At 36.4% G+C, this 72,089-nt stretch overlaps 1 protein-coding gene across 1 annotated transcript; it reads left to right on the plus strand.

Moving 5' to 3' along the window:
• Window positions 1–26,699: 26,699 nt before the first annotated feature.
• LOC134801739 (uncharacterized) lies at window positions 26,700–50,088 on the plus strand. Its single transcript, XM_063774335.1, has 9 exons — window positions 26,700–26,705; window positions 27,485–27,505; window positions 27,715–27,738; window positions 28,424–28,447; window positions 29,011–29,034; window positions 43,472–43,504; window positions 43,594–43,614; window positions 44,340–44,505; window positions 50,021–50,088. The coding sequence occupies exons 1-8, from the start codon at window positions 26,700–26,702 to the stop codon at window positions 44,496–44,498; spliced, it is 312 nt and encodes a 103-aa protein (XP_063630405.1). The 3' UTR covers window positions 44,499–44,505; window positions 50,021–50,088.
• Window positions 50,089–72,089: the final 22,001 nt, after the last annotated feature.

The raw sequence follows: 72,089 nt of genomic DNA on the forward strand, positions 1-72,089 counted from the left end.
GGGCTGAAAACGCGTTGCTCTTTCGTATCTTTACAAACCCTAAACATTCTGCTGTCAAATAGTTTATTTTTAGGGTTGCCAGCACTAAAATGCAAAAATGGAAGCAAATTCAAATCTTGCATTATTTTTGGGACACCCGTTTTATTTATTTACTCGTCGTCTTAAATTTTTTGACGTAATATAAACATAATAAAAATAGAGCATATATTAAATTTAATTTCAGAAATTCGACGTACCAAAAAACTGGGACTTTGTAAGTATTTATTCGTGTAGGTAAGTGTGAAGTTATTCACTCCATATAAAACAATAACAAATGTGAAAAAATAATCGTCAACGTCACGGCGATGATGGTAGGAACATCATTCGGTAGTTGATAACATTTATTTCTAAAAAAAAAATGCTTTTGAAAGTAATCGCTTTGATAGTCCACAATACTGTACCGTCTCTTACTTTTGAACTGGGAGTTACAAAAGTTATGAAAACATTTGAAAAAAAAAACTAAATGGATTCCACGAAACACAATACATTTTAAACATGATCAAATTTTTGCCATAATGAGTTTTGACTACAAAAACCTTACATGTCGGTCGGCCAGTGTCCTGGGGACTAGTGAAATTAGATGTCGTAGGAAATTGATTATGAAATAGTACATAGTGCAAGGTTAGTGAATTATTGCCTTATTTTGAAAGTACATATTTTTTTTATTTATCATCCTTCTTAGGCTAGGGTTTTTATAATATGAATATAAAAGTAAAATATAAAAACACTTACAAAACAATAAAAATACATATAAACACATTATAAAAAACCTAACCTAGGGTGCCGCCAGCAGCGGGGCAAGGCCCAAGCTACCGGTGGTCAGGGCTGCAGAGAGAGGAACCGACGTACTATCCGCACCGTGTCCAAGATCACCGCCTTCTGCATCTGACCCTTGATCCAACCACCTAGCGAGAGTCTCTCAAGATGTTGGTCGAGACTCTTCGCTATTCATATCTTTATTCATGTCAAACATTATTGGTAGGTACATTCCAAGTCACTCTTAAAATCTACTTATATCTTAACAATCTACATATATCCTAACTTAAAATCTAAACACATTACTAATATACCATTCTATTACTTACACTATCAGCCCCAGCAGCAGCTTCGCTATTCACCCTATTAGTACATATTTATTATTACGTATCTATAATTTTTGATTCCTTTTTAGGATTCCGTACCCAAAGGGTAGAAACGGGACCCTATTACTAAGACTCTATTTTCCGTCTGTCTATCACCAGGCTCTATCTTATAAACAGTGATAGCTAGATGGTTTATTCTTGTAACATATTTGTTTATCACCAAAATCCAAATTCAAAAGTTGTGTTCTTTTTAGGACAACCGTTATAATGTATTTACTAGTTGTTTCAAAATTTTTGACGTAATGGAAACATGAAGAACATATAATAAATTTAATTTCAGACATTCTACATACCAGGAACCTTGACCGATGTAAGTATTTATTCGTGTAAGAGTGAAGTTATTCACTCCATTTAATAATAGTCCAAGATCCCAGAGCCCCCAGTATTTATTTTCTCATGAATCAAAATAAATGTATACAAATTAGTATTAGTATCCAAAGTTAACCATATGTCTACGCAGGATAATGGAGTTTTGCGGTCACATAGCCAGGAAAGGTCATAATCTTGAACAACTCATAGTTACTGGCAAGGCTGATGGCAAACGCCCTAGAAGCCGTAGCCCAACAAGGTGGACAGATCAGCATGCTTGTTGTATAGGCGTCACAATTGAAATTTTCAGACATATTGTATTTCTATTGCCGCTATAACAACAAATACCTACTAAAAAGTACAGAATCATCGGTGAGCGATTCCGTCTCGCACTTGTCTGGTTTTTTTTAAGTTTTAATTCTATATAAAAAATAATCATTATCATCTGAATCTTTCGATTAATAGATTCTTAACCTATTTGATACTTCATCAGGCGAAGGTCCTGTCCATATACGTATGTACATAAATGTTCTATGTATTTTTATAACCCCCTTGAGTTACGAAAAAAACCGGTCAAGTGCGAGTCGGACTCGCGTTCCAAGGGTTCCGTACATTACCTAATTTTTAAAAATGTATTTTTAGGGTTCCGTACGTCAAAAGGAACCCTAGGATCACTCGTGTGTCTGGCTGTACGTCCGTAACAGCCTATTTTCTCCGAAACAACTGAACCAATTAAGTTGAAATTTGGTACACATATGTAAGTCTATGACCCGAAGACGGACATGTAACGTAAATAAATGAATTTTAAACATAGGAGGCACTTTTGGGGGGTAAGTGACACGATTAAAAAATTAAGTTTTGCAAACTATATCGTGTTGTATCAAATGAAAGAGCTCATTGTGAAAATCCGTATACATATTTTTAATACTATTAAGATAAATAGTTTAGAAGTAATTTAAGAATATAGGCAAAAAATTACCCTCCCCCCCTTATCTCCGAAACTACTGGGTCTAAAATTTTGAACAAAATATACAAAATAGGTCTTTATAGATTACCTATAGATTACAGGAAAACCTATTCGAAATGTGCAATCAAGCGTGAGTCGGACTTAATCACATAGTTTTTGATCCGACCCTTACGGGTTTTTTAAAAGATATTTCACTCACGTTTCACATCAAAAATGGACAGACGGACGGACAGACAGACAGACGAACGAGTGATCCCATAAGAGTTCCATTTTTTTCTGAGATACAAAGTGAAATATTATTGTTGACACGTACGAGTTGTTTATGTATTTATTCGTTGTTTCAAAATTTTTGACATAATATATTATTATACTTACATAATAAAAAAACAGATACTGTAGCGAAACGCTACTGGCCGTTTGTAAAAAAATAAAATGCATATTTGCGCTTATTTTGAATTTAAATTTTGATGGAATGTTCGAGAAAGAAAAGATTGAATTTGTTTTTAGGCAGATGGCTTGTGAATTTTGAAGGGAAAAGTCCTTTGAGTGCCCGGGTTGTTTTTTTAACCAGTTTGATATTTAATACAAAGCTTTTAAAGTGCGCGTAAATCCGCGGGCGGAAAGGCTCCTCGTAAACAGTTGGCCACTAAAGCCGTGCGTGAATCGGCGCCAGGGAGGAGACGCTCCTCGTAGACAGTTGGCCACCAAGGCCGTGCGTGAATCGGCGCCAGGGAGGAGACGCTCCTCGTAGACAGTTGGCCACCAAGGCCGTGCGTGAATCGGCGCCAGGGAGGAGACGCTCCTCGTAGACAGTTGGCCACCAAGGCCGTGCGTGAATCGGCGCCAGGGAGGAGACGCTCCTCGTAGACAGTTGGCCACCAAGGCCGTGCGTGGATCGGCGCCAGGGAGGAGACGCTCCTCGTAGACAGTTGGCCACCAAGGCCGTGCGTGAATCGGCGCCAGGGAGGAGACGCTCCTCGTAGACAGTTGGCCACCAAGGCCGTGCGTGGATCGGCGTCGGGCACTGATGAAGTGAGGTGGCCCCATCGTTACCGCCCCGTCTACTGCCTGCCATCAGCGCTCTCCAGGAGGCGAGTGAGGTTTGCCTCGTCAGGCCTGTTTGAGGACACCAACTTGTGCGCTATCCAAGCTATATGCAAGTGGATTTGAATCAGCCGGAACCCTTGCGTGTGCTTCCACGTTTCTCCCCTTTACCCATTATCCCCTTTAACTGACTGAAATTCAAGACCGCAATATCTTAAAATTATAGCGATAGTTTTCCAATCCCAATTTTTTTATAACCTGCTAATTATTTGTTGTGTATTTTGTGCCAATATTTTTGTTTTGCCATTTATCATTTGTTGAATATCTGTTATCCGCATAATACAAATGCTCAAAATTCAAATTGCCTCATTTGACGGGCGGTATAAATAATCGGTATAAAATTATCATTCACCCAACGTGTCAACCATATTCCTATTCCGTATTCTTTTTTTTACCTTCATGTTTATGCGGAAGGCAGACAACTAATACTGTGTTTTAAATAAGTTTAAACGATAAAAATTGTTTTTTGGTGAATTTTATAAATTTTAAAATGTATACAGGGTGTGACCGAAAACTTTTTTTTTGTAAAAAGTGGATAAAAAGTTTATAAATTATACGTGTTCAGCGAATTATATTGTTTTACTGCAATACATAATAATTTCAGATACTCGGCGACACACCAAGAGACTTGGACAAAGTGAGTATTTATTCGTGTAAGTGTGGTTATTCACTTTATACAAAGTACCTAATAACAAAAGTGAAAAAATAATCATCAACGTCACGCCGATGTTGGTAGGAACATCATCCTGTAGTTGATATTTTATAATAACTTTTAGATGTATCTCTAAAAATAAATGGTTTTGAATATAATCACTTCGATAGTTCACAATACTGTACCGTCTCTAATTTTTGAACTGGGAGTTACAAAAATTATGAAAAAAAAGGAAAAAAAACTTAATGAATACTTTCCACGAAACACATTTTAAACATGATCAATTTAGCCATAATGAGCTTTGATAACAAAAACCTTATACATATATATTATCGCAGCCAATGTCGGCCAGTGTCCTGGGGACAAGTGACATTAGGTTTCGTCCGAAATTCATTATGTAAATATAAAAAGTATGGCACCCTCGGTGGGCGATTTCGACTCGCACTTGACCAGTTTTTTTTAATTTGCATCAGCATCTGAGTCTTTCGATTATAAGTCATTAACCTACTTGATAAATGTGAAATATGATACTACACATCAATTCAGGCGAAGTTCCTATCCATATACGTACATAAATGTTCAATGTGTTCTCAAATCCCAATATGAACCAATTTTGCATGTGTAACTACTGGCCTTAAAATTTTAGTTTATGATGGTTCATTATTTTGTAAGTGGGTAGTTTTTGCACAGTGTAGTTTTTCTTCAGTCATCCGTAGACCACGAACACTGTTGTATGTAAAGGGTCTGAAACGTCGGCATGTAGTATGAATTCAATGTACGCGATATAATCCGTTTTCATAGTTTTATTTCATGAGAAATTATCAAAATTAATTTCAGACATTCTACTATATACCAGAAAACAGGGAAAATGTAAGTATTTGTGACGTTCCACGGCAAAAGTTACCTTATGGCGGTTGGCGCTTACGCTATTATTAACGCCGCTCCAATATTATTGCGGCGCTTTGCGACGTAAGCGCCGGCCGCCATTAGGTACCTTTTGCCGTGGAACGTCACATTTATTTGTGTAAGTGTGTGGTTATTCACTCTATTCCAAATAATAACAAATGCAAAAAAAAAACATCAGCGTCACGTCGATGTTGGCAGGAACAACATTTGGTAGTTGATATTTAAAATAAGATAATAATGGCTTTGATAGTCCACAAAACTGTACCCCCTCTCTAACCTCTAACTTTTGAACTGGGAGTTACAAAAGTTATGAAAACATTTGAGAAAAAATAAACTAATGAATAATTTCTACGAAGCACATTTTAACATGATCAATTTAGCCATAATGAGTTTTGATTACAAAAATCTGACATAAAATTTAATATCGCAGCCATTGTCGGCCAGTGTCCTGGGATCTAGTGATATTAGGCTTCGTCGGAAATTGATTATGTATAGGTGAACCAGGATCTATTGAGGGTGCGCCATGTTACAGAAATTTGTTGGTACTAATTTCTAGCAATGGCAACAATTTTAATAATAGACAACATCTACCCTCTATGATAGTTGTCAATATTGACAATGTAAACATTGCTTTGTCTAGTTTCTTGTGAATTATTATTAGACTGCAATAATCATGCCAAAAGTTTTAGATTTTACAGAGAAAAAAGTTGTAAATAGTGTATATAGTTATTTATTGGTAAAAAAACGTGCGGGAGAGAAATTTCTTCCATTAGAAAACATAACGAAATTAGCACCTGAATTGACGGGTAAGTTTCAAACTTATGGACAAATGTCACTATAGTCAGGTCGTCACGATTTGGTTGATGTCTTGTAATAATTTGATTTGTGTATTAGGTGTATCGCATGCATCGGCATCACGGATTGCTAGCGAAGGGCGTAAGGGCGGAATTAAACGACCAAACCTAAAAAAAAGAAAACAAAAAAAGAAAATAGATTTGGATGATTTTGATTTATGTGTCATACGTCGTAAAATTCACGAATTTTATAGCGTAAAAACCGAAGAAATATCCAAACATCAAACTTCGCACTTATTAAAGTTGTCGGAATAAAACAAAAATCATCTGCCAATTTCCATTGTCCCCACTATACAAATTGTTGCTATATAAAATTCAAAACGAGCGCCCTCTTGACAATACTCCCAAAGTTCTGGTTTACCTATATAAATATATATTGTGATCAATCGTTGAAGTAAAGAAAATACGTATTTTTTATTTACACAAACGGTACATGCTCACAAACAAAATTTATACCTAATATCGCCAAACTGTAGCCAATTTGTTGGCGAATGAAGTGCTCAATTAACTAATCGAATCATGCACCTAAATAAAACTTGTAGCAGCTTAAACAATAATCCTTATATATTATAAACACTTACATGCACTACTAAGTCTAATAAGCAATTATATTCTCCCATTGTTTAATTTACAAAAATAACGTTTTTAATCTCTTTTTAAAGACAGGCTTAGGTTAACCCAGGTTGACCTCTTAACCACCATATTTCGTTAAACAGCCTAGGCCCTAAATATTTATTTGACCTTTTCCCGTAATCGTTGACCGCCGGAGGCAGTATTAACTTCTCCCCGCGTACTCTCCTCGGGGTGTATTTATTAAGAGCCCATAAACGTGCACACAAGCGCCACTGCTAAATAATCGAGATTATTTCAATTTAACGAAAGATATTTAAAAAAGGGGGCCGCTACGTACTGTATTTTGTGTTTAAGTACCTTTTGAATAATGAAGCGCGCTGAATATCGGGCTTGCTTCGCCCGACCTTTTAGTGCGAAGGGCGCCGCAGGCGCCCTGTATGTAAAGTGCGCTGAATGTCGGGCTCTTCGGTCGACCTGTAAGTATTTGCGCGCTGAATGAACTTTAAGTGTGACTTATTAGTCTCATTTAAAACATTACTATGTTTATGTGCCAGCGCCCTGTATGTAAGATAGATGTCGGGCCTCGCCCGACCTTTAAAGAGTGAAGGGCGCCTGTATCTAAGTTACCAACCCCCACCAACATAGTACATACCTGTGCAGGTAGGGACATCTAGATGGCGCCACGTTGGGGGGCGCCGTCAAGCCTATTATATTTTATTAATCTAAAAACATTATGAGGCTCGCTGTCAGCTGCAGAATGATTTTTAAAACATATTAAAATGGGCACATGACAACGGTATCATAATGAATGCCTACATATAATATACTCTCCAGCATAGCGAAAAAACTAAAAAGTAGATTATACACGGATTGGCATAGTAGGACATACTTATGACTGTTTGCATAGGAATAAATTAGATTGTAAGTGTTCAGTTTTAGAATATGTTGACTGATGTAAATAAACACTTGGGACTGCTGGTGCATTATAACTTTAATTTTAAATTTTACATAGAATAACGGTTTAAGTGTATACGGCCGCACCTTCAGTACTTATATAAAGGATGTAGAAAATAGTGCCTAGGCTGTTTAACGAAATAAGGTGTTTTTTTTAAGCTGCTACAAGTTTTGTTTAGTTGCATGATTCGATTAGTTAATTGAGCGCTTCATTCGCCAACAAACTGGTTACAGTTTTGCGAAAAATATACAGTTCACAGGAAATTCTCGGGATTTCTTTGTTTTTAATCATGAACTGACTTAAGAAATATAATTCATACATCCTCCTAACTATAGGACTTGGTCAGTATAGGGTTCTAGATTCAATTACGGCACTGGGGATTATCGTACCGTGGGCATTGTAAACCCTAAATATTGATTAGAAAAAGCTTTCGGAACTGTAGGAATTGATGCAAGGAATATGTTTTCTTCCCCGCCTATATATATATTTTTTGTTTGATTCTGTATAAAAAAATAATCATTATTCATTATCATCTGAGTCTTTCGATTAATAGATTCTTAACCTACTTGATACTACACATCAGGCGAAGTTCCTGTCCATACACGTACATAAATGTTATGTGAGTTACAAAATGGAATATTATTGTTGACACATACGAGTTGTACATGTATTTACTCGTTGTTTCAAAAATTTTGACGTAATATAAACATAATATAAAAATAGCAATTATCAAATTTAATTTCAGATAATATACAATATACCATCAGGAAACACGGACGATGTAAGTATTTTTTCAAGTTAGTGTGTGGTTATTCATTCCAAACAAAATAATAACAAATGTGAAAATATAATTATCAATGTCACGCCAATGTTGGTAGGGACATCATTCGGTAGTCGATATTTTAAGATAACTTTTCGGTGTTTCTAAAAACATAAATGCTTTTGGAAATAATCGCATGGTGCAATTCGCCCTAAGAAGAGTATAGAAAACTTACAATGATTGATTACAATTGGATTTGCAAATTAAATTTAAGCTTCCGTATCGTAGAAGGGAAATTTAGTTGTGACTGAATGACATTGACTCGTTGACGTACATAGAAACGTAGACGGGTTGTGGGCAGCCAGTATTGTGGTGCGCCACAGGACCCCCCTGGGAGAATCAGAGTTCTGCCTGAAAATGAGAAGGAAAGGTTAACTTCCGGCCAGAGCGAGTGGTTCTCACCGGGACAACAGCTTGAGCAGGCCTAGCACTTGTGCCTGTAGGTGAAGCTGTGTCGCTCTGCATGTAAGCTGGTTTGACGCGGTCAATGGAGACTGTCACTGGTCCTCGTAGTAAGTCCAGTGTGACGGTCTTGTCCGTTCTATTAAGCACGCGATATGGGCCTGTGTATGGCGGTTCTAGTGATCCACGCAGTGCATCCTGTATGATCCTGTCTAAGGAAAACTTGACTGCATGAACTTAATTATGTGCCTTTGAACATAATCATGTCCCGGGTGTCCCAAACATAACGCAAGATTTGAAATAAAACACATTTTTTATCGTTAGGTTATACATAATATTATTTGTTTATAGGGTAATGTGTGTAGTAACACATCGGGCAAATGACCTCCATGGTTTTGCTGGCACATACGCACTCTTTTGTCAATATTTTCCGTAATTTTTCATAAATTCGGCTGAATTTTAACGATGCAGCGTCGATTTTCCTCCTTCAAAGCATGGGTGGTTGTGGGCTTGTTGGCCAATTCTGATCACCGACACGAGAGAGTACACGACCAGGACATATCTCATGCAGTAATTGCATTGTTTCTCGGGCTGAAAACGCGTTGTTCTTTCGTATAACCCTCCATTTTTACAAACCTTAAACATTCAGCTGTCAAATAGTTTATTTTTAGGGTTGCCAGCACTAAAATGCAAAAATGGCGGCAAATTCAAATCTTGCATACTTTTTGAGACACCCGTTATATGTATTTATTCGTCTCAATTTTTTTGACGTAATAGAAACATAATAAAGAAAGCAATTATAACAATTAATTTCAGACATTCGACGTAACAGAAGAGGAGGCCGATGTAAGTATTTATTCGTGTAAGAGTGTGGTTATTCACTCCATATAAAATAATAACAAATTCACTCCATATGAAATAAAAACAGTTGATATTTTAAGGGGATTCCATGTCCCAATGACCTTCGATCTGAATCCCTTCGTTTTCAAATGTTTTTTGTATCATATTAAGAAAAACGGCTTTAAGGAATATAGTCATCATCATCATCATCATCTCAGCCTATATACGTCCCACTGCTGGGCACAGGCCACCTCTCGTGCGCGAGAGGGCTTGGGCTATAGTCCCCACGCTAGCCCAATGCGGATTGGGAGGAATATATTCCATATTTACTTCCAAGTTACTGTCTTCGAGATATTTGGCATCAAGTTGGCAAAGTTGAACAATTCAAGCCAACAAAATGGTTTTCTGGCCATTACTTTCGTGTTAATTAGTTTAAAATTAAAACACTAGACAAAAATGGACAAAAGATTGAAGAACCGATAGCCGTTTGCCTTATAATTCTATCTGAAGTGCAAAAGTAGGAGATACGATTCAAAACTTGTAAAAAATCAATGAAAACCTTGGGTAGCCCCTTAAAATAAACTTTAAGTGTTTCTAAAAATAAATGCTTTTAAAAGTAATCGCTTTGATAGTCCACAATACGGTACTATTAGTTATTCTGTGGTACCATCATAACTTTTGAACTGGGAGTTACAAAAGTTATCAAAATATTTGAGAAAAAAAAACTAAATTAATACTTTCCACGAAACACATTCTAAACATGATCAAATTTTAGCCATAATGAGTTTTGACTAAAAAAACCTTACATAAAATATCGCAGCCAATGTCGGTCGGCCAGTGTCCTGGGGACAAGTGAAATTAGATGTCGTAGGAAATTGATTATGAAATAGTACTTTGTGCAACGTGGGGGGTTAGTGAAATATTGCCTAAGTTTGAAAGTACATATTTATTATAACGTATCTATAATTTTTGATTCCTTTTTAGGTTTCCGTACCGAAAGGGTAGAAACGGGATCCTGTACTAAGACTCCAATTTCCGTCTGTCTGTCTGTCACTAGGCTGTATCTCATGAGCTGTGATACCCAGACAGTTTATTTTTGTTTATTAAGATCACCAACAGAAGATACAATTTACATGCTATAATTTACAATATCTGGGAGACCGAGCTTTGCTCGAAAAATACAAAAATGCGCGTATTCCTAAGAGCTAGATCGATTTTTCGCCACCGAAAGCACGCAACGAATTCGCTCCCAAGTTCCATCCCAGTATGACAAGTACGCAGCGAAATTGCGCGCTCGCGGCGATATCGTTGCGCGCTCGCGGCAAACTCGTTGCGCACTCGCGACGAACTCGCTATGCGCTCGCCTCGCAATCAACTCGCTCGCAAATCGGTAGTGTTTCCGCGCTCTAAGGTAAGTTAGCCGAGCTAGCTGTTCTATGTACCTATCTATTTTCATAACCCCCTTGAGTTACAAAATAGAATATTATTGCTGACACATACGAGTTGTACATGTATTCACGCGTTGTTTCAAAAATCTTTACGTAATATAAACAAAAACATAATAGAAAAAGCAATTATCAATATTAATTTCAGGTTCTCTGGGCACCAAACAACCAGGGCAATGTAAGTATTTATTCGTGTAAGGGGTTATTCATAAATTACGTCATTTCAAATTAGGGGGGGGGGGGAGGTCTGGACATCGGATGATGGTAGCATAACGTAGGAGGAAACGGAGTCATTCGAAGCATGATTTTTGGATGATTTTAGGAGGGAGGGGGGGGGGGGGGGGGTCGAAAATCGTCAAAAATCGATGACGTAATTTATGGACAGCCCCTAAGTGCGTGGTTATTCACTCCATACAAAATAATAACAAATTTGAAAAAACGGTCTGACGCCCGGCATCGGAAACCGAACGGAACGGAAGCCGTTGCCGGGCGTCCGACCGTCAACATCTCCTGAAGATGCCTCGTAGAGAGGCGAAACACGTGTCGAGTATTGTTCTTTTGGTAGTGTTTTGTTATATTTGTTTGCGTATTTATTTTTGCGGTGGGAGGGTGAGAACATTAATTAAATGCAAAAAAAATACGCAAGTATAACGGAGTTAGCACTGATTGACTAGCACGTAACCGTTTCGCGGATTAGCAAAGTAATATTTTGATTTAAACTTTCACGATTATTAAACATTATCAAACTACACAACGGGACTTAATCGCGTATTTAAGTTTTAAGATTTACCTCCGACGTTTCGAGGACGGCGTTGTCGTTAGTGTTGTGTGTCGACAGAGTAACATCCCTAGTGCGCAAAACGTTCAAACTGATAAACAAGACCAAGTGCGTGTAGTTCGAAAAACTCGCGCGGCTAGAAGATGTTGATGTCAACTTGAGCCAGTCTTCTCCGAGACCACGGGGACAACGCCGTCCTCGAAACGTCGGAGGTAAATCTTAAAACTTAAATACGCGATTTAGTCCCGTTGTGTAGTTTGATAAAGTAATATTTTGCTTTAATTAATAAGGATGTCCGCAAAGTAACGCCTGATACTATTCATTAGCTAATTTGACGCCTAGCCCTTTTACTAAACGCCGGCATCAAATTAAATGGTTGAAGAACAACCAGCCAAGTCAGTGATCGACTGATAGCAAAGTTTAACCATATGGCTGAACGTCATGTAACTAGTCATCTAGTTAAATTGGATATTGATGAATTTATCATGTTCGGTTAGGTTAGTTCATTGTATTTATTTATTTATTTTATCGTAAATTTCTTCATTATTTATTTATTTTATTACTTATATGTTACCTACTTTATTTCTTTAATTTTTTAAGTTACATTGAATCTTTTGGCTGAGTGAATCAGACGATTTAAAATGGCTGCATTTCAATACGTCAAGTTGTTAAACGTTAAGTGATTCTAGCAATTAACTATCGGCCTAGGCATTAAATTGGATGCCGGTTTAGGCGACGAATAAGCCGGCTAATTCAACTAGATGGCACCGACATACACACGCTGGGAAAGAAAAAATTATGTGATGTAAGCGACATGTTTCGAGGTATTTAATTGAGTTATATACCTAAACGAAGTATATGGATGGACTACTAGGTTTCATTCATCACTCATCTGGCAACTTTAGTGTCGCTTTTCCCGTGTTCTTTTTAACAACTTTTTGATAAGTAAAAATTAGATGAAAAGTTAATCCATAGAGTTTTTTACTTATTTGTTAGTTCAGTTTATCTTGGATAATTTTAGTTAATGAACTTTATGCAGTAGATGAATATGAATAAGAATAGAAATTGTTTATTAGCACAAATAATACATAACACAAAACTAAAATTCATTCAGAACGTAAATATTTGTGCCAAAAGGTCCTCACTCAGCTTCTTGTCACGTAACTAGGGTTTGCACGACGGATCCGAAATGTATGGGAAGATCCGCGGATCCGGATCCAGATCCGGATACTTTCATACATTTCGGATCCGGATTGCAAACCCTACACGTATCCTAGGACACACAACGTGACGCTGATTTCCAGTGAGGCCAGGGGGCCGATTTTTAAATTTGGACTACTCGATTTCGTGTATTTCGTTAAATAATATCTCCACTACTAGGCATTTAAACTCTACTAATAAAATTGAAATCGAGTGGTCAATACCAATAGATTCCAAATTTCGATCCCTCGTATTTAAAAAAATAGTATTTCGCCGTTTTCCACCGATTTTCGAGTGACGAAATCGAGCGATTGAAATTCATAAATCGGCCCCCTGGTAAAAGACTAAAGCCAAAATGATTCGGTCAAATTTTGAGATAAATTCGATACTAGTGTGTGTAAAGCACCATACCCAAAGCACCATACATACTACATTCATTGAATGCTGGCTATAATTTGTTTGTCTTCCCCATACATTAGAACACAACTTGACCGAATAAAACTAAAAAGGTGGCAGAACCAAAACATAAGAATTCATCAGTGAACAAAAGGGGACTCCCTCTGGTCGCATAACAACTTTTGTCATATTTTTAATTGTCATAACACTTTATGTATAAAATTGTAAGTCATAAAAATCTTTAGTCAGAATTATTCCTGAGCATAACTGGGTTTTTGTCATAAATTAGTTATGTCATAATTTTTGTATTCATTAATTGAATTCGCATAAAATTTTAAGTCATCTGCTTGATATCCATAATTGTTTTTCGTTCGAAGTATTGCAGTGCATAGTATTAATATAGTAATAAAAAATTAAGTCATATATTTAGTGGTCATAAAAGAAACTAATCATAATAGGTAGGTTAGGTTCGTTAGGTTGCTTCAGATGCCCGAAGGGCAAACTACGCAGAAACAGGAGCCCCGCGTGAGCGGGACTCCGTCGAATTAAGTGTTTGGACGTAGATTAGGGAAAAGGTTTTTTTCGAGGAGTTGTTGAGAGGCTAAAATTAGTTTCTTAAATTATTTATGTAAACCATTATGGTTGAAAATTATTATGCTACAAAACGTTATACGTAAAAACCGTATAAATATCGATAAATATGCTTTTAACTGGTATGACATTTGATTCATTATAATCAAAACCTATATGCACAAAAAAATTATGACAACTGCTGAGTATGTCATCAAATATTATGTCTAAAAATGTATGACACAATATAATATGACTTTTCATTTGTATGCGCAATGATGATTATGACACAAGTTGTTATGCGCATCAAAGATATGACCTAAACTTGTATATATGCAACCCAATATGGACCCATAATATATATAAAATCAAATAGCCTTATACTTTATAATTTACTTATACAGTTTTTTTAGGTTTCTTTGTTCTTACTTTTATTCGGGTCCATAAAACCCGGGGGGGGGGGGTTCGGTTCGGGGGTGAGAACAAAGAAACCGCGTATATGTATGTGTGTGTGTATTTAATGTAGCTAGCTAACCTAAGTATTTTTCGTACAGTAATATTTTTTTTGTAGATTTTCATTAATTACAGGCTTAGTTCGATCACAAATAAACTTAATGTAAGTATTTTTCGTTTATTTTATTTTAGGGTGGACAGATACAATTGAAGGGATGTTTACAAAAATAACATAACTGACTACACTGGTTGACACCTGTACGGTTACCATCAGTTTGTCACTGACATAAACGCCGTCGAGAACGTAATTTACTTTCTATACGTCCCGTTTGCACTAATATGCGAGTGCGAGCGAGATGTATAGAAAGTAAATTACGTTCTCGACGGCGTTTATGTCAGTGACAAACTGATGGTAACCGTACTGAAACGATTAACAATGTTCTTAAAAAAGTGTCAACCGCTCTAAGCAGTTATGTTGTTTTTGTAAACATCCCCTCAATTTCAAATTACAAGGCTAAGTTCAATAAAAACTTTTGCCAAAAAACGAAAATCGACTTCAAAAAGGACGAAATAAAATATTATCCTTTTTTAAGTATATGCGTTACCAACTGATATGTTTGAAGTCGGTGCCAAGCCAAATTTTGAAGCATACCATGATTTTGGTGCGATTCGATAAGGATGCGGCTATAAAAGTATGTACGTTGGATTGCCTTACACGACGACAATGAACGTACTTTCTGTAGGGACCTAATAAGTAAGAACACACCTCAGAACATACGATCGAACCAGGGATCGTAACCGGTTTCCAAAAACCATTTGATATCGCTCTTAAACCGTTATCTTTATTTTTCCATTCTATTTTTTTTCCAATAGGTACTTGTATGCAACAAACAATAAAAAGCCTTAAAATAGAAAATACAAACTAATATTAAAAACTAAACCGTTATAGTCTGGCTAGCCAAAAATTGTTGACAGATATTTCGTTGTTGTATCACTAATTGTCTATGATTTAAAAAAAAGCTAAAAGTCAGTTGTCAATTTATGTCATTCATTCAAATTGTTTGCGGTTTATAAGGGGTTTATTTTAAATAATATTAATAATGTCTATACTGAGTGAGATTCGCAAACTAGTATTAAGCTCGTAAATAATTACGACAATGTGCGAAGTCGACGTGTAGCTTTGTATAACGAAAAACTGCAATGTTTACAACTCTTAAGCAAATGTAAACAAAGTAGGAGGTTGGTGCTCTATAAATATTTTGATACTTAGCATTAAGCATATTTGGCATAGTACTTATGTATTTATTTGGCGATGTATTAACATTACGGTATTATCGAGCTAGGTCTTATTTACACTACATTTCACTTCTTGCCTTGTTACAATGGTATATGGTGAGAAAGTGTTAACATATGTGTTTATCGTTGACTGTACTTTACATAGTGGTAGAATTTATGTGAGCTGACTTTGAGTGCACGTCAACGTATATTTAACTTATATCCTTAGGTACCTTACGTGTGCACAGAAAATCAAAAATATTTTCTAGTATCAAAGCTATAATTCCTACTACACAAAGTGTGACCAGCCCAAGATTTTTTGAACTTCCCGCCAAAAATTGGTGTAATATTTCAGTAGCCAGACTCTATTATATTTAATTACACAAACGGGTCTACCGCGATATAATTTCATTGTTTTTACCTTTAATTCCGACGTTTCAGCTGAGTTGCACCAGCTGTGGTCCCGTTCGTCCGTTTTATTATACTGTGTCAATTCAATAAATGACCCCTATCTTATTACAGACACAGGCCGATCAAATTAAAATTGCTCCATCCCAGGAGGTGTGCACAAATTTTTGCTGGTTTTCAGTTTTTTGCTTGTAGATCGAAAACGGTACGTCGGACGGACAATTTGTTCTAATCATGATGAAAATTTATATCTAAGGATCCGAAAGGTACCATAATATGAATTCGTGGTCAAAAATGGCCGCCACTTTGATTTTTTTTAAATAATCATGTTAAAAATCCGAATACACCGTTTTACCAGTGTCTGATCCACCAAACCTAGCTAGTAAATAAAATAAATAAAATAAAAAAGCCTTTTATTTCTTGCAAAGTAGTTACAAAGTCAACTTAGTTTAAAGAGGAATAAACATTATAATTATGATAGTAAAATAGTAATAAATAATAATTCGTAATGTCATTATTTTTCACAAAAAATTAAATTAAAATACCAATAAGCATATTCCTAATTTCCTACGTAGCAAGAACCCCTTCTCGGGTAAAGGCCTCCTCCAGAGAGTGCCAGTTGGATCTGTCTTGTGCTGTTAGAGTCCACTTTTGTCCAGCGATTTTTGCAATGTCCTCCGACCATCGCATGTAAGGTCTTCCAACTCTACGTTTGCCTATTGGTCCGGGCCACGTAGTTATCTGGTTTGTCCATCTTTTGTCCACCATCCGTGCGACGTGGCCTGCCCACTTCCATTTCAACTTTTTTGCGTAATCTAGTGCGTCTATCACATTTGTTTTTTTCCTAATCAGTGTATGTCTAATTTTTTGTATCTTCTTTATGTTTGTAATACTGCGTTCCATGCTTCTCTGACATGTCCTTATTTTGTTTTTTATATTATTCGAGAATTTCCAAGTTTGTGCGCCATATGTAAGTGATGGAAGCAGACACGAATCCATAATCTTCCTTTTAAAATGAATCGGTAAGTGTTTATTCTTGAGTACTTCTTTATGACTCCAAACCTTGCTAGTAGTGCCATTGTAATTGATGGTGGGTTCCTTCTACATCGAGTGGTTTGGCAATCCAAAGAATAAAATATATCCTAAGGGTCCAAAATTTATGCACACCTCTAAGTGGAACAGACTCGAATTACACGTATTTAGGACCAAATGAAAGCATTATAAAGCTTGCTGAGAATTAACATGAAATTATATCGCGGTAGACCCGTTTGTGTAATTAAATATGTGTACAAAACGCGAGAGTTTAAAGTGATAAGCCGTTATTAATTTCATTTTATTACGGAATAGTACTTTGTGTTACAAGGGATCAAACTGATATATTTCCGTCAAGGGCGTACATTGAATCCTGAATGAAGCGATGGATTCTACAATAGAATCCCGAACGTAGGTGAGGGATTCTAAAATAGAATCCTGAGCGTAATGAGGGATTCAAGTGTTAACGCCCAAGACGAAATAATTTTGATACTGTGTGACACATACTGATTTTCACATCAACTATGAGGAAAATAAAAAAAATCTTAGTGTTGACAATATTTTGAAACATAATAATTTGTATTATGTTTCAAAATATTGTTCAAGCTAAAAAAAGAATGCAAAAAATAACAAAAACAGTGTCCTGGAACAGAAAAGTGACACTTTGACCCCCCCTAGCAGGGAGGAAAAGTGCCACTTTGATCCCTCCTAGCGGGGAAGAAAAAGCCCTTTTCCGAATAGGTGATGTGAAAACGTTTTTGTAAAAGAACAAAATAATTTCGTTCTTTGACATAACGTTACAGGAAAGAACAAAATTATTTCAGTAACCGATATTTCAGAAGAACAGAATTAAGATAACGTTCTCCAAACCATTATTGACCGAAGCGTAGCGAAGGTCTACGTTTTGACTCGAGCAATTTGCTTTTGTATGTCCGGATGCTCTCCTCTACAGGTCGCAATTCTTAACCGATTCTCATGAAATTTTGTGACCAGATTCTTTGATTAAATATTTTTTTTTATCAATCCGGTTTTTGGATTTTTTTTAAATGGTGATACCTGGCGCCTATACTAAACAAATAGTCGTATCGATATCATAAGAGTTTTTTTCTTTTTGAGACATGTTTACAGAGTAAATAGCAAAACATGCAGAAAAAAAATATCGCTGGTTTAGGCGGTATTTGGATATATAGTTTGTAGTCGAGAATAAGTAGCCGAGTTTCGTCAGCTAAGCTAAGAACTATCATGGCGCATTTTGCAAACGTTTGCTTTTTTGTTTGCACACGGAAGGTCAGCATTCGATCCCCAGTAATTATATGCTGGTATAACTTTTTGTATTTTTTTACACTTAAATTTCGTATTGTTTTTTATTTTAATTTTTTTATTGAATAAATAAAAAATATATATCGAATAAAATATATTTATATTTGATATACATATACCTACTTCATATAATAAATTAAAAATTTCGTATTGTTGATATATCACGCGCGCGCGGGCTAAGCGATCCATTTATAAATTTCTTTATTTCGGACAAACAAAAGTATCCATAGAGTGTTAGTAATACAGGCAAATATCTTAGAAACTAGTGTTAGTATTTTTACATTATAATTAGTTAGATCTATGTTTGGCTAATTTATAATATAGATACCTGCCTACACTACTACTACAGCATAGCAGGCACCTACACTACAAATTACTGCGCTACACCTTTTATCAACTCGGTCCAATGCTTTAGCATCGGACAATCATACCTATCAGCAATTTCTTTTAGAATGCTGTTGGGACTACACCTCACACGACTTAGTAATGAGACTATATTTTTACGTAATACAGTCTGAAAACCATCCGTGTGAGCAGCCACAAACATACCCGATGCAGAGCACCTGCTAGGCAGTCCCATCAGCATTCTAAAAGCATTGTTATACTGTACGCGCAAGGCGTTGTAGGCTCGTTTCGTGTACCGGACCCACAGGCTTCTCGTGTACAAGGATTTTTACAAGCTTTTATTTAACTAGCCCTAAAAAATGAATTTTGTTTAGTCATTTTAATTTTCTATATTTTTCTAAACGGTCGAGTCATACATTTATTAGCCGACTACGGCAACGCAAAAGGATGATTATGATTTTGACCCGTATGTACGTGGGTATGTATGTATGTATGTTCATTTGTTAACTTCTAAAGTACTCAATATAATTTGACAAACGATGTATCATTCGAATCGTCTTAATCGTCCGCTGGTTAAAGGCTATTGACGTCACAACAATTTGAACACGGCGCCCTCTAGAAGTCATAAAGTCACGAACCAAAAAAAAAAAATATGTAATGATGATATATTGTATATCATTTGAAAGGGCTTAATTAGTACATTTCAAATATATACATATTGTTAGGTTTTGCACCCGGCTTTGCTTGCTTGCACCCGATAACACATTAATTTATCGGGTAGGTAATTCGAATTACGAATCTACAAGCGCTCTGGATTCTATTCGCGTGTTACCCGACTACGGCGACACAAGAAGGTTTTTGCTAAAGAAATTTGTTTGGCCGCTATACAGGGTGTTTTTTAATAGCCTGCAATATTTTACAACGTGAATAGTTATAGAAGCCGGGCGCGCTGGAATACAAGATGGCGGCCGTGCAGTATGTCATAAAAGTCGTCATGGGTGTCGTTTTATAGGATTTAGAGAGTGCAGATTTCGAAAATGGTTACCAGTTTGGAATCCACGATGGCGGCCGTGAAGTATGTCATAAAAGTCGTCATGGGTGTTGTTTTACAGGTTTTAGGGAGTGCGGATTTCGAAAATGATGACCATTTTGGAATCCAAGATGGCGGCCACACACTTCGTATTAGCTAAAGACGTCATAGATATCGTTTTATAGGTTTTAGGGAGTGGAGATTTCGAACATGATGACCATGTTGAAATCCAAGATGGCGGCCATGCAGTATGTCGTAGTATGTACGTAGGCACATTAGTGTAAATCCAATGCGTTTATTTGCCGTCGTATTTTTTAAAGAACATTTCTAACTAATTATCGAATAGTCTATAATAGCACACAAGTGTGGGATTGGGACGGGACTTATATCCCGTTTCTGTCCCTTATATAAAATAATTCAAATAATTCACCTTCATGCCAAATTTCACCTAAAACGCTTCAGTTGTTTAGCCATGAAAATATGATAAAGAGGCAGACATTAGTACAGTTGTATTGGGAGTTATACACAGAAACCCCAATACAACTTTACACAAATACCTACAAATTTATTGGGACATGAAGCTCATTATTTTTGACTGGACTGGTATTGTTACTACTTGGCTTGGCACCGACTACAAAAATATCAGTCGGTAACGCATATAATTATAGCCATATAACTATGTACTTAAGAAAGGATAATATTTTATTTCGTCTGTTTTGAAGTTGGTTTTCTTTTTTTCGTAAAAAGTTTTTATTATTCCATTTTTGTTTTAAGACATTATTAAGAGCGTGACACATGAATAAAAAAAATAATCATGTTTAACACTAAATTCGTATACTTTAATAAATAGTCAGGATTTTCCTCGAGTCCGTCTGGGAAATTATTCCTGTCTCTACACTAAATACATTCTCCACCCCGCCACTGACCCAATCCCTCAACCCTCCGATTACTTAACCTCACAACACATAAAACCCTGATCACTGAACCCGTCGACCCTGCACCAACCCTTCCCCGACCCCATATTCCCAGAACACTTCACTTAACTCCTAACCCAAACCCCTCGATTCTCAACTCCCAACCCCTCTGTCCCCTCAAAAGTATCCAAAGCAGGGACGACTACTGACAGGCAGTCGTTGACGATGTAGCACTTATGGTTGATGGAGACACCGCAATGGAAATCGAGGTCAAGGCCAACTCAGCTCTCGAACATGCTCAGGCAGGAATGAGGCGTGAGAAACAAATTGAAATTCGCGCCGCACAAGACCAATGCAATGACCATTACGCGGAAATTGAAGTACGACACCCCAAGCCTGAGTAAGGTGTCAAGGAAATAAAAATGTTAGGTGTTACCATCGACGACAAGCTCACTTTCAACGTCTGCAAAAAGGCAGTGGGTATCAACAAGCAAGCTCTCCAGAGCGGCAAAGGCAAGCTGGGGACTTCACTCCGAGGTTAATTAGGACCATATATACGTAGCGACCTTGGAACCAATACGCCGCAAGCGAATGGGCCCCGGCCGCAAGAAAAATAAGCGTCCAGAAGCAGCTGGCAGCGGTGCAACGAGGGATAGCGCAAAAACTGCGCCAATCGGAAAAGCGCGAGAAGAGATAAGGAAGAGCGAGACGAGAAGAGAGCAGCATGTACACACTCGTTCTCGGCCTGTCTCGGGGTCTCTCGACGAAAGTATAGCCCGCAAAAGGTTAAAATAAGATCAAAACCATAAATGGTGAAATCTGAATCGGTCTCTAACTCGTTGTCAGTCATTAACTATATTTCATTTGTCGGTTTCCATTAGGTATTTATAATTTAAGTTACATGGGTATGCGTAAGTCAGACATGTACGATTTGATTACAGACAGACACCAGAATAAAACTATGTATAACATCAAATCTTGTAAAATAACTAATCTTATTGCTTAATCTCCAGACGGCCAAGTTAAACAAAGGGGAAAAAAAGGTATTTATTTAGAGTTATCAATTTACTAGTTGTGTAGCAACTGTTATTCGTATTATCGCTAGCAGGCGTATCTGCTTGATAACATTTACTTTAGTATTAGTAAGCACCTTATTATTGGTGAAATCTCAATATAACTTGGGAAATCCAATCTCGTTGATATAGAAAATTCTTACAGTAGATGTCGCTATGAGTCTAATATAAGCTTCTGTAGCTCAGTTGATTAAGAGCGATCGGACCGAAGTGTCGAAATGTATTAAGTTTTTTTTCTCCATTTTAACTCTCCACGGGTTTTCCACTTTAAGCTAGCTTGCTTTTCGAACTTACATTTTTGCTTATTAGCATTATATTAAAAGTATGATAATCAGCATCAGGCTACGCAAACTCTGCAGCTTATTTGATAGCACAGATTGTGGAAGTGTTATCATAGACGTCAAACTACTATAAAATTATGTCGTTTAAAATACCTAACACTTGTACACCCGGTGCTATCAAATATGTTGCAGAGTTAGTGTAGCCTGACTCTAATTACTTAATTTTCTTATTTTGATATAGTTAAACTTTGGTAAATAATTTTTCGAAAGTAAAACGTCTAAATATACTTATTTTATTTCAGCTGGTACATATTTCACTTTTATTTATTAACAACTTGATAAATTACGTCATTCAAATTAGGGGGGGGGGTCTGAACATCGGATGACGGTAGCATGAAATAGGAGGAAATGGGGTCATTTGAAGCATGATTTTTGGATGATTATATGACAAAAATCGTCAAAAATCGATGACGTAATTTATGGATAGCCCCCTTGTCAGGAATATAAATTTATTACTTACACTTCCACACTGTCACCGTGTAATAATTATGTATACCTACCTACCTACTTATGCAAAGTAAGCTTGATCCTGGCTTGATCCCACTCTTATGGTGCAAATTACACTAGAAAAAAAAACATTTTTGTTTTTAACAAAATTTCAAAATATTATTTATTTTCAAAGTTAAACGAACGCTTATATCTAATAATACAGTAATTTTATACGTTTGGCATTTGCTTCAAATCCGGTAGTTCTGATTTTTTGCAGACTTGTTTATGATGTTGAGCCAATGAATAATCCAAGTTTGAGACCTCGAGCGCCGAACGCAACTTTGTCAAAATACGATTTGGGCGATTATAAGGTTAAATTAAGGTTAAATTAATTGCTCTGTATCCCTCCTGAGGACCCTCATGGAGGGATACAGAGCAAAGAACACGCCTCTACATTTCCTGTTTCTGGACATGGAAAAGGCCTTTGACTGTGTCCCTCGTGAGATGATCTGGTGGGCGCTGCGGTCCAAGGCTGTACCTGAGGCCTATATTGACACTATCCGGGACATGTACCACGCTTCTGATTCAATAGTCAGGACCGCTGTTGGTGACACCAACCCCTTCTCTGTCACTGTTGGAGTACATCAGGGCTCTGTGCTCAGCCCGTTTCTGTTTAGCGTGATATTAGACGCCCTGTCAGCCAGCATCCGAGACTACCATGAGCAGCCACCGTGGCTATTCATGTATGCTGATGATATCGCGCTGACAGACTCTGATAAGGGCCGACTTGTCCAGCGTGTGAACAGATGGAGGGGGTCGCTGGAGAACGGCGGTCTTAAACTAAATGTGGCGAAGACAGAGTACATGGCCTGCAATAGTACAGATCCTCTACCCGTCCGCATAGGCGTGGACATGGTCGAGCGCACGGATCAAGTTAAGTACCTACGATCTGTACTTAGCACTACCGGGGACATCGACAGCGACGTCAAAGCCCGAATTTCCGCTGCTTGGGTCAAATGGCGGGAGATGACTGGGGTTATTTGTGACCCCAAAATGCCGATTAAGTTGAAGGGACAGGCTATAAGACCATCATTAGACCTGCCCTTCTGTACGGCAGCGAGACTTGGCCTTTACTAGAGCGACACAAGCAGGAACTGCGTGTCACGGAAATGAAGATGCTACGGTGGATGTGCGGAGTTTCACGCAAGGATCGCGTCCGAAACGCCCACATTCGGGGTAGTCTTGGCGTCCGTGACATTGCAGACAAACTGCAAGAGTGTCGCCTTCGTTGGTATGGCCACGTCTCGCGCAGACCGGCAAGTTACGTGGGTAACAAATGCCTGGCCATGCCGCCTCCTCCCGGTACGGGAAGAAGAGGCCGGCCCAAGAAGCGATGGCTTGATGTCGTCAAGGAGGACATGCGTGCCAACGGACTCACTACCAGGGATGCCGAAGATCGGGCAAAGTGGTCACGAAGGAGTCGGAAGGCGGACCCCGGGTCCTCGCGCCCCGCGCGGGGGCACAGCCGGGATTGACGCCAGGATGATGATGATGATGATGAAGGTTAAATTAAGGCTAAATTAGATTAAAAGGCTAGTTTTTGATAGTACCTTCTCAAAGAGATTTTAAAGTAGACTAAATTTTCCCCTTCGGCCGCGTACGCAACCGGAGCTTCGTAACCAGTTGCGATCGAAGGCTTTTTCGGTCTTGTACGAAACCAGTTGCGATCAAAAACTATTTTCTTCTCATACGTAACCAGTTACGATCGAACATTTTTTGTTTTTGTACGAAACCTCTTAGTCGTTCATAAAACCAGCAAAGACTTTCTTATTATACATTTTAATGTACTAATTAATAATGCACACGTTTACAGGTAATTAAGTGTATTAATGTCCTATAGGTACTTTATAATGGCACTTTCTATTAGGTGCAGAATTCACTTAGCAGGACACTATCACTTTTTATATTTCAAAAATATGGACCTAAATGTCGCAAGTAGGTACATATTATGATTTTTTGTAATTTATTGTAATATAAATATATTTATAATTTAACCTTTTTTCTGTAGTTAAATAATCTGCTCCTCGAGGTATGTATAAAAATAATACTACATTAGAAGAGTTATTGTTTGTAGTAGAGAAGAAAAGTCTCAGAAAAAAATGCAATACAGTGCAACATAAGTTTTATGGACACGAATACAACATGCCAACTAATAGTAGCTAGATCGGTACTCTTGTCCTACATTACATAATAGCAAATAATAGTAAACTAACTGCAAGTTTCCCGCGTTAGTTAGTTAATCGCGCGCGTAACAAGCTACTGCAGTCGTTATCTGAATGATCACCTTTAAATGAATAGAAAATGAAAAAAAGTTTAATGAGGCAAAAAAACATTACATCAAAACAAATTGACAGTAGTCCCCAAACTAGGCCGAGCCTGTAACTTGGGGACCATAGAGAGTTCCTAAGTATTTAAATTTAATGTCAAAAAACAGTAAAAGATTTATTTTCCATCCTAAAACCAAATGTCTGGTGTTTGAGGGACCTAGAATCACCTGCCTTTTTATTTGTAACTATCTAATTCTTACAATTAGAAACATTGCAAAAAAGCGTATTTTACGTAAAACATTTCAGGGAATTACAAATGAGGCACTGAAGGCGACGGGCGATTTCCAAGCGAAGTTGATGAAAATATTGGTAAGTTATAATGTATATATAAGTACAGCGAGTTGCAAAATATAATGATCACATTATGAATGAATTCATTCATAAAGTGGCCATGATTTTTTGCAGCTGGTTGCACAGGTTTTTGAGACCTGGAAATTAGAGCCACAGAGAGAGCGAGCTGTGTCACCTGTGTGCACAATTTCTAAAATTGAACAACTTCAAAATCTAGTGAAAATTGCTAATAAGTAAGACATAAATACATACATTTTGGCGGAATAAATACAATTCACGTTTTTAGAATTTTAGAGTGACACGAACACGTATTGTATACTTATTTGTATGTAAAACTTCTACTCGATACTCTAATTCGCTTCATTTTAAATCTTTGCATTACAATTTCTAGCAACAAAAACCTTGATGTTTGACTATTTTATATATTGCTTTATACTTCTTTTTTCAGGATAAAGAAAATGCTCCTATGCCAGCAAAAATGGTATGCTTATATTATTAGTATCTTTTGAAAATAATATACTAAAAGGTAATTAATTACTAGTGGATATAACTAGTAGTGCGCTCTAATATCATCCAGGAACAGTTCAAACATGAATTTCTATTAAAAGTTATTTCAATTGAGAGATATTCCTCCTCTTTCTTCTTTTAATATAGGTACCTACTAAGATAATGAGGTGCTAAAGTTGGTCAAGCAGATCTTGTCAGTAGAAAAAGGCGGCAAATTTGTAAAATATAGGCGCGAAAGGATATCGTCTCATAGAAAATTCGAATTTCGCGCCTTTTTCTACTGACAAGATTTGCTTGACCATCTATATATGTACACAATATAATATATATTATTCATGAAAACTTTGTCTTCATTATAAAATAATCTATAGTGTGATTGAGAAAATGATACATAGTAAAACAGCACATTCGACTCGGTGCTGTCAAGTCAACCACCATAGATTACAAATGTTGTTTCAACCAATGGCCCCGGCCCCGTTTGTTCAGGTTCTTCTCTCACCCTTTCTGACCGTAAGCGTGAGCGAGATGGCACATACCTACTATCCGCTGTCCTGGGCACGTACATGCCCAGGACAACATATATGTAGCATGTTTTTGAATTTTAATTTTATGTTAATAAAACAAAAGTAATCGATGAGTTCGATCAAAAATAAAATTGGGCATTTTTAGATGATTTTTAGAAGAAATTTTAAATTTTTGCTTTTGCTACAAATTTTTAATATAAGGTGCGTTTGTTACCTATGTTTGTTTTTTTTGGGAGCGAAGGTACCTTTTATGTACCTATTCATTATTTATATTGATAATAACATATGTAAATGTTTACGTTATTTTATTGAATGACGTTGACCTGAGTGACAAGACAATTAACTATTTCTTCTATGGCCATAGAGGTCTCATAGATAACACAAAATAGGTATAACAGTACCTAAATATTTCGATTCGATGAAGGTATCCGAGAAAATCCTTAAGATTGCTAAAAAATTTTGGCAATCGTATTATGATCTAAAAAAGCGCTCCGATTATTCAAAAGCTGCTTGCTGAACCTACTGCACCTTAAACGCTCGGAGCGTGCGTTTAAAAGCCGATGTGTTAAGGTTAAACAACCTTATATATATTTCACGCTTTTATCAAAACGTAGTGCTAACGAATATATTTGTTTACAGCTGGTTTGTAACTACTGATTAAAAATTTATTCAATCTACTCTATTCTATTTTTATTTGTTTCTTTAGTCTGAAAAATCTTCTTAATCATATTAATGTATTCTAAAAAAACTGCTGTAGCTGGCTGGTAGTAGGCACAGAGTCAGATCGAAGGGAAAGGATCCAGAGGACGATATTATTATCCTACGCGATGGTCCCCTTAAAAACTCCTTAAAAATAGCGACGAAGTCATCCGTAGTCGAGTTCACACGACGCAACGCTATCGATCAATGTCAGCAATGGAGAGACATCGCAAGGGAAAGTTTGAAGTCCAACAACAAAACAGGAAATAAAGACCAGCCATGTGTGTCATCAAAACAGCCACGACCTACAAGAGTAGACGACTTCTGAAGAAGAAGAACAAAAACAGAAACGAATTTTGAGAATTAAAGATAAAATATTCAAACGTATTAAATTTCTAAGTAGGAATACTAGGAATGTATCTACACAAAATTTCAAATGTACCAACTTTAAAATAAACACATGTTTAAAATTGATTCTAATTCGTTTATTTTTGTCATCAATAGGTCACGCAACTTGTATCACAGGTATGACATTCATATTTTTGGAACACATTATTTTAGTTGTTCTTTATTTTAGACCTGTACTGCACAAAATTGACAAAATAAAAATACAATACACATATTGCGGACTCAATGTCTAATTTTGTGTTTTTTTCCTATGCTTCCTATTATATTTTTTTCTAAAATAAATCTATGAACCTAAAGATAAAACAAATTTATTTTACACATTTCAGAAATTAAGCGAGGCAATCAAGGCGGTAGTGTATTTGAGATATATTTTTCATTATATAAAATAATTATGAAAGTGGGTCAAAATGGTTACCGTATGGGGGCAGGCCGAAAAGGAGATGGCGGGACGACTTGAACGCATTTTATCCGGATTGGCGGGAAGCAAACAGCAGGGTTGAGGACACGAAGGGAAGCCTTTGCCCAGCCGTTGGACACTGAATTAGCCTAACAAATTTCCATTATTTCAGTTGGAAAGCCCAAAAGTGAACAATTATTTTAGTCAGTTTACAATAAATTTGGTTACTGATTATAATCAAGAGCAATCGATATAGGTACGAAAGGATAGATCACTGTATTCTATTGCTATTGAGTGTCTTAGGCCCACTTGCACCATTCCACTAACCCGGGGTTAACCGGTTAAACCCGTAGTTGCCATGGTTACTAGTACAATTTGCCACTAGGTTAAGGGTTTAACCGCTTAACCCCGGGTTAGAGGGATGGTGCAAGTGGGCCTTATACTTTCTTGAAATGTTTTAGTTTTCCTTCAAATAAATTTAATACAGGAATGACAAGCAAGCAAGAAAATTTCAATCATACCAAGGTCGTAGGTGTATGGTATGGTGGATGTTTGAAATTGTCTTTCCAAATGCACGATAGTCCTTCTACATATAATGTTGTTTACTCCTAACCTGCATAAATGGTTGTCCTTTACAGAAAATCAGAAAAAGAGTAAATGAGGTAACACCACAAATAATTATCGATGGTACATGCAAAGACATATGTAACTTCGTATAAGACGAATAAAGTCTAAGGAAAAAACGTGCCACGGAATTCAAGTAAAAGTCATTCTCGAATAGGTGGCGCACACACCTTTAGCCTATCCTCGGCTAGATGGCGTGACGACACCGTTTCATATTTAACAATTTTAACACATAGATATCAGTGAATGAACATGGATCAAAATGATATAAAAATTATAAAATTATTTATCCATATATATACATTTTTTGATAACTTTATACGTTTTCATTTTGAGTTTTAGTCGTGTGTCGATAGATGGCAGTAAATTTACAGTGACTACAAAATTTACAATGACAGGACCCCTCTATACTATCTATTCTTTTTGGTACATGTAAAGGTGGTTCACGTTTGTATGGGAATAAATTTCTCAAACTGTAGCCAGAAGACACGCCACCCCCTTATTTTGTTACACTTATTATGTTGATAATAAACACCAAGTTATGTAATTTTACATATTATATTTTTTACTCCTAACCCGCATAAATGGTTGTCCTTTACAGGAAATCAGAAAAAGAATAACTGAGGTAACACCACAAATAATTATCGATGGTACATGTAAAGGTGGTTCACGTTTGTATGGGAATAAATTTCTCAAACTGTAGCCAGAAGACACGCCTCCCCCTTATTTTGTTACACTTATTATGTTGACAATAAAAACCAAGTTATCTAATTTTACCTCTACTACAAAAGGGTACTTTAAGACTTAGAAAAAAAATTAATTTTGTATCAAACTCAGATTTTCATTTTAGTCATTATTTTTACACTGTTTGAACATGTGATTTATAAGTTATGAAATCGAAACATTTTTAGTTCTATTTTTTACAAGAGAAAGTGTCTAGAGAAAATTGACTGAGTTGTATGACGCATATTCACATACATTTTTAAGGACTGTCACTAAGCTGACGTATAAAATTTGTATGGATTTTATTTTATTTTTAATCAATATTCCTTTTGAAAAAAATAGTAGCTAAGTACACTTTTTCTAAAACCTTACATACACATGCTATAGTCCCTGGTGTTCACTTAATTATACGGCAAATGATGATGATGGAATTTCCTTTTGCAGGGTTGCTCCTTTTGACTCACAGATTGATTTGGGAAGGGGAGCCAATCCAATTTTTGATGCAAAATTTTGACCTAAGGCGGGGTGCCCCCAAAATTTGTAAAAAAATAAAGTTTTGCTATGTGGTCAAGTTTGGTATCATTTTCGTGTAACTCAAGGATGCTTAATTTGTTTCTGATAGTTAATTTATACGGTTTCATATAAATAATTTAATAAAATGAAAAATAAAAAATTTGCTATTTAATTTTTTTTCGAATAAAAGCCTATATTTTTCCTTTTTGTAAAATGCACAAAAAAAAATTCATGAAAAAGCCCTACTATTCTTCGTTATAAAAAGTATACATATGGCATATTTAATATACATTAATGTGAACAAAAAAAATGAAATGTAGATTTACTTTCGACCACATATTGAACAAGATACAACGATGTGAGCTACAGCTAAGTGATTCACGGCGTTTGATGATGATGAGATCCCTTTTTATTATACATAGTGAGTCCTTAGAATCCTTAGATCATTTTAGGAAGGAGAGCCACCTTGATTTTTGGTACGGTTGGAATAAAGGGTGGGGTAGATTTGTCCCATACAATCATAAATTTATGCGAGCACCTGTTTAGGTTTCTGCATTAAAGTTTGGTAACATTTTCGACTAAATCAAAAGAAAGTAATCATGTAGATAATTAAATCTTCAAAATACAAATTAATATTGTAAATATTGACTAATATTTAAATAATTTTCCTCCGTATAGCTACGTCCCTTAAATCGGATTACGTTGTGCACCGAGGATAAGCAATGTTAAAGAGTGTTTACAAATATATAGGTAGTAAAATCTTTAAAATACGAAATAATGTAATTATTAGTCCATTTTCCTTTTTTTTCTTTTAATTTACTCGATAATGACACCAAACTTAATGCAGAAACCTAAACAGATGCTTTCATAAATTTATGATTGTATGGGACAGATCATCCCCACCCTTTCATTCACACCGCACCAAAATCAAAGGGGCTCCCGTTCCTAAAATGTTCTAAGGGTTCTCATCAAACGCAGTAATTCTCATAGCTGTAACTCATAGTATCTTTGTATACTATTCAGTGAGCTAGTGGTCGAAATTTCATTTTTTTCTCGCTACATTTTTAGAATTAGCCATGTGTATACTTTTTATAACGAGAAATAGTAGAGCTTTTGCATGATTTTTTTATTTTTTATGTATATATAAAAATGAGAAAAATTTAGGCATTTATTCGAAAAAAATAAATAAAATGGCAAACTTTTAGTTTTCATATTTTTATATTATCTATACATATAATAAAGCTGAAGACGGTCGAAAGTCTGTACATGGAAGATATTTGAAAAAAAGTTGGCTGGGGATACTTAGAATCGATAACAGAACACGTTCCAAAAGTTTTTTGAATTTTTGTCTGTTTGTCTGTTTATCTGTTTATCTGTTTGTCTGTTTATTTGAACGCGCATCACGTGAAAACGGCTGAACGGATTTTGATGAAAACTTTACTAATCTGTCGAGAAAATCCCCGGCCAGGTTATAGGCTATAAAAATTCAACCCCTAAAAGGGGGGGTAGCCATAACACTCGATTGACTTAAGTTTGCCCCTGAATCTTATGGCGCTACTTAGGAAGGAGGGGCAAACTTTTTTCAAATATGTGCTACCACTATAATAGTCAATAATTGAGTACCCTGGTAAACTAACAGATGGAGCTGAATTTAATACGTTGTGACATGAATAAGCCACCGACGAAAGATTATGCCAAATTAACTCTAAGTTTAGAAGACACGGATATCAACAAAAATAATTGAATAATTATGTTGATTTAATAAATTAATAATATATCGAAAAATGTACGCGCTCGCTTCGCTCGCGTTTTCAATCACTTTCTAAGATATGGCGACTGCAGCAGCATTACTCTGTTGCAACGTTGCTGCTGCAGCACTGTCAATTTTCGTGATAAAATGATGTGACTGACTTCCATACTAAAAGTAAAAATGTACAACTGTCTAACTGCCTAACAAATTGGGTTTTTATATCGAAAAATTTTCGCGCTCGCTTCGCTCGCGTTTTCTATTACTTTCTAAGATATGGCGACTGCAGCAGCATTACTCTGTGGCAACGTTACTGCTGTAGCACTGTCAATTTTCGTGATAAAATGATGTGACTGATTTCCATACTAAAAGTAAAAATGTACAACTGTCTATCAAATTGCGTTTTTATATCGAAAAATTTTCGCGCTCGCTTCGCTCGCGTTATTAATCACTTTCTAATATATGGCGACTGCAGCAGCATTACTCTGTTGCAACGTTACTGCTGCAGCACTGTCAATTTCCGGATAAAATGATGTGACTAATTTCCATACTAAAAGTAAAAATGTACAACTGTCTATCAAATTGCGTTTTTATATCGAAAAATTTTCGCGCTCGCTTCGCTCGCATTTTCAATAACTTTCTAAGATATGGCGACTGCAGCAGCATTACTCTGTTGCAACGTTATTGCTGTAGCACTGTCAATTTTCTTGATAAAATGATGTGACTGATTTCCATACTAAAAGTAAAAATGTACAACTGTCTGTCAAATTGCGTTTTTATATCGAAAAATTTTCGCGCACGCTTCGCTCGCATTTTTAATCACTTTCTAATATATGGCGACTGCAGCAGCATTACTCTGTTGCAACGTTACTGCTGCAGCACTGTCAATTTTCGTGATAAAATTATGTGACTGATTTCCATACTAAAAGTAAAAATGTACAACTGTCTATCAAATTGCGTTTTTATATCGAAAAATTTTCGCGCTCGCTTCGCTCGCGTTCTTAATCACTTTCTAATATATGGCGACTGCAGCAGCATTACTCTGTTGCAACGTTACTGCTGCAGCACTGTCAATTTCCAGATAAAATGATGTGACTGATTTCCATACCAAAGTAAAAATGTACAACTGTCTATCAAATTGCGTTTTTATATCGAAAAATTTTTGCGCTCGCTTCGCTCGCATTTTCAATAACTTTCTAAGATATGGCGACTGCAGCAGCATTACTCTGTTGCAACGTTACTGCTGCAGCACTGTCAATTTTCGTGATAAAATGATGTGACTGATTTCCATACTAAAAGTAAAAAAGTACAACTGTCTATCAAATTGCGTTTTTATATCGAAAAATTTTCGCGCTCGCTTCGCTCGCATTTTCAATAACTTTCTAAGATATGGCGACTGCAGCAGCATTACTCTGTCGCAACGTTGCTGCTGCAGCACTGTCAATTTTCGTGATAAAATTATGTGACTGATTTCCATACTAAAAGTAAAAATGTACAACTGTCTATCAAATTGCCTATTTATATCCAAAAAATTTCGCGCTCGCTTCGCTCGCGTTTTCGATCACTTTCTAATATGTGGCGACTGCAGCGGCATTACTCTGTCGCAACGTTGCTGCTGCAGCACTGTCAATTTTCGTGATAAAATTATGTGACTGATTTCCATACTAAAAGTAAAAATGTACAACTCTGTCTATCAAATTGCGTTTTTATATCGAAACATTTTCGCGCTCGCTTCGCTCGCGTTTTCAATCACTTTCTGAGCTATGGCGACTGCAGCAGTATTACTCTGTTGCAACGTTATTGCTGCAGCACTGTCAATTTTCGTGATAAAATGATGTGACTGATATCCATACTAAAAGTAAAAAAGTACAACTGTCTATAAAATTGCGTTTTTATATCGAAAAATTTTCGCGCTTGCTTCGCTCGCGTTTTCAATGACATTCTAAGATGTGATAAAGGTGACATTCGGGTGGCGACTGCAGCAGCATTAGGTACTCTGTTGCAACGTTACTGCTGCGGCACTGTCAATTGTCGTGATAAAATGATGTGATTAATTTCCATTCTCAGCTGTAATGCGGCAATGAACGTCACTCAATTTACCAAAAAAATTCAATGTAATCTTGATGATCCTAGGGAGAGGGGGCACCATGGTCTAGAAATGTTTAGGGCATCAAAATATCTTAATCCGGCACTGGTCGTTTGCGGAGTCAAATGATTTGGGACTCGCATTTTATATTCATTACCATGCATTCCCGAAAACAATCGAATCATTCCCGAAAGTCTCGCAAAGCATTGAGGTTACAAGGGGCACGTGTCTTTCTCAGGAGCCTCAGGAGTCTGAAGAAGACCACGGTGAGTGGCGGTCTAGCCACAGGCAGGCCGCTTCACTTTCGCTCGCGCGCGTGTACGTATACCTTACGGCTTACTGTATCGTCCGATATATACCTACTACCTACTCTGTCGTTTAAATCACGTGTAAAATTTGAATAAGGGCGAAAAAACTATTGACTTTGGAGTGTAGTTTTATTTAGTGGTACCTAATTGTAAAATATTTTATCTGGACTACAGTCCTCTAGCATATCCATCTGTCAACTTTACCTACTTCAAGTTCCGCCTCCAGGGGAGAGGGAGAGAAATTAGGATTAGAAATTAGCCGCTTACTGACATAGACCGAATTCCACGCGGGCGGAGCCGCGGGCACAGCTAGTTATTTATATAAAACCGTATAAATTAAATATCAGAAAATTATACCAAACTTGAGCACAGAGAAAAACTTATTTTTTTACATATTTCGGGGGGCACCCGGACCCTTAGGTCAAAATTTTGCATCTAAAATTCGATTGGCTCCCCTTCCTAAATCAATCTGTGAGTCAAAAGGAGCAACTCTGCAAAAGGAAATTCTATCATCATCAATTGCCGTAAATCGCACTTTTTTGTCGTGAGCGCCACGGACTACTATGCATTCACAGTACCTATTCACACATGCGCGCGCACGCGTTTATAAGACGAAGTCACGCTGCCGCTTTTACATACAAGCGTATTTGTTGTCCTCTGTACTCTGGTACTAGTAATAAGCATTATAGAAAATATTTTTACGTAGTGTGATTCATAATATTAGCAACAGCTATGCCCTTATATTTGTTTTTAGGGTAGCGTAGTCCCTACACTACCTACAAATCCTTATAGTTCCGACATGTCCGTCTGTCCATCCGTGGCTTTGCTCCGTGATTGTTAGTACTAATTTGGCATGGATACATTAACTATGCATGGCGAACGAGTCGAATAAGGGTCTACAAAAACTATTTTGACGTGATAACGTCTTATAAATGGATGAACACCGGTAGTATGCACGAAAGAGTGTCACGTTGTGGACAGATCTCCATGGTAACGTTGTGGACAGATCTCCATGGTAACATTACGGCCAAAGTATGCCGTAAATTCTTCATCAATGTTTTCTTATGACGTTATCACGCAAAATTATCGTCCGTAAACCAACTTTACAGACAACCATATTTCTGTTGATAAAGTTATAATATTTTCGGAAATAATCGCTCCGAAAGAAACAAAATATGTGTCCCCTCTAACTTTTGAACCATGGGTCCAAAAATATTAAAACAATCGTGAAACAAAAGCTTTTAACTTTCAATTAATACTAGGGAACATGATCGCTCTAGCCGTATTTGAGTTATTTCAAAAAATCTTCTATTCTTAGCAAAGACATATGTAACTTCGTATAAGACGAATAAAGTCTAAGGAAAAAACGTGCCTCGGAATTCAAGCAAAAGTCATTCTCGAATAGATGGCGCACACACCTTTAGCCTATCCTCGGCTAGATGGCGTGACGACACCGTTTCATATTTAACAATTTTAACACATAGATATCAGTGAATGAACATATGGATCAAAATGATATAAAAATAATAAAATCATTTATCCATATATATACATTTTTTGATAACTTTATACGTTTTCATTTTGAGTTTTAGTCGTGTGTCGATAGATGGCAGTAAATTTACAGTGACTACAAAATTTACAATGACAGGACCCCTCTATACTATCTATTCTTTTTGATTCTTAGTAAAAAGACGTACAAAGCGCTGCCAAGGTACTGAAGGTACTCTCTTAGTCCCTTGCTTGTAATGTACATGATACTTACTAATTGCCCCCGTTTGGCTTGTTCTGAGCATGGCCCGACATACTCTTGGCCGATTTTATTTCTTAAGTTTTTAACTACATAACAATTAGAAGCTTTTAAAAATGGGTATGGAATTTGTTTTTCTCGAAGCAATCCCCGTTAAATAGGTATAGGCCAATCAAATTAGATTTTTTCCAGGAATTTATTCCCAACAAGCTAGAATTCGTCTTAATACTCGTACCTTCATTTGGTTCTAAATTAATGTAATCCGAGTTTGCTCCATTCCAGGAGTTGTGGAAAAATTTTTGCTCTTTTTCAGTTTTTTTGCTTGTAGTTTTAAAAGGCACGTATTTAACCAGTCAACTAATTAATCGAATTTGGCTAGTTCAAAATAATAGAAATGGGTACTAAAATTAATAGTTTGGCAACTAAAATGGAGCCTTAAAATATATCAATATGAGTTGTATTTTAATGCCGTTACTGTTTAGGCAGGTACCAAATATTTATTTGGCAACTGAATTATTATATTGGAAACTATTTATGAAGCACATTAAAAAAAACGGCTATCTATTAATTTAAAAATGAAGTTCTTTTAAAATATTTTGTTTGGTCACTACACGGTCAACCTAACACGCTCCTCCTCGCTTCGCTCGTCGTCGCACCTATCTTTTGTCTCTGGCAGAACACAGTGGTAACTATTGAAATTAGTAATTAAAAATTTAAAGACCTAATGGTATAATGGCCATTAGGTGTTTCATGATTAGGAATTTCGACTATAAGTACTTATAGTAACTATAGTAGGGTATTATACGTAAATAAATTTGTGGTATTTTGTGGATTAGGAAATTTGTCAATTTAAAGTACTAATGTTTAAATTTAAATTATTAAAAAATGGAGTATTTAAAGCTTATGTATCTTAGGTATTCTGTTTATGTACAAAATATATAAACAACCAAATTTTATGATCGCTTTACAATATTAGTTGCCAACTTATTATTTTAGACGCCAACTTATCAATTCAAGTTCCCTATAATTTTTTTGGGTGGCTTGATTTTGCTGCCAGTTTTTTAATAATATGATGCTTAAATTTGAGGCTAATATAAATTTATTGCTGCTAAAATATTAATGCACAGCCAAATTCTATTATTATATATGCCCAGTGAAAGTTCCTGTTTAATATTTTAGTTGCCCGGTTAATAATAAGCCGTTTTAAAACGGTACGACTGACGGAAAATTTGCTCTAATCATGATAAAAATTGACATCAGAGGATACGCATGATACCTTTACATGATTTCGTAGTCAAAGATTGTAAAAAATGGCCGCCACTTTGAATTTCTTTTATTTTTTAAATATAATCTGATTTTTTTTTCACTCTAATCCACCACAACCTAGTAGTGACATTGTAATTGATGGTAGGTTCCTTCCATATCGAGTGGTTTTGTCACTTCAAGGTAAAATGTATCTCCTAAGGCTCCCAAAATTTATCCACACATGGAGCAAAGTCTGATTATACGCATTTAGAACCAAATGAAGGTATTAAAATGATTTCCAGCTAGCTGAATATTAATTACTCAAAACGATGTTTTTAAATCTAATTTGACTCCTAGTATACATGCAAAAGAAAATGCATAACATTATAAAAATAATAACGCTTATACTGTACTAATGTATAACTATTTCTTATCACTTAATATTATACTCCAGTAAAGATACGGTTACGTTAAACATTAATTAGTAATAGGCAATTTTTTTTTTATTCCTGTTCTTTAGATCATTTTAAGATACTTTATTTTCGAATCCAACAAACTTTCTGTCCGGAAGTAGGTAAAAAAAAATAGTTAAAAAAAAGAGCCGTTCTTGTTTGTTAAAAATAGTAATAGTATTTTTAGTTCGTAAACGTGACGAAAATAATATTTATAATGAGTCGACAATGGAATCAGTCAAAATATTAACACGGAAAATAACTAATTCAATAAATGGCGGGGCCTCACGGATATACGTCGTAACTTGATATAAAAAAAAAGTAATAATTAGGTCTTTGATTGAATTACCATAAAACTACCTCATTAAGCTATTTATCCGAGAATCCGACATCAATATTATTTGTATCACTTGTATATATATTTACGCCTTAAACATGCTAGAAAAAATGGTTATAGATATAATTTCTTGCAGACTTTGTTCTGATAACGTTCAAAGTGATATTCAATACATAATCACACAAAAATATGGTCAATGTAATAAATATGTGCATTTTAACAAATTCGCTAAATGAAACTACCAAATTTGAACTCTTTGCGCTAATGCTAAGGATTACACTTCCTTGCGGCGCGCGGGGACAGTTTCAATGCGGGCGGTGGCGGGAGTTCGTGCCAAGGACGCGTGGATAGTATGTAGGTAAGTATGTACTTACCTACAAGTTGCTACAAGTGACAGGCCAATTCGAACGTGCGCGGGCGTCTCGCTCGCACCAAATATTTGTGCGGCCAAGTCTGAGCAAAATGAACGCGCGCGTGAATGATAGCTGATTAAAAATAACTGATATCATTTCCAATATTATTGGTTGATGTTCAAATTATATTCGTAATTATATACGTCAATTATGACCCACTACAAAAATAAAAATTGCGCATGACTATCTATCGTTCTTATTTAATTTCAGAATGGCATAGTGTGGAGTGGCATTATAAAAGGAATACTTATTATCGTAGTCATTTGACAGTTTTGGTGACACTTTCACATTCTGTCACAGCGAAGTGTGTAGGCCCACTCTTTAATTTGATATTAACGTCTATCCAACAACTTTGTCAGTAGAAAAAGGCGCGAAATTCAAATTTTCTATGAGACAATAACCCTTCGCGCCTAAGCGTCTGTAGACTTTTTTTTTTCAACAAACGTATTATATTGACTATTTCGTGCTCTTTCAATTCATAGTTTACGTTCCATAATAAGTATAACATAGTAAGTTCCATAATAAGTATAACATAGTATAATAAGAGTCGACGTGAAATATATGTTTACTCTTTTGCACCTTACTCGTTTGCAATAAGGCGAAAAGTACGGCTTTAAAATGACAGCGTTTTACACAAAAATAAAACGCTAATTAAATAACTTATCATATTCGGAACCTAAGAACAAATAATATTGAGAGTGGCAACACTGTCGTAGGGGCCTATTCATAAATTTAAGTCATTTCAAATTTGGGGGGGGGGGGGGGGGGTCTGGACATCGGATGATGGTAGCATGACGCAGGAGGAAACGGTGTCATTCGAAGCATGATTTTTTGATGATTTTAGTATCCTATCTCGCCCTTATTTTAATATCCGGACGGATACCGGATACTAAAATAAGGGTACTAAATAACTATGCTTGATATCGGAATATAATCGTACTCGATTATTATTTTAAAACAATTTAAACGTTCCATTCACTAGCTCGCGCACTAATTTCGTACCTAGTGATAGACCTTTATACCGCGCGAAAGTTCATTACGAAACAGGCTAAAACTTCCACAATGCGCACCTGAAAAACCTGAATATTTCCGCCAGCCGAATAATCGGCGGCTGAATACCGAATATTCGGCCTATGGTCAGGCCGTACATCCGGTATCCTGTATGCGGCCAAACAACTATCCGTTGCATCTGTAGTTCCGAATATGATAAGTTATTTAATTAGCGTTTTATTTTTGTGTAAATGCTGTCATTAAACAGCTGTACCGATATTCGGAACATAAGAATAATATTGAAACATGTTTGTTATCGCCTGGTGGTGGGAAGACGCCAAACCAATGTGATTATACATATCCTATGATATACTTATTATGTGTATGTAATATAATTATATTATGAGTGTTTAATTAATTATGTAGTACGTACACCCTTTATTGTAACACCTGTGAGGAGAGAGATATTTAGTAAAGTATACAATTTGATAGGTACATTTTGTAAAATTAACATTTATTGTATTTATTTATTTATTTCAAATAACAAATTGCACCTTACAGCTAATGCCAAAGCGGCACAATTTGGAACACATTAACAACATAAAGCATTTTTAACATTATTTATAACAATACAATATACAGCTAAGACACATGTATTCATTATGGTATGCTACTCTTAGGCATCTCTCTTTCTAATATCCTCTTGCACTTTCACATCACTATCCCGGATCGTTTTTATTTGCTAGATAATTTAACGGACAACTATAGTACATTGTAGGAGAGGACGGAAAACCGCTAAAAGATGGACGAGTGAGTTTGAGGGCCGACACGTTGGTGGATGAACTGACTGAATGAATGAATAGTTTGACATTTCGTTTTTTTTTTAAACAAGAAATTGGTCCTATAAATAACCTAAATTTATTTTTGAAGGAAAAAGTTGCGCCAAAAAAAACCTTTTACTGATTTTTATGTTTTAAATTATACTCATTGTTGTAGCGAACTGTCACCAATGACAGATGATGATAATAATGAAACATTGTAGTAGTGATGGTTCAGGTGCTACAGCTATTGCCTACTTTCCAGCTTGGTTTTAGACCATCTATTGCCACATTTCCGAACAGTGGCGTGAAAAATTTAATTATTTATTTCACACCAGCTCGGAAAGGCTTACTTTGCACTTCAAAAACTGAGAGCAAAGTTTCATTTTATTCACAAGTGAGGCAAATGAATCAAATGCAAATTTTGAGTTGTTTTCTTATATTTGCTGGTAGAATTGACTTTTAAATCATAAATATTTAATAAAATTCATTTGTATTTGATTTTGTATGATATTTTTACATTTAATATTTGCTTTGGGTTGGTGTGGTGAAACATTTTGTGTTTCACTTGGGGCAAATTTTGTTTATCCCTCGTGCTTTGAAACCCTTGCAACGCTCAAGATTCCATGTTTCGAATGTTTTACTTGCTCAAGTATCAATATTAGCACGAGCGGTTAAACAACAACTTTGCCCCCTTGTAAAATAAATAACTATTTCAATATAGTCAGCTAACCTGAGGTACAAATTCAAAAACTCACCAGCAGTTTAGCTTCACGACCTTCCAGATGGAAAAACAGCAAGCCAATGACTTGAAAATTTGCATTGTATAACTGGCGAGGGACGTATATGCTAGAAAAGGGCAATACGACCTACGATAGTGTTGCCACTCTCAATTAGAAATGCAATGGATAGTTGTTTGGTCGGATACCGGATATTCGGCCTGACCGTCGGCCAAATATTCGGTATCCGACCGCCGAATCTTCGGCCGGCGGAACAATAAAAAAAATAAAAAATCATTTATTTCAGACCTTGGTTCATACACTTACACCAAAAAACTAATTAACTACAAACTAAATTTAACAATACCTACATTTCGGTTTTTAGGTGCGCATTGTGCAGGTTTTAACCTGTTTCGTGGTGAACGTTGGCGCGGACTCATTTCTAACTATGTTCGAAATTAGTAGGTACCTACGCGTGCAAGTGAGTGGATGTTTAAATTGTTTTGAAATAATAAACGAGTAATGTACAATATGACCGTGACTGTTTCTTAAATCCAATTTGTTTACTCTGAAATCAAGCAAACTTACTATCCGGTATCCGGCCGGGTATATTATTCTGAGATTCCAAATATGGGTACAGTTGTTTAATTGTTGCTTAATTTGGAGATTGACCCCAATTTCATTTCTGATCAAATCGGTCGATTTGATCATCCCGTCTGGACTTCACTTAACAGCCGTAACACATTACCGCGCCGTTCAGGGTCACGGTGCGCCAAACCATAGCCTGATGTCATGTAGGTATGTATAATGTACTTAGTCCAAAATTATGTTATTTACTAATTATGTTATTTATATGCATTAAACGTTAAATCTGAACCAATTCGATGACTATTCTATAGTGAAACACATTCAGCTTGACTAGAAAAAGCGCGGCAAATTTAAAACATGTATAAGTAAAAAGCGTTTAACGTTACAATAGCGCTCAGAGACCTGACTTTTATCTCGATATCGTAATTTTCTAGCGACAAATCCATTATCTATACAAAACTGTCGCAAAAATGTTATCGCTTCTATATCGTGGTACAGGATAGGATGGAGCCATATACTTTACTACTTGCTTGCAAGTATCGTAATTAAACAGTGCTAAGTAGTTAAATACGCGCAATGTATTTTTATGTCATAAATAATGTATTTATTTAATGTTAATTTAGTATTAATTATAGTATGTATATTGTTTTATCCACAAATATGAATAATTGTAGTTAATTTACCAATAAAACATAATTTATACGGCCACAAATAAAATATTAAATGCTTCTAAAGTCTGTTTGGTTATTTCTACATGGAAACGAAGTCATTTCAAATTATAAAAACATTAACTGAACACCTTATTGCCGCCTGCAGTCACCGCTCGCCGCTCAGCTATCCGCTGTCGTTAATACCACGGCCTTACGTTTTATGACACTGAGTCGCGTCAGGGGAGCGACACGGTTCGGTGCGCTTGCGTTCAGTCGAGTTTTGGAATATTACTGCAAATTTTTGTTGTTTGTTAATTTGTTGGTTATTGTTGTTTGTTAATTTGTTGGTTATGGTGTCGACTTTTATTGCCCTAGTCGCCAAATGATGTTACTAGTGAAATTTTAACCGACACCACACGGTAAAAATAAGTTTAACAATAATTACTTAATTAAAAATCGAATAAAAACGGTATTTCTAATACATAACTTATATTTTTTGCTATTCAATTAAAGAGTACTAAAAAAATCCTAACTCAATTAATTAGTGCAAATATTTTAAGGTTTGCGATTCCTGCTCGGCCTTGCGTCACAAGGTGCCCGGTACCACTGTATTGCAGCAATAACTAGAAATGCTTACTTTGGGGAACATTAGCAACTGTCGTTTTTGATAATTACATTTTAGTGGTGAGGGGTGGTACTTAAATGACCGCTAGTGAAACCTTAAATGGTTTAAACTTATAGGCGCGAAGATTTGATTTCCCTAAGAAAATTTTAATTTCGCGTCTTTTTCTGCTATCAAATTGGGTGTGTGTCAGTAAAATAGCCCTATATAATTCGCCTATTATTGTATTAAATTTAACGCGCACGCAAAGACGGAAAGCCTGCAATTACGTAAAATTTACTTTCTTATTTACAGCACTCTTGCCCAGATTAAAGCTGATAATTAGTTCGAATCTAGTCTCCCATATTTTTTACGTTCACTGGTACATATGTTTTGACCGAGTAAATAGTAAATATACTAAATACTTTTTTAAATATTCGCGCTCGGGGCGATGGAAGTTTCATCGTTCCATCGCCCCGCTCCATGCAACGACCAATCGCGTTAGATCGCTGGCTCGTGCGCGGCAACTTTAAAGCAAAGATAACGTTTTTGATGGTTTTTTGTGTTACGAATCATATTTCAAGCCGATTTTTACAGTATTCGATGAAAGAGAACTCATAATAAAAATCCCATATGATATTGATCTATTACCATTTTTAACCATGCAATTAATGCACAACCCCATAAAACCTACCATACGGTATTATTTAGTGTACGATTAAATTGCAACGCTTTTACTTATTGTAATTTGGAAATAATGAGAGAAAAAATAGCCTATTACCATTTTTGAGGACGGAAATATACTGAATTTAATAATAACCGTAGGTTACTTACTTTAAATGTAGGATACAGAATTATTTTTTGTGTGATTCATGCTTAATGTCATAAAGCAAATATTTCTCTATGAGTATAAATTTAAAAAATGTTATTAATATTTTTTACAAACTTTCTGTGATTTTTTATATTTTTTTTTTTTTTAAATACCTAAATGTAATATATTTATTTGGATTATGTGTCGACGTAATCACTAGATTTATTATCTGTCCCATACACCGAAAATTTCAGCTATTACTAATTATTTCCATTCCGCCATACTAGCCGAGCGTACCTTTCTTGGCCTATTAGGGTGTCAGCGGTGACGACGAAGGGGTGGATCAGGTACCTATCAATGCCTATCAATATTAGCACGAGAGGTTAAACAACAACTTTGCCCCCTTGTAAAACAAATCAATATTTTCATATTTTAGTTAGACGCAGACAGTGATCAGGTATTTGTCTTTATTTATTTATTTTTACCTCGTTAATTATAAAAAAATATATAATATTCATTTATAATCAGCTATTGTGTTTTCTCAAGCAGTTATTGGTTAAAATAAAAGTGAAAACCTTACAGATATACTCGTCGTATTATTATCATGTTAGGAATTTTATAGAAACCGCAATAAGTATATCATAGACATTAATTCTTATAATAGAATAATAAAACTAAATTTAAACCTAGAAATAAAATAAAAACACCAGCCATAAGATGTACCTACCTACCGTAATATTGAATTTAGGTAAAATATTCTTTATTCTTTCATAATTGCGTACATGTATTCATACGTAGGTAGTATTATGTAGTTATTTGAACTCTGTTTTTATTTGCACTTTTTGTTGCCTAATTTTTATTGACCGAAAGTCAAATAACTTTATTTTCAAATGCCCAAATTTTTATCCCAGCTAATACATACTTACTAGTTTGGCCCAATGACTCAAAATGAATCTTGGCCTCCAACACAAAAGAACGCCATTCTACCCGGTCCTGCGCAGATTCACGCCAGCTTTCACTGACGCCGAGCTCCCGGAGATCTGCCTCCACTCTATCCGCCCACCGATACTTACGATGACCTTCAGGACCCAATCGGTCGACCCAAGTATGCCCTCTTTACAGTACGATCTTCACCCATTCTTTCGAGCTAATAACTAATAAATAACTCTTTATTTCTCAAAGGGTGTTGATGGTGACAAGACAACATTAAACGGCGATGCTGGTTCAGGAGCAAAGACAAAGGGGAAAAGATATGGAAATGGAAAGGGGTCCAAAAAGGTGCTGTGCATCTACGCCCCCGAGAATCTACGGTACTGCGTTAGTCAGTTAAAGGAGCTATAAGTATTGAGTAAGTAAATATTCTCTATGGCACCAAAAATAAGCTAATACTACCAATGTTTTTCAGGTTCAATTTGCAAGCTAAATTAGAAATAGAAATAGTTTATTCGTAGCAAAAAGAAATACAGAAATAACAGATAAAAAAGAGGAACAAAAATAAAACTTACAACTTAACATTACAATACATATCATTACATAACATAACTGTTGTGTAATTTCCGTTCATCACTGGCCATGGACGAGTGATGCACGGAAAGTACACAACATTTAAATAATGAACAATGCCAATAAAACAAACAAATTGAAAAGAAATAAATAATACATTTTATGGAAATAAAATAAAAACTAAAAAGAAATAAAGGCGACCCACTCATTAGACTCGCTTCCCATTATTCGACTGAGCTGAAACTTCGCGATGATTTGATGACGGACTCAGGAGGTGACCATAATAGGATCTGTGTGATAAAACCACGAACCTTAATCGTGTTCGGGTTTGTTAGAACTTACAACTGTCTCGATTAGTATCAATTAGTTGCCTGTTGAATGAAAAGTAAAGTCAGCGATAAAAGCTTGTACCAAAAATTAAAGTTTTGACATACAACTTTTTATATTTTTTTATTTATTTAATAAATAATTTATTCAAACAATAAAGGTCCTTAAAATAAAATATAAAAAATAACTCAGCCTTTAATTTAAAATGAACTGAAATACCCATTTATATTCATTTATAAAACTAGTTTTATCGTAGCATAACTTGTTAAAGTACATTTTCTATCACTAAAACATCTAAACACCGCAAAAAAATTACAAATTTAAAAGTGGAGTACTACATTTTCTATATTTACTTTCTAAACAGTGCATTATTTACGCGGCGCTTTAAAATTTTAAATAAAATGTATATATATATATATATATATATATATATATATATATATATATATATATGGCATATATATATATATGTCGAATACCGATGGTCTCAAAGGCGGTGGGCGCGTGGGGGTAGTACGATAATGTATTACTTCACAGCTAAACCAGTATGCTACCATTGCTACCAGTGCATGAAATAAACATTAGGACTCGTTAACCATACTAGTGCCTACTATACTTCAGTACTAAATGTTTAAAAGAACTAATTGCTATTTTTAACTCAAGGGAGCGATACGAAAGTAAAAAGAAACCGTTTAAATCTTTATTCAAGTCAAACTAGGCCGGCTTCAACCCTACATATCTGACCTGAGAAGATTTAGCCCTATATGGGACCGGCAACAAACTCAGAAGGACAAAGCTTTTCAAAACAAGTTAAAACAACACATAACACATCATTTCTTTATTTCACAAAAGTAAGCTTCTAATGAAACATAAGAAATCAAAATAACACTTGAATTGTCCCACAGACAAGTCGTCAAACCTAACCGTAATCCATACGACACCACCAAAGAGTTTGGATGTTCAAAAAATGTATTATTTATTTCGACATTAGACATTTATTACGTACAAAAAATATTATTACATGATATACTTAAAGTATATATTTATTTGTTATAATAAAAAAATTTTTTATATAATACTATATTTCACTAAAATCTTTTTAATAACTTGGCTGAATGGAACTATCATTGCCACGTTGGCTGTCGGAAACAAAGAAAATTAAAATTTAAAAAGTTATATCTGCGCCCGCTATTTGCGCTCAAAATTTTACTTGTACCTATCAAAATAATTCATCTTAAATTGTAACCGTAACCTAGCTGACCCGGTGAACTTCGTATCACCTATCTATATTATGTCTTCTTTTGGCACGTCACGGATTAGCCTGGCCTCACACGCTCGGAATTTTCCGTACGGAATGACATGTGCAAGCGAGACAGCACCATGCATTTGTAGAGCAACGTCCCGTTCCCACCTGTCATTCCGTGCGGAAACCGAATGAAAATTCCAAAAGTCTGCGGCCAGGCCTAAAAAAAATTGTTCTCGATATAATCCCTCTCAACCCCCTTAGAAGATTCTCAAGTAGGTACACTATTAAAAAACAAAAATTCGCTCCCGATGCTAATTTTCAACCGTTTCTTCACCATAAATTGGAGATTAATACAAACTTTCAATGAAAGGCATTTTAACGCTTAGGGAATTCATTTCTAAAAACGCTGAAATCACTTTATTTTTTCTAAAAAAAAAAAATCGTTCCATACCAACTTTCAATCCCCTTTTCACCACCTTTTAAAAAACAAAATTCGCTCCCGATGCAAATTTTCAACCGTTTCTTCACCATAAATTGGGCAAAGGCATTTTAACTCCCTTAGGGAATACATTTCTAAAAACGCTGAAATCACTTTCTTTTTTCATAAAAAGAATAATTCGCTGCATACAAACTTTCAATCCCCTTTTCACCACCTTTTAAAAGACAAAAATTCGCTCCCGATCCAAATTTTCAACCGTTTCTTCACCATAAATTGGGGATTAATACAAACTTTCAATGAAAGGCATTTTAACTCCCTTAGGAATACATTTCTAAAAACACTGAAATCACTTTATTAAAAAAAAAAAAAAAATCGCTCCATACAAACTTTTAATCCCCATTTCACCACTTTGGGGGTGAATTTTTAAAAACGATGGAATTACTTTTCTTGCATTCTAATATCTAATATATAATATATATATGTTGTACATAGTTTCAAGTTCCGAGCTCAAAATAAAACTTGAACATCATACAAACTTTCATCCCCTTTATAACCCTCTTTAGGGGTTGAATTCCCAAAAACGTTTGATGGTAATCGGCTGTTATACCTTTATTAAAAGTTTCTAAGCATTTGAAATGGATTAAAACTTTCAACCCCTTTTTAACCCTTTTAGGAGATGAAATTTTAAAAACGCTGAATTTAGTTTTCTTTTATTTTAATAAAATACCTTTTAAAGAAGTTTCAGGTTCCCAGCTTAAAATAAAATTTGAATCCCATACAAACTTTGAACTCCGTTTTAACCCCTTAAAATCGGTTCTTATTTCTTGTACACATTACTCTGCATTTTAGGGTTCCGTACCCGAAGGGTGAAAACGGGACCCTATTACTAAGACCCCGTCTGTCTGTTCGTCTGTCTGTCTGTCTGTCTGTCACTAGGCTGTACCTCATGAACCGTGATAGCTAGATTAGCTGAATATTTAAGCGGGGTCCCATACAACAAACGTGATTTATTGCCACTTTTTGCGTAATGGTACGGAACCCTTCTTGCGCGAGTGCGACTCTGGTTTTTTTAAAATCCTGTTGGCACCTCAGATAGTGGGCAAACTCGGCTCAGCATTGCTTCGAGAAGTTATTAAGGTTGGCCCCACTTGACGTCCTTTTGCATGCATGACCACAGATAAGATAATGACTTGAATTTTGACAACCCTAAATAGCCGAAAGGGATAGTGCTATACATTAGAAAGGGATAGCATGATTCGTCCCTAAATCGCTGTCAAACGGATTGTAGGAAGTGTCCTTTTCGGTATGATAGTACTATTATTTATTCTGTGCCTCAGAGTTTGAATTTGTTGATTGTCAATTGTCATTTTGTTTATGGATGCGTTCAAAACTGTTTAACCTATTGAACATATTGTTGGCTTTAACAGACGACCGCACTGGACTGCGAACTTAGTGCGTTCCGGCGCACTTTAGATCGTGTGTCAGAGGGCATACCGCGATCAAGGTAGTTCGAAAAATTTTACTCCTATTCGCACGTTCGGTAGGCCCGCCTTACGTTCGTGAATACCATACCGCCGGGCGCGGTTCGGTGCGGTAGTCTGTTACGGCTATATGACAGGTAGGGCAGTTTTAGTCTGTTTCTGAACGCACCCATAAAGTTCGACAACCAACAATGGTAATCTTTTGTGACAGTGACACTATTTTGTTATTATTGTTTGCAATATTAAAATCTAAATACGCTATAATTGTTTGTTTTGACTATCTTTCTCTGAATTTTTTAATAATTTCTCACCGTTTAAACCTTCCCTGGACTTCTACAAATAATTCAATACCAAAATTAACCAAATCGGTCCAGCCGTTTTTGAGTTTTAACCAGACTAGTTTCAGTTTCAGTTTATTTATTCAAGAACAATTTACATCGTGTTTGAATATTCAATATATATACAATTATGATTAACCTAGTGAACAAAAAACTAACGAACAGCATTACATTTTTATATATTTTTCAATATTTTCTCACCGTTTAAACCTTCCCTGGACTTCTACACATAATTCAATACCAAAATTAACCAAATCGGTCCAGCTGTTTTCGAGTTTTAGCCAGACTAACGAACAGCATCACATTTTTATATATTTTTCAATATTTTCTCACCGCTTAAGCCTTCCCTGGACTTCTACAAATAATTCAATACCAAAATTAACCAAATCGGTCCAGCCGTTTTCGAGTTTTAGCCAGACTAACGAACAGCATTACATTTATATATACAGGGTGGAACATTTCTAGAGACTGAGCTGAAAGGATAATGTTATCTAAGTGATCTACAATCGAGTTATTATAATCGTAAAGCTGAATTAACAAGTAAAACAAAATCACTAAAATTAAATATTTTTATATCAGTGACAACCCTACAAAGATATTTACATTTTAAATTGACACAATGACATGTCATGTCATACAATAGGATCTACTAAACTTGCTAGGGTTGAAACATAAAGATTTTTGCACTAATGTTTAACAAACTGTATCTCTAAAACGGTTAGAAATATTAACGTGATTAATGAGTGAAAAATAAAGTACGTAGCCTAAAGAATTCCCCGTTTGCGTAAAAGTCCTTCGTTCTGTTCCACCCGATATATATAGATTTTTCAATATTTAGAAAGAGACATAAATTAAATACTACAGCTTTTGATGTACGCTAGGACTGACATTTTGGCAGCAGTTTGTTTATTTATGAGTTCGTGACGTCATCAAGATCACGTGACAGCTTGGAGCGTTTATGGGCTCGAACTTTAAACACTAAACTAATTAAGCTCTATTTTGTATTTAAAATTATTTCATAAAAAAATTAAATATATTTTTTTGTAATAATTACGTGTCTATCTTTAAAATTAATACAGTTCTAAAAAATTGTCAACATCCCTATTGAAAGTCAGACGTCATATCTACTCGGCCAACACCGCTTTTTAAAATAAAAATTACAAACTAAAATTGAAAACTAAACTTAAAAATAATCTATAAATAGACAACCTGCACCATATCGCCGTCTATTGGCAGCGTGCCCAGAAGGCTGGCAGCATTGCCACGTTGTATGGCAATGCTGATCCGCTGTGCTAGATATGACCCAGCCCTCTGGTCACGCGTCAATACCACTAACCTGCCGCTATATATATTCATACATGTAATACTACGAACAAAAATAAAATAAAATAATAAAACTAATAATGTCTTCGGTAACCGCGATAGTTAGATAGGTACTCATGAAACGCAGCTGTAAAGGGTTCGAAACGTCGGGATGTATTTTAAATACATTTTGTGCCATATAATCCGTTAGTTTAATTTTGTTTCAGTGCCTGATGACATCATCTATATGTCGCGCTTTCAATTTTAAAAGTACTTAATAAAATTTTGTGTGTCCATTTCGTTTTTTATATACCATTTTTATCATTTACTTCCTGGAAATCCGTCCTAATCTCCGTATTCCTGGTTGCATCCGAAGGAAGCCTGAACAAAATGATTCAAAAGGTGACGTTCGAATTTAGAGTGCACTAGTAATGCGGCACGACATATACCTACAAATGTGGCGGTGGCGCATAATATTTTCCATCGTTTTTCACGGATGCGTACGAATATATTTGTATATTACACGTGTATTTTTTTTAATTTGAAGTTTATGAAAGTTACATTTTTATGACTTCCTCGCTCGATTTAGAACCGAGAACTCCTAAGTTCTGTAAACAATAGAGCAAGAGCTTTCATTTGGAACCAAAAATATGTCTGTGCGTTGTTAAATTACATCAGCATAGCACGTGTGAACTTAGCATATCATATAATTTAAAATCTAGTTAAAAATTGTAGTAAATGTTCTCAAAAATGCCTTTTTTGTGTCAGGAACTCTTTGTTACCATGTGTCGAGGCGAGCATATTTTTTTTATCCCATTTGTAACAAAATGATATGCTTGTGTGTGAACTTAGCATATCATTTTGTGAAATTCCATAGTATTGGTTTTCACGGTAAAAACGCCAGAACTATTGCTAAAAAGTATCAGGAACTCTAGAACTATGGTGCATGCTAATAGAACTCCAATAGAAACGTGATCTGCTAGACTTTGATATGCCAACTTCACAGACATCGTGTTTTGCTATTTCAGTCAGTTTCGGTACAGAAGCTACACTGAGGTTGACAAAATACGAACGTTTCCGAGAAAATACGATGGACAAAAATTATGCACTACATGTGTACTGGTATAGTATGAGTAGTGTAGTCATATTGGTATAGTATGAATTATCTCAGGTGATTTTTTCGGGCACGGACCCTAATCTGTTAAACAAAAGGTATTGTTTCCTTTATGCAGTGGTTACACTGCTTACTGCTAATAGCCCCGACATAACGGGATCAAGCCCATTTAAAAAGCAAACTTACCATTCTAATTATATGGTTCAAATTCATAAAACGGCCCATTCGGTGATAACACGTTTTGTTATCTCCAAAAACAAGACCACCCTGATTGTTCTCTGAACGAGCTGTCACATAAATTTGAATAATACTATCGCGATAGTTGCTTTTTAAACGACATGGTTGCTTTCGTGCTGTAGAGCGCTCTTAAAAAAAAACAAAAGGCTTTTGTTTAAAGGATTAGCACCCGAACCCGAAAAAATCATCTAAGATAATTTATACTATATCGCAAATGTCAAAGTCGATGTTTAGCTGCAATAATGATGGTGTAGTATGAATCCGAACGGTACCATCGTCCACACGTCTGTTAACTGGCAGTTCGTAAGCCTTATTACAAAAGGCGTAAGGTCCACTAATGGACAGTTAAGAGTGTTGCTATTTGTACCTTTACAGAGCATGAACACGCTTTTCCTCAATATCAAGGAGGCATGAAATGAATCTGATTATTTTTCTAACACAGGACGTAACTTTTAAGGCCAATACACGCTAACGTATGCGGAATGAAATGTGGTCAAAATTCAATGTCATATTAAACAAATACAGCATGGTTATTATTTATAAATTTTAATGTTTTTAATAATGTAATATTATCGAGGCCTTCCCATGAGCCCTAGGAGGAAATGAAAAGGCACGATCGTCTGTCCTGCTCGCCACGGCGACGTCACATCACGCCACGACGCGCCGGCATGACGAGGGGAGGTGGAAGTCACTCCAGACTCCGGACACTCACTTCGGCATCGCGCTTGATAGGGATCGGTCGATACTCAATCATTAGTAGCTTAGTGTTAGATCTAGGATACCTAATTAAGACCTATATTTAAATTGTATTCGTAAAAAATAAATTTTTTGATTGTTTCGTACGTTTTTTTTTCATCTGATTCCTAATAGTAAGTATTTAACAACGTTAAATGCCAGAAAAGTTTACTCTAATGTGATATTTTTAACGGAAGCTGTGGTACTTTATGTCTATAGCTGTCGAAAATACAAATGTTAGCATTTTTTTAGGTTCCAATTTTATCTTCCTTAGAAAAACTTTTTTTAGGAGACTTCGTATGCTCGATATATTTCACATTCTCGTCTCGTTGGACCATGGATGTTTTCAAAATAATAGTCACTTTGCCAAGAATTTCCATTTTAAGTAACATGATTAGTCACCCATAAAGGATGACTCACGTTAGACCGCGCCGTGAACGGCCGTGTCCAGGCCGGAGCTTCCGGCACATCGTTTTCTATGGAAACCATCACATGATCGCCTGTCATGTCATAGAAAAGTAAGCCCCGGAAGCTTTGTTTTTTTACTTTTTTCAACGTATTTGTAACATGTATATAAAAAGTAAATGTAATTGGTAAATTTGTCACTTAAAATGGATTTTTACATTTTTTTTCGTAAAACCTAGTTTTTGCAAAGTGTTACTTATAACTTTTTGACATCTATCAATATGGATATTTAGACTACGTCCCATAGTAGCAACATCGCCATCAAAAGAGCGTTTTGCACTATGTAACAATAAAAACTTGTTTTTTTTTTTTGTAAATGGCATTAACTCTGAAACTAGGCGAATTTCAAAAAGTTTATAGGACATTTTTGTCTCTAAATATGATCAGGAATACTGTGTTAAAATTATTCGGTTTCCTCATGTTACACCGTGTATACCGGGTCTGGCCTGTAACATGAGCAAATAATTAAAACATAGATTGTACTCCTCAAACGGTGACACTTTTGTTCAACAACTTTAAAAAATTATGAAGTATTTAGACTCTCTATTTTTCATACAAAATAAATATTATCTTCAATGGACGCCATCGCCACGCCATATCATTGTACAGCCTACAGTTTAATTTTTTGCTCGTATTACAGGCCACACCCGTATATCGTTGTCTGAGTACCCACAACACAAGCCTTCATGAGCTTACCGTGGGTCTCAGTCAATTCGTGTAAAAATGTCCTATAACATTAATTTAATAAGAACAAAATGGGCACCTTGTGGCGAGCTGTTGGGGAGTAACGACCCCACGGACCCGAGTGCTGCCGAGAGTCGGTCAGGGTCTCCGTCTCCAGCGTGTCTTCGTCAGTCGGAGTGGACCCCAAGGGGACCCGCATAACTCTCAGCTCTGGCTTGCCTTCATTGGCCGTCCAGAGAGGAGTCGCTAGAGCTATATGCTCCAGGGGTGGAAGTGAAAGATGCATAAAGACGCGAGTTGGCACAGTGGCTGGTAACAGTCACTGGGTAGAAAGCGGCGCACACCGACTCGACACCCCTGAGCCGCTCACACCGGTGTTGCTCCTGGTCGTCTTTACGACGGCAGTTTCAGGGGCCCATCTAGTCAGCGGCAAGTCACCACCTGCCTCGATAACGTGTTTTAGCATTGTTATGCCAGGTGTCCAAACTTCTTTACAATAGCCCAGTCTCATTCTCCACCCAACCATCCATCCATAGACCGGTATACTATTCACTTTTACTACAATAGTCCCAATGCCTGCTGCGACCGGTTCATGGGTGTTTATTGTTGCACCTGTGAACGGGTTCCAGCAGGCGTTCTACATGACATTAAAGCTCTCGAAAGACTCAACGTGTTGGATCTATATCCCCACGCAAGCCTATCAAAAGACGGAAATCCAAAATGGAATCCAAATAATAATAATTCAGCCTTGTACGTCCCATATTGATCTGTAGTAACACATGTCCGATACTGAGTCGCTACGACCCTAATTGAGTTAGTATCACACGTGTGCACGGGCGTAGCCAGGGGGGGGGGGGGGTTGGGGGTTCAAACCCCCCCCGAAAAGTTCAGAATATTAACATTCATAGAATTAAAATAAGAACAGGCGTGCGGCATATTTCATTGATTACTAACTATTACCTATAGTATACGGTGGTTTGGATTTTGGATTTCTCCGCCATCGTCGATTATCGGATCGCATCAATTACTTTCTAAGATATGATAAAGGTGACATTCGGGTGGCGACTGCAGCAGCATTACTCTGTTGCTACGTTACTGCTGCAGCACTGTCAATTTTCGTGATAAAATGATGTGACTGATTTCCATACTAAAAGTAAAAATGTACAACTGTCTATCAAATTGCGTTTTTTATATCGAAAAATTTTCGCGCTCGCTTCGCTCGCATTTTCAATTACTTTCTAAGATATGACAAAGGTGACTTTCGGGTGGTGACTGCAGCAGCATTACTCTGTTGCTACGTTACTGCTGCAGCACTGTCAATTTTCGTGATAAAATTATGTGACTGATTTCCATACTAAAAAGTAAAAATGTACAACTGTCTATCAAATTGCGTTTTTATATCGAAAAATTTTCGCGCTCGCTCCGCTCGCGTTTTCAATTATATTCTAAGATATGGCGACTACAGCAGCATTAGGTACTCTGTTGCAAAGTTACTGTTACGGCACTGTCAATTTTCGTGATAAAATGATATGACTGATTTCCATTCTCAGCTGTAATGCGGCAATGTAATCTTGATGACCTTAGGGAGAGGTGGCACCATGGTCTAGAAATGCTTAGGGTATCAAAATATCTTAATCCGGCACTGGTCGTTTGCGGAGTCAAACGATTTGGGACTCGCATTTTATACACATTTCCATGCCTTCCCGAAAAAAATCGAATCATTCGCGAAAGTCTCGCAACGCATTGAGGTTACAAACGGCACGCGCTCTTCCTCAGGAGTCTGAAGAAGACCACGGTGAGTGGCGCTCTAGCCAGGCAGGCCGCTTCGCTCTCGCTCGCGTGCGTATACCTTACTGTATCGTCCGATATACACCTACTCTGTCGTTAAAATCACGTGTAAAATTAAAATAAGGGCGAAAAATTTTGGAGTGTAGTTTTATTTAGTGGTACCTAAAATATTTTATCTGGTCTACTGTCCTCTAGCATATCCATCTGTCAACTTTACTTCAAGTTCCGCCTCCAGGGGAGAGGGAGAGAAATTAGGATTAGAAATTAGCCGCTTACTGACACAGACAGAATTCCACGCGGGCGGAACCGCGGGCACAGCTAGTCTCTAATATTTTTCTTGTGTAAGGGTTATTTTATGTACTTTTAGTCGTTTTATTTTCTTGAACCCCCCCGATACTAAAACCTGGCTACGCCCGTGCACGTGTGATACTAGGGCGGTCCACGGGTTAAGACAGTTTATAAATACCGCCATTACACAACCCGGCCTGGCAAACTGGGATATGTGGATAACTTGTAAGAGTTTTTTCTAAAAAAATCTAGAGTTCACGCCAATTTCTACATGGACTTGGCAACAACAATGTGGGGTAGCGCCACATTTAGCCTCATGCACCTATAAGTAAAGTAAAGTATTTAATATTAAATATCCTTTATTAATTGTAAACTGTGTACATAGATAAGATGTCATATACAGGAGATATCGAATCAACAGTTGCCCATTTCGAGCATACAATATGATCTTAAAACTACTAACTATTACTAGCTTACTGACTAACTTATACTTAACAAACTGGTGATTCCAGAAAAAACTAATTTAGGTTGTAAAATACATTTTCAATAGTGTCCGACCGAAGGTTCGGTTTCGGTTTCGGTTTCGGTCAGTTTCGGCCAAAAAATCATGTTTCGGCTGTAGTTTCGGTTTTGGCCAAAAAACGGCCGAACCTTTCGGCCGGGCCGAAACTTACGAAATGCTACATCGGACAACGACCAAAAGTTGGGGAATAAGTAGGACAACAATATTAATACCTACATATATATACTAATTCATTTATAGGTACAGAAATTAATTGGTTTATTATAAAACACAATTCCACTAATGAGGGCGCGCCACTGGACGGTCGACGCAGTCTTAAGAGGCTGTCAATACCTATAACGCGCACACTGTCTAAATTGTATTGGAGTGAATGAGATAGCACTGTCGCACGTAGCCGTTGGCCGAGTATCAGCTCGGCCCGAGTCGAACGATGTCTTTTTCGCTCTTATTCGTGCACTCACTTATTCAGTCATTTTCCTATCTATAGTTTGTCAAAAGACTGTCTCATTTCAATCATAGACAGAGAGAATCATACTATCTTTGTCTTAGACTAGTACTAGCACCCAAAAGAAAAGGATGAGTATAGTTTTCCTGGTTCTTACTGACTGACAAATTGGTTTGACCTACTATACCTCTAATGGCAAATTTTAAGCGAGGCTAAAGGATACGCTCAACTAGTGCCGCAAAGTTGATTTTCTCAATAGTTAATATTTTGCGAGGCTGAACAGCTGAATATTGATTAAAACGAAGAAAAAACCCTTAAATGTGTCCCCAGTACAGTTTTTCATACGAATGCTTGACCGTAGCATCACTTTTTACCTCAATTTACCATTGATTTGTGTTCCACATGTCCTCTACTTCAGCTTAGCCTTTGGCCTCGCTGCGCCATGCTCGGCCAGCGGTGTCGCTTTTTAATACAATGGACATTGGTTGGAGTCTGTGCAACTACTTATCTTGAAGCCTGAAGCACGGTTTTGACTTCGCATGAAAGTTCGCCTCACTGGGGCACTTCGGACTTTTAGGCCCAGGTGAAGATCGGTACCCGGCCTTGCGATATTGTTAACAAAAAATTTCGCGCTCGCTGCGCTCGCGTTTTTGGTTGACCCTGTATCTACATGTTAGCTTGACTGGTGAATGAATAGAGTTAGACCAAGAAAATTCTGTAATGATTTTGATAGCATACGCAGTGCTACTAGTGCAATTAGTGCAAATGTTATTTATACGTTATAATTTCATAGAAGTTTTGACGTTTCAAATAACACTTGCACTGCGTGTGTTATCAAAATCGTTGCAGAATTATCTTGGTCTAACTATAGTAATTCTCTTAAGAAACTGCTTAAGTAACATCAATTTCAAGGACATTGGGTATTGACAGCCCCATATGTGTGTAAAAGCGGTTTTATGTCATTTTTTCAAAGATTTTAACAAGTCTACAAAAGTTTCGGTTTCGGTTTCGGTTTCGGCCGAAACTAGAGCCTAAGCCGAACATTCGGTTTCGGTTTCGGTTTCGGCAAAAAACATGTTTCGGTCGGACACTAATTTTCAATTAATCAGTTTTTTAATTTAAATTTAAAACGATTTCCCTCTAACATTTATATTTCAACTGGCAGGGCGTTAAAAACTCGTATTGCAGTATTGAATGTACTTCTGTTGAACATTGAGTTGTTTGATTTTGGACATACTGTAAAATGGGGTGAGTAGGGATTGCGAGGAGAGTCAGGTTATGAATGGGGAGAGAAGGTATGACAGGGAGGTGAGATGGTTTTTAAAGGCTACTGCTACCTAAATAATGTATTCCTATTACAAATGGATCTATAATAATATTAATTTACGACGGCAGTTTCAGGGGCCCATCTAGTCAGCGGCGAGTCACCACCTGCCTCGATAACGTGTTCTAACATTGTTATGGCAGGTGTCCGGAGCTCTCAGCAATAGCCCAATCTTTTGACCAGCCAAAATTCAACACCATAACCGGCACTTTTCTCCACTATATTTACAATAGCCCCTACGTCTGTTGGGACCGATTAACGGGTATCTATTTGTACCCGTAAATGGGTTCTAGCAGGTGTATTACATAACAGCAAACTTCTCCAAAGGGCCTCTACGTGTTGGATCTGTATCCCCACGCACGCCTATCAAATGACCGGGATGTATATACCCGTGAGTTTATATGAGATAATTATAATAAAAAAAGCGATTCAACAACGTTTCAAAATCACCTTTTGTATGAATTCCCATCTCACCCCAACTACGAGGGACTACAGGGTGAGGAGGAATTTTGTGTTTATCGTTAAAGTTATGAAATGGAACTACCTAAAATCATAATAAAACTAAAATACAAACGCCCGCAACATTTATTAAATATTAACAAGCTTTGAATGTCAGTTTTGTCCCTACTCACCCCATTTTATGTTACAAGATTAAATCTGTACCGGTCTCTGAGATTATCTGTCTGCGAGGATTTTTTCCTAAAATAGTCGTCATTCTTTTTTACAAAGAGGCAAAGTTCTAGAATGTATATTCCAGTAAGAGTAAGAAGCCGCTTTTCTCTAAACACATTACGTAAGGAATTTATTCAGTACCTATGCATGCGATATAAGTACGTAAGCATCGGTTTTAGAGGATAAATTTACTCTGAATGTCTACCGAGTTCCCCCAGAAAATGATACCGTATGTTAGCAACGAAAACACATTACCATAATATGACTTTTGGCAACATCCTCAGAGCAAGTTCCTGAGAGTATTGACAGGGTATAACAACACTGACTGGAAATCAACTTATTTATTTTAGTAATATGCTCCTTCCAATTAAAAAAAGTATTTATAGTAATGCCAAGGATATACTATTTACTTCTTCAATCAAAGTCCCACTTTCTGCAACATTCAAACATAGAGGTGGTTTATAGTTTCTGAAACTAATAAGTTTTGTTTTGGTTAGGTTAACTTTTGATTTAGATATGAAGGTCAAAAAGTCGTAAATTTTGGGACTGACTGACTGACTTATAGTACCTAAACCTAACCTACTTCCAGATGACCTAGAAGGATGAAATTTGGAATCCAGCTCGGTTATTGTGTGTAACCGTAGGAAAAAATCTTAAAATAACAAAAAGTTCAAAAATAGGGGGGGGTCCCATACAAAAAAGCCATTTTTTATTGGGACTGACATATAAGTACCTAAACCTAACCTACTTCCAGATGACCTAGAAGGATGACATTTGGAATCCAGCTCGGTTATTGTGTGTAAGCGTAGGAAGAAATCTAAAAAAAAAAAAAAGTTTAAAAATAGGGGGGGTCCCCATACAATTATTTTTTTTATTGTGACTGACATATAGTACCTAAACCTAACCTACTTCCAGATGACCTAGAAGGATGAAATTTGGAATCCAGCTCGGTTATTGTGTGTAAGCGTAGGAAGAAATCTAAAAATAAAAAAAAGTTTAAAAATAGGGGGGTCCCCATACAAAAAAATATTTTTGTATTGTAGCGTTGGAACCGTTACAAGCAGATATTTGAAACTACCCCAATATATGTATTATTATATTTGTTATATAAAAATAAAGTTAAGTCAAAAAATAAGTGGTGACACCATACAAAAAACTTCTAATACGCTCTAAACAACCGGTCAACGGTGTGTCGTCGGCGGCGCGCGGCACCACATAATTATACAAAGAACAGAAGTAAAAACCCATGCAGCGGAAACACAAGAAAAAACATTAAATCTCAATAACTGCCTAGTTTTCTTTACAAAAAGTATTGATATCCCACCAAAAACATAAATGTAAAAAAGGAGAGCCAAGTTCAATACAAAAATTATGCTTGGCTGTGGGGTTCGCCGCAAAAAGAATGGAGATCTAAATGAGTGCCAAGTTCTATGCAAAATCCAAATATCGCTCCTTGAGAAACACAGTGTCATTAAGCGAAAAACGTGTTTTTTGGGTACAGAGCTTTAAAATTTTCGAAATCTTCAAACGTCTAAAACTGCCGTACTAGTGATAAAAGAAAGAGTTTTTTGCTATATTTTGTTAGATTTTAAACTAATCTTGTGAGTCATTTGAGTAAACTGGGTTTTTTTTTGTTTAATTTCTAAGATAATTCAATTAAAAGAAAATTGTAATGTCACTATTCCGTTTAGTTTTGCTTAATGTCACATGACGACTTCGCAATATTGATTCAATTTATGGAACAGTGACACTATATCCAGTTATTTGATATAACTTAACGTTTATTTCAAAGAAAAAGCGCAATTAGAATCATTTTACATGGATGTTAATTAATATTTACTAAAGTAAGCGACTTTCAGTCTTAAAAAATTAGCAAATAAGACTAGTTTTTCTTTAAAACTAGAGTATTCTTAGCTTGTTTTGTTTGGCTATATTTTTACGATCAAAAATTACCAAAGTAAATAAACAAAGGGGAGGATAATAATTGGGGGATGCGATGTAAGGGGCCCGAATGTCATGTAACGGACCCCAGACCAGCCTCTCCTGCACGTGGTCACCCTGTGGAATACCAAACAAGCCTCTGGCGATCCACCAACCCGCACTGAACCAGCATGGTGGGCTTATGGCCCAATCTCATTAGACATGTACGACTTCTCGTTACGGCGCTAAGTACCCTGTAAAAGTGGTGCTAAGAATCCCCGGGCGTAAGATACCCACGTCATCATCATCCTGCTAGGCCTTGTTCTCATTTACTTGGGGTCGGCCTTCCCTGTTCTTTTCCACCATTCTGCACGATTGAGTGCAACGTCGGCGTCTATATTGAGGTCTTTCAGGTTTCGCTGAACCGTCGTCAGCCAGGTGGCAGGTGGTCTTCGACGTCCTCGCTTCGTCGTTGAAATATCGAGCGCTACCTTAACCATGTAGTCTACAGGACGCCTCTGTACATGACCGTACCACCTCAGACGTTTTTCCGTTAGCTTTTCTGTTATTGGCGCTACTTTGAAACTACCCGGCGGAAGATACCCACACGCTTTGTCGTCAAAAAGAAGTGGCAGGACAACATTGTCGGATTATCAAATTACTCCGACAAGGTGGCTGTGTTGACGTTAAGCATATCCCAAATCCCAAAGCTATATACCTACCTTAACCGCAATCAAAGCCTACGCATCAACATCTACACATTGCGATGATAAGATTGAAGAGTATTACGAGATTATGACCCTCTAAATAAATCTACTGATGAAAAGCAGGAAACATGGACCATTGTCCTTGGTGAAGTCAGATCAAGCACACATACATAGTTGAACCACATATGGCCTTGGCAGCAGAAACGACCGTAGTTCTAGGTCTATTCCATTTGCCTTTGGTCGAAACATGAACGTAGATAAGTAATTCCTTCTTTCTCAAAAAAACTTCAAAGTCGCTGGACCTGGACTTCTCCTGGCGGAATATCACTTACGAAATTGACTATTTATATAATAATATATTCATCTGACAAAAGTTTAATTAGATATTTATTTATGTAGGTATTAGGTACATCAATAGGTTTAAATTTAGTTCCGATCACAGACCCGCGAGAGCAAAAATAAAGTTTAAGACTTAAATCCACCGTAAGCAATTAATTAATAAATAGGCAAAACACCTAAACAGAAACACACTCTTATTTGTAACCACGATCAGTTTAACTTAGAATTACGAAGTAATTTTGACACCTTACAAGAAGAGATACCACAAATACACATTCAGAAGTACAAATTCAAAATAACAACATTATAAATACTTTAGAAACAGCCAGTAGCAAAATTAAACCAACCCGGAAAAACAACAAAAAACTCACAAGCGACACATTACGGTATTAGAACTAGCTCTTCTGAAGGAGGTACGAATTCTTCATCATCATAAGTATTAACTTTATTAACAGTTTCAACTAAAACAGTAGTATTAACTTTATTAAAATAGCTTTAAACTTTTTTGTCATACAAGACACATTGAGACATTTTCTACTGTAAGAGAACAATAGTTTTATGGGTAATTAATATGTAAGTACCTACCTAGTGATAATAATAATTAATGTGTGTTTTGTGTCACCTTGTCAGTAATAAAATTGGAACATAACAGACATCACAAAAATAACTTGCTAATTTTGATGAATGAAAAAGTATCACACAACACATAAATAATATTATATTATAATTAATAAATATGGGATTCTTACACATACCAACCTAGTTCCACAGTTAGATCAATAGGGCTCGTAATGTGGCTATATCTATCTAATTATAAATAGTCGTCTAGTAGGTACCCATAATACAACTCTATTATGAACCTTATAGAAAAAATATAACACAGTGACATTAAACAACGAGTGACATTCATTAACCACACCGTTATAAGCGTTCTGTACCAGTTGTAGTGGCTTTAAGCTTAAAACGACATTTTTCACTTAAGCATGCCAACTGTCGCTATGGTAAACTAAGCTAGCATATTGACACTACACAGATAATGACGATCGACCTGCTAAAACTTCTGTCAGCTTCTTAAAATCACAATGTCACTTAAAGTAAAAGAACAGTACGTTTTTATTTTTAGTCAGCATTATGGCTTTAAGTTTTAAGCAAAACCGTCATTAAAGGTATAATGTCACTTTACTTATTTCAAAACGTTATTCTATTCTATTAAATTCAAAAGTACAAGTGTCCTTAAAGGGAAAAGTACGATATTGCTTTAAATTGAGTTTTGATTTTGATACCATATTATAAGTTTAAAGTGACATAGTACGTTTAGATACACTATTTCTTATGTAAATTGACGCACTTACCATTGAATCTCATAGAAAACCGTCACTAAGCAAAAAAATACAATTTACTTCCCTTTAATGACATTGTTCCTATGAGACAGGCACCTATTCCCTCTATTCGCCATAACGACATTAGCGCCCTCTGGCGGTTCTAATAGAGCTAGGGCGATAGGTGTCTTCGTATTGCGTGCGTTACGATCATACGAGCTAGATGGCGTTATTAACTCAAAAACCCCATTTTTTGGATAATGACGTTGTTTCTCAAGGAGCGATATGTATTTATAGGAACAATATATATAGTTATCCATGCCGTAATCAGCAACGGCGACCCTAGCTAATTACGAGCGTGAGCTCTGATATGGCTGGCAAAGCCGAACTTACTTTTAAAAACTCTGTCGCAGGTGGGGCAGTAAAGTTGACCAGAATTATTGTAAGTATAATTATAGGAGGGTTTCGGCCGGGATTTACGTATCTGACGTTTCGCATCAAGATCAGTGAGACGAGCGTCTTCAAAGTTCTTTACGCTCATCTTAACGCGAGAACGCCATTCTGGCCGCTGAGAAGCAAGCTCCTCCCATTTGTCAGGTGGTATACCGCAGGCAGTTAGGTGGCGCTTAAGCACATCCTTGTAACGTAGGTGCTGCTCACTCTGCTTCCGTTTACCAGCAGATAGCTGGGAGTAGAAAACGGCTTTCGGTAGTCTGCAATCACACATACGCCAAACATGCCCACACCATCTTAGCTGACCCTTCATCAAGAGTGCCTCCATGCCAGGCATCTTGCAACGACGAAGTACTTCAGTGTTGGGAACGCGATCTTGCCATTTTATACGCAGAATGGAACGTAGACAACGTAAGTGGAACGTGTCCAGCAAGCGAATGTCGCCTTTGTACAAACACTATGTTTCCGAAGCATACAAAAGAATCGGAAGAACCATGGCTTTGTACACCGACAACTTCGTCTGCAGCTTTAAATCATGCGATCCCCAGACACGATGCGTTAACCGACCGAAAGTGGACGCAGCCTTAGCAATCCTAGACGGGATCTCGGAGGCTAGTCTGTTATCCTTTCTGATCTGGCTCCCAAGATACTTGAAAGAGGACACTTCGGTTAGGGGTTTCCCTTCTATAGTTAGGTTGGAAGTGTCCGCTTCGCAATTACGAGCTGGTTGTTTAAGCACTTGAGTCTTGGATATGCTTATTACTAAGCCAAATCTAAGGCACGACCTTTGCAGAGCATCCATGTAGGACTGAAGCGCTTCCATGCTATCGGCCATCAAGCAAACGTCGTCGGCATAGAGAATCTCGAGAACGGAGAGCTTTGTGGTTTTCGTTTTAGACTTAAATCGAGACAGGTCGAATACACTTTTGTCAGAACGAACGCTAAGTTGTATTTGTCCAGAGCATGCAAGAAGTGAGTCCTCAAGGACTGTGGAGAAATACAACGCAAAAAGAGTTGGAGCCATCACACAACCCTGTTTGACTCCGCTGGTGACTGGAAAATGTTCCGAAAACTCGCTTTTATGTCGAAATGTAGCCATCATATTTTCATGAAACTGTTTGACTAAGTTAACGAACTTTTCGGGACACCCAGTTTTTTGCAAAACAAGCCAGAGAGCCTCGCGCGGCACGCGGTCGAAAGCCTTTTCAAGGTCTACAAAGCACATATATAGGGGACAATTTTGTTCTAAGCTTTTTTCTTGGATTTGTTTTAGAACAAATATAGCATCAATAGTGCCCCTATAAGGTCGAAAACCGCACTGGCTCTCCGGCAGGAGCTGTTCTGCTAGGCAACCTAGGCGGGTGTTAAGTATATGCGCTAAGATTTTACCGGCAGTGGATAGAAGGGAGATGCCTCTATAAGAACCGCAGTCAGAAATCTGACCCTTTCCCTTGTACAGTTTACAAATAGAGGCATCTCTCTAATCTTGAGGAACAGTTTCCGATTCCCAAATCCTCAGTATCAGTTCAAACAACCTGTTTTTAACGTTTGGTCCGGTGTACTTAAAGATCTCTGCGGGAAGGCTGTCTGATCCTGGTGTCTTATTATTTTTAAGTTACCTCGCTGCCGCAACGTACTCGTTGTAATCCGGAGGTAGAGCAAGGTTATCTGATAAAGGCTGGTTCTTCAAGGTACGTATGTAGGCTAAATCAACGCTTTGGGTGACAGGGTTTAAGACGTCTTTAAAGTGTCCTGCCTAACGAGCTTGTCTGTGAGACGTCTTTCCTTGTCACGCGAATAAATAGGTGCTATTTTCCTACATTTCGGGCCGAAAACCGCTTGAATACCCTGAAAGAACCTGCCCGTTTGATTTGTATCAGCAAAGTGTTGCAATTCATTCGCTTGCTCATTCCACCATTTATCTTTTTGCTCGCGCAGTTTCGCTTTTAAAAGTCGTTGAGCAGCCCTTATAACCTGTGTATTTGTTGTAGATTTGAGTGCAAGGAACAAAATAACATTATAAACAAGTATTAAACTCTATTTCTTTGCTTTATAGGTATCCACTATAACAATTGCTGTTATTTAAAAAAAAATGTGAGATCTTAAAGTAGGTTAGATTTGGCTTGGCCAGATTTTATCAGAATTACAATATATATATGTTGAATAACTTTATAAAATGATTGATATAATGAAAACTGGCCAATTCAAATCTAACCTACTTTAAGATCTCACATTTCTTTTAAATAACAGCAATTGTTATAGGTATCAAATAAAGCAAAGAAATAGAGTTTAATACTTGTTTATAATGTTATTTTGTTCCTATAAATACATATTTGGATTTTGCATAGAACTTGGCACTCATTTAGATCTCCATTCTTTTTGCGGCGAACCCCACAGCCAAGCATAATTTTTGTATTGAACTTGGCTCTCCTTTTTTACATTTATGTTTTTGGTGGGATATTCTTATTATTGAACTACGAGTAAACTCCCATTTTCACAATTTATGTTTTGCTGGAATTAATTTTGAGAGAAAACAATTATCGGATTTTTGACTAATCAATTTTAAACATAATCGGACATTGAAGGAATACAAGATGCCTAAGCGGCCTAATAATTTCTAAAGAATTTTACCTTCAGCTTCAGATTAAAGGGAAATTCGTTCGGATCCTCAGATAACGATTATCGACACAGTAAGATCAAAAATTAAGAAAATCAAAATGGCGACCTTTTTTTACAATTTGGCTTTGCTGGATGTTTCGCGCTTCTTTTTAATTAGGTACCTAAATAAGTTTAATGTGTGCATCTTAAATTAATTTGATTAAAGGAGGCACTTCTACAATTGTTTAATTTTGTGTCGTAGCTCGCAAATTACCTACGTAAATCATTATTTGCATTATTTTCATTGTCGCTGGAATGTTTCATTAAACTGTTAATTAATAAATTCCTAAACAATTGATTATTCGCGGAAAGAAATGACATGTTCAATTAAGATTTGAAATGTTTATAGTATAAAGGCAATTGGCAAGTGGCATTTTGTAGAAGTGATTGTTGTTTTTTAACCGTCACCATGCAGTTCGTTTGGGTTTTGTGTCTATTGTTCGTTCTAACACAGACCCAAGCACCCCCTAAGAAAGTAAGTTATTTTTATATGCAAAATTATTTTCGCTTATAATTTTTAGTGTTCCGTACAAAACTTTGTTCACGGAACACTTATGGGATCACTTCGGTCTTGCAAATCAGTTAAATGCGTTTTTGTCAGAGACCGTTTGACGTAGATACCTAAAATTTGGAAAAGTTATAGCAATTACCGCCACTCATATTGTAAATAAGTCAAAACTGCTTATTTCTTATTTAAGGGGGAAATTTAGGGGGTTGAGAGGGGTAAACTGATTTTTTTTTATTTGGAAGAATCGTGTTTGTAAAAATTGAGTCGATGGACTGATTTTGACTTCATTATAGACTGCAATAGTTTCGATAAAAAATGCATTTAAAGTTGCAAGTTTTCATACAAAAATTTTCACCTCTGTCCTGACCAGTCAATACCCAACTTAAAGAAGCATGGAGACGGCGGGAAAATTATCAGCTTAACTTTATCTTTATTAGTTTTTCAACTGCAGCCTGGCCCCAATTTCACCACGGTGACAGGTGCGACAATTGTAAAATCACTGTTGCTGACGTCACAGGCATCCATGGGCTACGGTTACCACTTACCATCGGGCGGGCCGTATTCCTGTTTGCCACCATCATTGTATTATTTAAAAAAACTTTATTATATCGGAAAAAACAGATATTTCTTTTGCGTAGTTTCTGACAATTGTCAAGATTTAGAAGAATTGTAGGTAATTCTTGACAGGTAATGAGTTATATGTCGGAATTTCGTGACAATTGTAGTGTTTCTTGTGACAATTGTCATAAACTTAGCAAGAGAAATATCTGTTTTTTTCCGATATAATAAAGTTTTTTTTTAATAAAACAATGATGATGGCAAACAGGAATACGGCCCGCCCGATGGTAAGCGGTAACCGTAGCCCATGGATGCCTGTGACGTCAGCAACAGTGATGTTTTACAATTGTCGCACCTGTCACCGTGGTGAAATTGGAGCCTGATCTTTGGTTGCTTAGGGCTAGCTAACTAATGCTTACACTGGTCACTTCATATTAGGCAGTAGTTTTAGCGAGAAAGATCCTTAGTCAAAACTTTGGCATTGAAATTTATGACTTATGTCTTTGACACAAAGTTTAATTCTGCTTGCTTATTTTTGAGGGATATTTAATTTTATTTGAATAGCCTACTATAAGTATGAGAGAGATCTACAAAATACAACCTTATTATATTGCAAATAAGTTTAAATTTCGAACGGGCGTTCCAACCAATGGACTAGGTATCTCAAAAATCAGAAAAATTCAAATTAAGAATTCCGTTCTTCACTGGCGTTGTTTTTTTTTCACAATAGGACACATAGAGTTAGTAAGGCGTATAGAGATAATAAAGTCATTTAATATTTATTAACAGCTATGGCCTCATCTATAGATTTTATTGAGAGTATCTGATTCGTCGAAACAATATACACAATATTCCTTTTCATTAAGTACCATTACATTTAATTATGTATTAATTGTATATATTAATGGTTAATATTAATGCGGTTTATATTGCATTAGAAGTACTTACATTATAAAAACTTTAAGTTAGACCAAGAAAAGTCTGCAGCGCTTCGATTTCAGTTGGCCCGCGGCGCTCTTGACGTGCGGTCGCGCCTATTATCCTTATCTACGTATTAGCGCGTTGAGTAGTTAAATCAGTGTCCAATATGGTGATATGTAGACAGTGTAAGAAATTTATAGCTGTGTCGAAAGGCGATATAGTGAGGTGCAAAGGAAACTGCGGGGAAATGTTTCACATAGGGTGTATAAAAGACAAGCGGTTTTTAAAAGAGGAGATATGTACTAATTGTGTGGAAAGTGCAGGTGCATCCACACCAGACAAAAGCCACCAAATCCAAATTGAAGCAAAAACGGCCTCTGTCGAAGACCTGCTATATCAAGTAAATGAGAAACTGAGTACCCTACGGGATATACAGATTAACCTCTCCGACTTAAAATCATCAGTTGAGTTTTACGCTGAGCAATACCAGGAAATGGTGGAATACAAAAAAGAATGCACCGAAAAATTTAAAACCCTGGAAAACAAGGTAGGTGACTTGACGAGAAAGAATATTTTTCTGGAAAAGTACACAGCGTCGCTGGAAGAACGAGTAGACATTATGGAACTCAAGGAGAAGGAAAGAAACATAGAGATTGTTGGGCTGATTGAGAAGGAGAACGAAAACCTGAAAACTGTTATCCCGGTTATTGCACAACATTTGAGTATTCCTGAGAACTCGGTGGAGTCTGCATGGAGGGTAGGACCAAAAAACAAGCCCGCTAGCAACAGCGGCAGCGAGAGAAAATCGCCGAGGCCGCGGCCGCGCATCGTCATCGTTCGTCTGACGTCACGCGCGGCGAGGGAGGCCTGGCTGAATAAACGGAAGACGCCACTGACCAATGCACAAATAAATAATGGCTCACATGACGGAAAAATTTACATTAACGAAGACGTCACAAAAAAAATACGGGACTTATTTAAGGAGGCTAAGAGGCAGCTTAGGGAGACTTATAAATTCATATGGATCCAAAAAGGGAGAATTTTAGTTAGACAAGACCAAAACGGATCAAAAATCTATCAAATACGGACAGAAAAAGACATAAAGGACCGCCTACAAAAAGGATGAGATAACCCTATTGCGCTATTTGGTACCCTATTAATATATATTTTTTCATATACTAGATACGTATTAAGGAAAATAACTCGAAACATTCGATTCAATACGTAATATAGATTCCATAATTCAAAACAAAGAACACAATAGATATGAGGACATAAGCGCCTGGAGCAACTATATCCAAACACAATCAAATTTAAAAATATGTACATTACAAGTAAACATAAGATCGCTTAGGAAAAATTTCAGCACACTGCTTACCCTACTGGATCCTGTACTCAACAAATTACATATAATAATATTAACTGAGATAAACATTAGACAAAACGAGACGGCCCTATATAATATACCTAACTTTGATATGTACCCGAATACAAGAGAAACACGCAGAGGGGGAGGAGTTATGGTTTACCTCCGAAACACCTTAACTTGGACGCCGAAATTTATGTCAAATATTGATTGTGAAATAACGCACGGAAACATTTATGGTGAAACGCCTATATACCTTATAGCCATATATAGACCGCCAAGCGCAAGTAAACAGAAATTCCTTCAAATAACTGGAGATTTAATAAGGAACATACCAACACAGATGAATGTTATTTACGCCGGCGATATAAATATAAACTTATGCAATGGATTGCAACAACAAGTCCTAGAGTACAAAGACGTAATGAGTAGGTATGGTTTACTGTGTGCGTACGAAGAAGTTACGAGAGAAGAGGTATATGGACAACAGCTGACCGCGTCATGCCTGGATCACGTGTGGACTCGCTTCAATACCTATCGCCACTCATCGTTCGTACTAGCGGCGGGAAAGATTTCAGATCACTATTTAACCGGTTTATTAGTGTACGAGGATAAACAAAGAGACAGCTGTGCGGGCGGAGGTAACGCAAGTAACGAGGTACGTTCAGTGATTAATAACAAGTTAGTGAGGCAAAAACTTAGTCAAGTTGAGTGGGACGGACTCTTAGATATTAACTGTCCATTATCATTATATGAAACTATCCGTAAAATATTTAGTGAAATATATAATAGCTGTAAAATTAATGTAAAAATATCTAACAAAAGACATACACAGCCATGGGTCACTAAAGAGTTGTTGTCCCTAATAGAAAGACGTGATGAGTTGTTTAGGAAATGGAAATCGACCCCAAAATCCAATACCTGTCGATTGCAATACACTCGTTTCAGAAATAAAGTAAATAAGAAAATAGAAGTGGCTAGAAATAGTTATAGGCAAAAAACAATAATAGACTGTAAAAAGGACTTTAGAAAAATATGGGAAAACATAAACACATGGATAGGTAAAAAATCCAATAACATAGATAAAACAATAATACAATATTTGGGCAGAAACAATGATATATATTCGATATGTAATAATTTCACTAAAACCTTCACACAAGAAATAGAAAATATTAAGCACCAATGCGATGTAACTTTTTTGAACAGGGCTGAGTATGTCAATGACTGTACACTATCCTTTAGATTTAAAAAAATATCACATAAAGAAATAGAGAAAATCATAGATTGCCTGTCAATGGAAAAGTCGCCCGGATACGATGAGATTAGAGTGCAAGATATTAAATTTGTCAAGGAAAAAATTAGCCCAATTCTAGCTAGATTCATTAACTTGTGTGTCGAAAGGTCATCGTACCCGGATGACTTAAAATACTCGATCATTAGACCTATATACAAAAGCGGTTGTCATATGAATTACTCTAATTACAGGCCAATTGCGATATTATCTGTTATAAATAAAATTGTCGAAAAAACTATCCTCACGCAAATAACGGAGTACCTAGAACAATATAACATACTATCAATAAATCAGCACGGCTTTAGGAAACATAAAAGTACTGCTACAGCATTAGCGCAATTTTCAGACGATATATGTCATAAGTTAAACGAAAAAAATCACGTAGTTGCCATTTTTATTGATTTTAAAAAAGCTTTTGACACACTCGAACACAGTGTGCTTTTAAAAGCTATGTTCGAGTGTGGCATTCGCGGCTTGGTTAACGACTGGTTTAAACAATACCTAACTAACCGCAAAATGATAACTGAGATCTTAAAGGTGCGCGGCGACGAAGCGCTGATAACAGGCGGCGTGCCAACCGGTTCTGTATATGGGCCAATAGGCTATATAATGCACGTAAACAGTATTGGTAGTATAGTAGAAAATTGTAGTATGTATATGTATGCAGACGATATGTGTATATTTTACGCAGACAAAGATCAGCAAAAAATAGAACAGTGTATACAATCGGATTTAGAAAACATAATAAAATGGTCACATGACAACGGTATCATTATAAATATGTCTAAAACAAAAGCTATGCACATATCGTCTACACATTATCAGAAAAAATGTAAACATTATAATATTATAGGGCACACATACGACTGCTTACATAAACTAAAAGACAACTGTAACTGTAACATAATTGAGTTTGTTGAATCATATAAATATTTAGGGTTAATAATAGACAGGACATTTAACTGGAAATTACAAGTACAAGCATTATGTAACAAATTGAGATATATTTACGTAACTTTCCAACAACTTAAAAAATATGTAAATCGTAAAACCATGCGAACACTTTACTTTGCCCTAGTGGAATCACACATAGATTATGGATTAATAGCATATGGTCGTACATTTAAAACACAACTAGATATGATTAGAAAGCTACAGATTCGGTATTTAAAATTATTAGTTAATCCTAAACAGAAAAAAACTTGTAACAAAGATTATGATCAGCTGTTTAGATTGTGTAATATTCTACCCGTAAATGAAAAATTTAAGTTATTTGTAGCATCTCATAATTATAGTACAAAGTCATTTCCATGTAAAACACAGAATAAAGATAAAGTGACAAGAAGAAAACCTAAACTATTCTTAGAAAATTTTACTCCCATTAATTACTATGGAGAGCGGACGACGTTTCAATATTTGGTACCTAAAATATTTAATGCACTTCCAGAAAAACTATTTGCTAAAGAGATAAGCCCACATACCTTTAGAACAAGTGTTAAGAAATATTTAATAGATATTTGCCCACAGGAACAGTAGAGAGGGGTCAACTTATTATGGAAACTTATAAAAGTGGACCCGTCTTTGCTGGCCCTGAAGGCCTATAATAGAATAACTAGATTTAAATTTGCATGCTTAGTTATTAAGTTAAAATAATACAGCATGTTTATAAATATTTAACTGACACAAACATGTATATCAAGAGCTTTACTAACTGCCATCAAACTGTTTTGCTGTTTGGCAGTCCTATTTCAATGTAAAACATTTGTACTGTGTCTTATGAAAATAAATAAATAAAAAAAAATAAAAAAAAAAATAAAAATTTTGATAGCCCACGCAATGCAAGTGTTATTTATACGTCATAATTTCATAGACGTTTGATGTTTAAATTAACGCTTGCACTGCAAGTGCTATCAAAATCGCTGCAGACTTTTCTTGATCTAACTCTAATTATATAAACTCGGACTGAGTTTAGTAT

This window comes from Cydia splendana, chromosome 23 (assembly GCF_910591565.1).
Source record: "Cydia splendana chromosome 23, ilCydSple1.2, whole genome shotgun sequence".
NCBI lineage: Eukaryota > Metazoa > Arthropoda > Insecta > Lepidoptera > Tortricidae > Cydia > Cydia splendana.

What these genes read in the sequence shown, in the direction of transcription:
- LOC134801739 (XM_063774335.1), top strand. An exon ending in ACGACGAAGGGGTGGATCAG is followed by an intron (nt 43,505 to 43,593) that starts GTACCTATCAAT and finishes TTCATATTTTAG; the next exon opens with TTAGACGCAGACAGTGATCA. An exon ending in TAGACGCAGACAGTGATCAG is followed by an intron (nt 43,615 to 44,339) that starts GTATTTGTCTTT and finishes TATTTCTCAAAG; the next exon opens with GGTGTTGATGGTGACAAGAC.